Below are 72,089 nucleotides of genomic sequence, written 5' to 3'. Positions count from 1 at the left end.
CGGTCTGCAATCCTTTTGGGGCAGTTGGATGTCTGTCGATTCCGCCCTGCCAATCAACTTATTGGAACTTCAAGCTGTCATGGGCCCTCGCTCTGGCCTATCACATACTTCACGGTTAACCTATAAAGGTTCAGTCTGACAATGTCACAACAGTAGCTTACATATAGGAGACACTCGTAGTTGGGCAGCAATGACAGAAGTGTCACACATTCTGATATAGACCAAGGGTCTCCTCCCGGCCATCTCTGCAGTGTTCCTTCTGGGAGTTCTCCATCGGGAAGCGGACTTCCTCAGCCGTCACGACGTGCATTCTGGGGACTGGTCTCTTCTCCAAGAGAGGTTTCAACTCCTAGTGAGCATAGGGGCCTCCCAGAGGTGGTCCTCATGGCCTCCTGACTCAATCACACACTGCCGGTGTGTGATAGAGGTACTGAAGCAACCTTTGGTGATGCGTTGTCAGACCTTCAAATTTGTGTACCTGTTTCCTCTGGTCTCCCTTCTTCCTCGAGTTCTTCAGCAGTTCAATCGAGACAGAGGTACTGTCCCGGTGGCTCCAGATTGACCCAGACATCACTGGTACTTAGATTTTTGGAGTCTCTCCATTGACACTTCGTTCCTGCTGCCTCAATATCCGGACCTGTTGTCTCAGGGTCCTTGCCTTCACCTGGACCTGGATAGTTTATCTTTGACTGCGTCCCTACTGTGGTCCTAAGGCTTCCCTGGCTCTGTCATCATTGGGATGTTTAGAGCGTGTAGGCCAGCTTTTGCTGGGATCTACCACAGAATGTGGCATACATAATTCTTATGGAATCGTACCTGTAGCTACGATCCTTAGGTGTTTAGGATTTCCAACTCTGGCATTCCTTCCAGCTGGCTTGGGTCTAGCCCTCCTCCTGGCCTCCCTGAAAGTGTGGGTCTTTGCACTGTCAGGATGGTTCAGATGTGGAATTGCTCCACTCTCGGGTATCCAGACCCTCCTTTAGGGTGTTTTCTGGATTCTACCTCCCTTTATCCCCCCTAGGGGCTCCTTGGGTTTTGGCAGTAGTTCTTCATGCCCTCCTGGGGCCTCCATTTGAACCACTAGTTTTGATAGCCCTTACATGGTTTATGGCTTAGACTTTCTTTCTTATGGCGTTTGCATCCGCCAGGAGAGTGTCTGAATTGGGAGCATTCTCATGTGGCTCCCTTTTCTGAATATTTCACCAAGACAGGGTTGTGAGTCGCAACTGTGTTCCTAAAGTGGTTTTTGAGTTCCATATTATTCAGGAACTTATTGTACCAACAATTCAGTCTCTAGTCCTATCGGCTCTCAGGATTTATGTGGTCCGTTCAAGTTCCTTCAGGAAATCAGACTCCTTATTTGTGGTCTATGGGTTTCACAGGAAAGGATGGCCGGCCAATAAACAGACATTGGCTGGATTGCTTTGTATGACTATCTCAGGGGCCTACACATAGGAAGGCCTTTCTGTTGATGCTTATTCCACTCGGGCTGTGGGCCCCACATGGGCGGCTCACTGTGGCGCCTCAGCTGTTCTGCCTTGCAAGGTGGCCACGTGGTTTTCTGTCCAGACCTTTCTAAGGTTCAATGCATTGGATTCCTTTGCCTCTCAGGATGCTTCCTTTGGGCGAAGGATTCTCCTCTCACCACAGGAGCATCCCCATCCTTATAAGGACTGCTTTGCGACATTCCCAAGGTCAACTCTGTGGACCTTCTATTTATCCTGAAGTAGAAAACAAGATAAATGGTAAGAACTTACCTTTGTTATCTCTGTTTCTATGAAGTCCATAGGGTCCACATGGCACCCGCCCTGAAGCACCTGGCTTCATATGGGCTGTGTGGCTGGTCACCGGTTTCCCATCTGGTTCTTGAGTGTTCCAGTCTTCTCTCTTTCTTTCCTCCTCCAGCCTTTGGCTACTTACAAACTGAGGTTCCTCTGGCTTGGGGGTGGGGTTATAGAGAGAGGACAAGTGCATCCTGGGAGCTGAAAGCTTTAACTGTGTGGTGCCTGGATTTGGTTCCCAACCTATATGCCAAGGCAACCTGTGGACCCTATGGACTTTGTAGAAACAGAGATAACAAAGGTAAGTTCTTACAATATCTCTTGTTTTGTCATTCCATGTGTGTGTGATTGCACATCATATACTGAGAGCATGTCCGTAATCACTATATCCATCTAGTGTATTATATAATTACAGTGTGACACATAGACAAAGGTAACTCTCATTTGTCATTCCATGTGTGTGTGATTGCACATCATATACTGAGAGCATGTCCCTAATCACTATATCCCTCTAGTGTATTATATCATTACAGTGTGACACATAGACATAGGTAGCTCTCATTTGTCATTCCATGTGTGTGTGATTGCACATCATATACTGAGAGCATGTCTGTAATCACTATATCCCTCTAGTGTATTATATAATTACAGTGTGACACATAGACATAGGTAACTCTTATTTGTCATTCCATGTGTGTGTGATTGCACATCATATACTGAGAGCATGTCCCTAATCACTATATCCCTCTAGTGTATTATATCATTACAGTGTGACACATAGACACAGATAACTCTCATTTGTCATTCCATGTGTGTGTGATTGCACATCATATACTGAGACCATGTCTGTAATCACTATATCCCTCTAGTGTATTATATCATTACAGTGTGACACATAGACAGAGGTAACTCTCATTTGTCATTCCATGTGTGTGTGATTGCACATCATATACTGAGAGCATGTCTGTAATCACTATGTCCCTTTAGTGTATTATATAATTACAGTGTGACACCTAGACACAGGTAACTCTCATTTGTCATTCCATGTGTGTGTGATTGCACATCATATACTGAGAGCATGTCTGTAATCACTATATCCCTCTAGTGTATTATATAATTACAGTGTGACACATAGACAAAGGTAACTCTTATTAAATAACTCCAAATCAATGGTATGTCTTGTTTTATATTTTATTCTTTATATATCACACCCAGTACCTAGTCGTCATTGATGCTCCAGAAGGATTATGTCCTGCTTTATTACTGAGGTGCTTCTGGAGTAATTGCCTCATACGTGTAAAAGATTAATGTTACAGATACCTTAGACGCTGCATAGACTCTATGGGTTATATAACACTGTCAGTCAGTGATTGCTAAGGACCAAGCAGAGCCCGTGTATTACCAGATTGTTATTGGCTCACACTATTCTCCTCCGCACGTCACATGGTATCAGCATTCAGCTCAGAGATACAAAGTTTGCCTTCACAGTGACTGGTTGAAACATTTGTTTCCAATTCAGCTGGTTATGTCGTATCCCCTATACAGTTATGTGGAGACTAGATTGCTGTGTTATAGTGCAGGAACCTCTCCTCACAATACAGATTGCAGTTCAGACACCGGGAGTTATAAGGTCTCTGTCTATCTGTTATATGGAATGAACCATTTCAAGGCTCTTAAGTACATACGATGGGCTTTAAGTATACTTCAAGGGTTTCCTTATGGATGGAATAGTGAATCAGGTTAGTATGAATTACACTTGGTACACGTGTATCAACATTCCTATTATCACTAGAACCCTTAAGGTATATATATTAGCAATTATATGCCTGTTATAGTAAAGGGAAACCCGTCTGTGTCACTTATAGATCCCCAGAGACACTTTACATTATCAATGACGGAGTGTCCTCACATACTACACAGTATTTACCCCTACAGTGACAGAGTGTCCTTACATACTACACAGTATTTACCCCTACAGTGACAGAGTGTCCTCACATACTACACAGTATTTACCCCTACAGTGACTGAGGGATCTCACACACTACACAGTATTACCCCTACAGTGACAGAGTGTCCTCGCATACTACACAGTATTTACCCCTACAGTGACAGAGTGTCCTCACAAACTACACAGTATTTACCCCTACAGTGACTGAGGGATCTCACACACTACACAGTATTTACCCCTATAATGACAGAGTGTCCTCACATACTACACAGTATTTACCCCTACAGTGACAGTGTCCTCACATACTACACAGTATTTACCCCTACAGTGACTGAGGGATATCACATACCACACAGCATTTACCCCTACAGTGACTGAGGGATCTCACACACTACACAGTATTTACCCCTACAGTGACAGAGTGTCCTCACATACTACACAGTATTTAACCCTACAGTGACAGAGTGTCCTCACATACTACACAGTATTTACCCCTACAGTGACAGAGTGTCCTCACACACTACACAGTATTTACCCCTACAGTGATGGAGCGTCCTCACATACTACACAGTATTTACCCCTACAGTGATGGAGCGTCCTCACATACTACACAGTATTTACCCCTACAGTGACAGAGTGTCCTCACATACCACACAGCATTTACCGCTACAGTGATGGAGCGTCCTCACATACTACACAGCATTTACCCCTACAGTGACAGAGCATCCTTACACACTACACAGTATTTACCCCTACAGTGACTGAGTGTCCTCACATACTACACATTATTTACCCCTACAATGACAGCGTGTCCTCACATACTACACAGTATTTACCCCTACAGTGACTGAGGGATCTCACACACTACACAGTATTTACCCCTACAGTGACTGAGGGATCTCACACACTACACAGTATTTACCCCTACAGTGATGGAGCGTCCTCACACACTACACAGTATTTACCCCTACAGTGATGGAGCGTCCTCACATACTACACAGTATTTACCCCTACAGTGACAGAGTGTCCTCACATACCACACAGCATTTACCCCTACAGTGATGGAGCGTCCTCACATACTACACAGCATTTACCCCTACAGTGACAGAGCATCCTTACACACTACACAGTATTTACCCCTACAGTGACTGAGTGTCCTCACATACTACACAGTATTTACCCCTACAATGACAGCGTGTCCTCACATACTACACAGTATTTACCCCTACAGTGACTGAGGGATCTCACACACTACACAGTATTTATCCCTACAGTGACAGAGTGTCCTCACACACTACACAGTATTTACCCCTACAGTGATGGAGCGTCCTCACATACTACACAGTATTTACCCCTACAGTGACAGAGTGTCCTCACATACTACACAGTATTTACCCCTACAGTGACAGAGTGTCCTCACATACTACACAGTATTTACCCCTACAGTGACTGAGGGATCTCACACACTACACAGTATTTACCCCTATAATGACAGAGTGTCCTCACATACTACACAGTATTTACCCCTACAGTGACAGAGTGTCCTCACATACTACACAGTATTTACCCCTACAGTGATGGAGTGTCCTCACATACTACACAGTATTTACCCCTACAGTGATGGAGCGTCCTCACATACTACACAGTATTTACCCCTACAGTGACAGAGTGTCCTCACATACCACACAGCATTTACCCCTACAGTGATGGAGCGTCCTCACATACTACACAGCATTTACCCCTACAGTGACAGAGCATCCTTACACACTACACAGTATTTACCCCTACAGTGACTGAGTGTCCTCACATACTACACAGTATTTACCCCTACAATGACAGCGTGTCCTCACATACTACACAGTATTTACCCCTACAGTGACTGAGGGATCTCACACACTACACAGTATTTACCCCTACAGTGACTGAGGGATCTCACACACTACACAGTATTTACCCCTACAGTGATGGAGCGTCCTCACACACTACACAGTATTTACCCCTACAGTGATGGAGCGTCCTCACATACTACACAGTATTTACCCCTACAGTGACAGAGTGTCCTCACATACCACACAGCATTTACCCCTACAGTGATGGAGCGTCCTCACATACTACACAGCATTTACCCCTACAGTGACAGAGCATCCTTACACACTACACAGTATTTACCCCTACAGTGACTGAGTGTCCTCACATACTACACAGTATTTACCCCTACAGTGATGGAGCGTCCTCACATACTACACAGTATTTACCCCTACAGTGATGGAGCGTCCTCACATACTACAGAGCATTTACCCCTATAATGACAGTGTCCTCACATACTACACAGTATATACCCCTACAATGACAGAGTGTCCTCACATACTACACAGCATTTACACCTACAGTGACTGAGGGTCCTCACATACTACACAGCATTTACCCCTATAATGACAGTGTCCTCACATACTACACAGTATTTACCCCTCTAATGACAGAGTGTCCTCACATACTACACAGTATTTACCCCTACAATGACAGAGTGTCCTCACATACTACACAGCATTTACACCTACAGTGACTGAGGGTCCTCACATACTACACATCATTTACCCCTACAGTGACTGAGGGTCCTCACATACTACACAGTATTTACCCCTATAATGACAGTGTCCTCACATACTACACAGTATTTACCCCTCTAATGACAGATTGTCCTCACATACTACACAGCATTTACCCCTACAGTGACAGAGTGTCCTCACATACTACACAGTATTTACCCCTACAGTGACAGAGTGTCCTCACATACTACACATTATTTACCCCTACAGTGACAGAGTGTCCTCACATACTACACAGTATTTACCCCTACAGTGACAGAGTGTCATCACATACTACACAGTATTTACCCCTACAGTGACAGAGTGTCCTCACATACTACACAGTATTTACCCCTACAGTGACAGAGTGTCCTCACATACTACACAGCATTTACACCTACAGTGACTGAGGGTCCTCACATACTACACAGCATTTACCCCTATAATGACAGTGTCCTCACATACTACACAGTATTTACCCCTCTAATGACAGAGTGTCCTCACATACTACACAGTATTTACCCCTACAGTGATGGAGTGTCCTCACATACTACACAGTATTTACCCCTACAGTGATGGAGCGTCCTCACATACTACACAGTATTTACCCCTACAGTGACAGAGTGTCCTCACATACCACACAGCATTTACCCCTACAGTGATGGAGCGTCCTCACATACTACACAGCATTTACCCCTACAGTGACAGAGCATCCTTACACACTACACAGTATTTACCCCTACAGTGACTGAGTGTCCTCACATACTACACAGTATTTACCCCTACAATGACAGCGTGTCCTCACATACTACACAGTATTTACCCCTACAGTGACTGAGGGATCTCACACACTACACAGTATTTACCCCTACAGTGACTGAGGGATCTCACACACTACACAGTATTTACCCCTACAGTGATGGAGCGTCCTCACACACTACACAGTATTTACCCCTACAGTGATGGAGCGTCCTCACATACTACACAGTATTTACCCCTACAGTGACAGAGTGTCCTCACATACCACACAGCATTTACCCCTACAGTGATGGAGCGTCCTCACATACTACACAGCATTTACCCCTACAGTGACAGAGCATCCTTACACACTACACAGTATTTACCCCTACAGTGACTGAGTGTCCTCACATACTACACAGTATTTACCCCTACAATGACAGCGTGTCCTCACATACTACACAGTATTTACCCCTACAGTGACTGAGGGATCTCACACACTACACAGTATTTACCCCTACAGTGACTGAGGAATCTCACACACTACACAGTATTTACCCCTACAGTGATGGAGCGTCCTCACACACTACACAGTATTTACCCCTACAGTGATGGAGCGTCCTCACATACTACACAGTATTTACCCCTACAGTGATGGAGCGTCCTCACATACTACAGAGCATTTACCCCTATAATGACAGTGTCCTCACATACTACACAGTATATACCCCTACAATGACAGAGTGTCCTCACATACTACACAGCATTTACACCTACAGTGACTGAGGGTCCTCACATACTACACAGCATTTACCCCTATAATGACAGTGTCCTCACATACTACACAGTATTTACCCCTCTAATGACAGAGTGTCCTCACATACTACACAGTATTTACCCCTACAATGACAGAGTGTCCTCACATACTACACAGCATTTACACCTACAGTGACTGAGGGTCCTCACATACTACACATCATTTACCCCTACAGTGACTGAGGGTCCTCACATACTACACAGTATTTACCCCTATAATGACAGTGTCCTCACATACTACACAGTATTTACCCCTCTAATGACAGATTGTCCTCACATACTACACAGCATTTACCCCTACAGTGACAGAGTGTCCTCACATACTACACAGTATTTACCCCTACAGTGACAGAGTGTCCTCACATACTACACATTATTTACCCCTACAGTGACAGAGTGTCCTCACATACTACACAGTATTTACCCCTACAGTGACAGAGTGTCCTCACATACTACACAGTATTTACCCCTACAGTGACAGAGTGTCCTCACATACTACACAGTATTTACCCCTACAGTGACAGAGTGTCCTCACATACTACACAGCATTTACACCTACAGTGACTGAGGGTCCTCACATACTACACAGCATTTACCCCTATAATGACAGTGTCCTCACATACTACACAGTATTTACCCCTCTAATGACAGAGTGTCCTCACATACTACATAGTATTTACCCCTACAATGACAGAGTGTCCTCACATACTACACAGCATTTACACCTACAGTGACTGAGGGTCCTCACATACTACACAGTATTTACCCCTACAGTGATGGAGCGTCCTCACATACTACACAGTATTTACCCCTACAGTGACGGAGCGTCCTCACATACTACACAGTATTTACCCCTACAGTGACAGAGTGTCCTCACATACCACACAGCATTTACCCCTACAGTGATGGAGCGTCCTCACATACTACACAGCATTTACCCCTACAGTGACAGAGCATCCTTACACACTACACAGTATTTACCCCTACAGTGACAGAGTGTCCTCACATACTACACAGTATTTACCCCTACAGTGACAGAGTGTCCTCACATACTACACAGCATTTACACCTACAGTGATGGAGTGTCCTCACATACTACACAGTATTTACCCCTACAGTGACTGAGGGATCTCACACACTACACAGTATTTACCCCTATAATGACAGAGTGTCCTCACATACTACACAGCATTTACCCCTACAGTGACAGAGTGTCCTCACATACTACACAGTATTTACCCCTACAGTGACAGAGTGTCCTCACATACTACACAGTATTTACCCCTACAGTGACAGAGTGTCCTCACATACTACACAGTATTTACCCCTACAGTGACAGAGTGTCCTCACATACTACACAGTATTTACCCCTACAGTGACAGAGTGTCCTCACACACTACACAGTATTTACCCCTACAGTGATGGAGCGTCCTCACATACTACACAGTATTTACCCCTACAGTGACAGAGTGTCCTCACATACCACACAGCATTTACCCCTACAGTGATGGAGCGTCCTCACGTACTACACAGCATTTACCCCTACAGTGACTGAGGGATCTCACACACTACACAGTATTTACCCCTACAGTGACTGAGGGATCTCACACACTACACAGTATTTACCCCTACAGTGATGGAGCGTCCTCACACACTACACAGTATTTATCCCTACAGTGATGGAGCGTCCTCACATACTACACAGTATTTACCCCTACAGTGACAGAGTGTCCTCACATACCACACAGCATTCACCCCTACAGTGATGGAGCGTCCTCACATACTACACAGTATATACCCCTACAATGAGAGAGTGTCCTCACATACTACACAGCATTTACACCTACAGTGACTGAGGGTCCTCACATACTACACAGCATTTACCCCTATAATGACAGTGTCCTCACATACTACACAGTATTTACCCCTCTAATGACAGAGTGTCCTCACATACTACACAGTATTTACCCCTACAATGACAGAGTGTCCTCACATACTACACAGCATTTACACCTACAGTGACTGAGGGTCCTCACATACTACACAGCATTTACCCCTACAGTGACTGAGGGTCCTCACATACTACACAGTATTTACCCCTATAATGACAGTGTCCTCACATACTACACAGTATTTACCCCTCTAATGACAGATTGTCCTCACATACTACACAGTATTTACCCCTACAGTGACAGAGTGTCCTCACATACTACACAGTATTTACCCCTACAGTGACAGAGTGTCCTCACATACTACACAGTATTTACCCCTACAGTGACTGAGGGATCTCACACACTACACAGTATTTACCCCTACAGTGATGGAGCGTCCTCACACACTACACAGTATTTACCCCTACAGTGATGGAGCGTCCTCACATACTACACAGTATTTACCCCTACAATGACAGAGTGTCCTCACATACTACACAGTATTTACCCCTACAGTGATGGAGCGTCCTCACATACTACACAGTATTTATCCCTACAGTGACGGAGCGTCCTCACACACTACACAGTATTTACCCCTACAGTGACTGAGGGATCTCACACACTACACAGTATTTACCCCTACAGTGACTGAGGGATCTCACACACTACACAGTATTTACCCCTACAGTGATGGAGCGTCCTCACACACTACACAGTATTTACCCCTACAGTGATGGAGCGTCCTCACATACTACACAGTATTTACCCCTACAGTGATGGAGCGTCCTCACATACTACACAGTATTTACCCCTACAGTGACAGAGTGTCCTCACATACCACACAGCATTTACCCCTACAGTGACATACTACACAGTAATGACAGAGTGTCCTCACATACTACACAGTATTTACCCCTACAGTGACAGTGTCCTCACATACTACACAGTATTTACCCCTACAGTGACAGAGTGTCCTCACACACTACACAGTATTTACCCCTACAGTGATGGAGTGTCCTCACATACTACACAGTATTTACCCCTACAGTGACAGAGTGTCCTCACATACTACACAGTATTTACCCCTACAGTGACTGAGGGATCTCACACACTACACAGTATTTACCCCTATAATGACAGAGTGTCCTCACATACTACACAGTATTTACCCCTCTAATGACAGAGTGTCCTCACATACTACACAGCATTTACCCCTACAGTGACAGAGTGTCCTCACATACTACACAGTATTTACCCCTACAGTGACAGAGTGTCCTCACATACTACACAGTATTTACCCCTACAGTGACAGAGTGTCCTCACACACTACACAGTATTTACCCCTACAGTGATGGAGCGTCCTCACATACTACACAGTATTTACCCCTACAGTGACAGAGTGTCCTCACATACCACACAGCATTTACCCCTACAGTGATGGAGCGTCCTCACATACTACACAGCATTTACCCCTACAGTGACAGAGCATCCTTACACACTACACAGTATTTACCCCTACAGTGACTGAGCGTCCTCACATACTACACAGTATTTACCCCTACAATGACAGCGTGTCCTCACATACTACACAGTATTTACCCCTACAGTGATTGAGGGATCTCACACACTACACAGTATTTACCCCTACAGTGACTGAGGGATCTCACACACTACACAGTATTTACCCCTACAGTGATGGAGCGTCCTCACACACTACACAGTATTTACCCCTACAGTGATGGAGCATCCTCACATACTACACAGTATTTACTCCTACAGTGATGGAGCGTCCTCACATACTACACAGCATTTACCCCTATAATGACAGTGTCCTCATATACTACACAGTATATACCCCTACAATGACAGAGTGTCCTCACATACTACACAGCATTTACACCTACAGTGACTGAGGGTCCTCACATACTACACAGCATTTACCCCTATAATGACAGTGTCCTCACATACTACACAGTATTTACCCCTCTAATGACAGAGTGTCCTCACATACTACACAGTATTTACCCCTACAATGACAGAGTGTCCTCACATACTACACAGCATTTACACCTACAGTGACTGAGGGTCCTCACATACTACACAGTATTTACCCCTATAATGACAGTGTCCTCACATACTACACAGTATTTACCCCTCTAATGACAGATTGTCCTCACATACTACACAGTATTTACCCCTACAGTGACAGAGTGTCCTCACATACTACACAGTATTTACCCCTACAGTGACAGAGTGTCCTCACATACTACACAGTATTTACCCCTACAGTGACTGAGGGATCTCACACACTACACAGTATTTACCCCTACAGTGATGGAGCGTCCTCACACACTACACAGTATTTACCCCTACAGTGATGGAGCGTCCTCACATACTACACAGTATTTACCCCTACAATGACAGAGTGTCCTCACATACTACACAGTATTTACCCCTACAGTGATGGAGCGTCCTCACATACTACACAGTATTTATCCCTACAGTGACGGAGCGTCCTCACACACTACACAGTATTTACCCCTACAGTGACTGAGGGATCTCACACACTACACAGTATTTACCCCTACAGTGACTGAGGGATCTCACACACTACACAGTATTTACCCCTACAGTGATGGAGCGTCCTCACACACTACACAGTATTTACCCCTACAGTGATGGAGCGTCCTCACATACTACACAGTATTTACCCCTACAGTGATGGAGCGTCCTCACATACTACACAGTATTTACCCCTACAGTGACAGAGTGTCCTCACATACCACACAGCATTTACCCCTACAGTGACATACTACACAGTAATGACAGAGTGTCCTCACATACTACACAGTATTTACCCCTACAGTGACAGTGTCCTCACATACTACACAGTATTTACCCCTACAGTGACAGAGTGTCCTCACATACTACACAGTATTTACCCCTCTAATGACAGAGTGTCCTCACATACTACACAGCATTTACCCCTACAGTGACAGAGTGTCCTCACATACTACACAGTATTTACCCCTACAGTGACAGAGTGTCCTCACATACTACACAGTATTTACCCCTACAGTGACAGAGTGTCCTCACATACTACACAGTATTTACCCCTACAGTGACAGAGTGTCCTCACATACTACACAGCATTTACACCTACAGTGACTGAGGGTCCTCACATACTACACAGCATATACTGAGACCATGTCTGTAATCACTATATCCCTCTAGTGTATTATATAATTACAGTGTGACACATAGACAAAGGTAACTCTCATTTGTCATTCCATGTGTGTGTGATTGCACATCATATACTGAGACCATGTATGTAATCACTATATCCCTCTAGTGTATTATATAATTACAGTGTGACACATAGACAAAGGTAACTCTTATTAAATAACTCCAAATCAATGGTATGTCTGTTTTATATTTTATTCTTTATATATCACACCCAGTACCTAGTCGTCATTGATGCTCCAGAAGGATTATGTCCTGCTTTATTACTGAGGTGCTTCTGGAGTAATTGCCTCATACTCTGTCACTGTAGGGGTAAATACTGTGTAGTATGTGAGGACACTGTCACTGTAGGGGTAAATACTGTACACGTATGAGGCAATTACTCCAGAAGCACCTCAGTAATAAAGCACTGTACCCCTACAGTGACTGAGGGATCTCACACACTACACAGTATTTACCCCTACAGTGACTGAGGGATCTCACACACTACACAGTATTTACCCCTACAATGACAGTGTCCTCACATACTACACAGTATTTACCCCTACAATGACAGAGTGTCCTCACATACTACAGAGTATTTACCCCTACAGTGATAGAGCGTCCTCACATACTACACAGTATTTACCCCTATAGTGACTGAGGGATCTCACACACTACACAGTATTTACCCCTACAATGACAGAGTGTCCTCACATACCACACAGCATTTACCCCTACAATGACAGAGCATCCTTACACACTACACAGTATTTACCCCTACAGTGACTGAGGGTCCTCACATACTACACAGTATTTACCCCTACAGTGATGGTGTCCTCACATACTACACAGTATTTACCCCTACAATGACAGAGTGTCCTCACATACTACACAGTATTTACCCCTACAGTGATGGTGTCCTCACATACTACACAGTATTTACCCCTACAGTGACTGAGGGTCCTCACATACTACACAGTATTTACCCCTACAGTGATGGTGTCCTCACATACTACACAGTATTTACCCCTACAGTGACTGAGGGTCCTCACATACTACACAGTATTTACCCCTACAGTGACAGAGCATCCTTACACACTACACAGTATTTACCCCTACAGTGACTGAGGGTCCTCACATACTACACAGTATTTATCCCTACAGTGATGGTGTCCTCACATACTACACAGTATTTACCCCTACAGTGACTGAGGGTCCTCACATACTATACAGTATTTACCCCTACAATGACAGAGCATCCTTACACACTACACAGTATTTACCCCTACAGTGACTGAGTGTCCTCACATACTACACAGTATTTACCCCTACAGTGAGAGAGTGTCCTCACATACTACACAGTATTTACCCCTACAGGGACTGAGCGTCCTCACATACTACACAGTATTTATCCCTACAGTGACAGTGTCCTCACATACTACACAGCATTTACCCCTACAATGACAGAGCATCCTTACACACTACACAGTATTTACCCCTACAGTGACTGAGTGTCCTCACATACTACACAGTATTTACCCCTACAATTGAAAAGTCACCATTAGTTGGCGTAATCTGCCAATAGTATTCCGTACATCGGCAGAAATAATTATATAAAAGACTAATAATCATATAAGTCCTTTATAATAAATTAGTACTGATATATAGCACGAGTAGGTCATGTCAGATTGGTATATAAAAGAGAAAATGTATCAAGAATAAATATTCATGTTGAAACCTAGTATATTTAATATCATAGCAAGTTCATACTCATTGCCCATATCAGATATAAAGGAAATTAATTTAAAATTAATTAGGAATAATCATAAATTACATAGCATTGTATTGAAGTGTTAAAACTAAAAAGAAATACCCACCTAATAATCCCTTAAACCCTAATTTAAAATCATAGATGTAAGTGAACAAAAACATGTCCCTGTGACAGTATTATATTATGTTGCATTAGACATAGTATATCAATTAGGTAATAAGTGACCCTAAAAAGTGAGTGAAAAAAAAAAAAATTTAATATGTGATTCAACAAAAATAAATGATAAGTGACACCGCAAACCATGTGAATGTGTACAGTATATATATTACAAGAAAAATAAAATAGATGTATATCCATGTGTGAATAATAGGAGTCATCTGAGGGTTTATACAATAAAATATTCAATTTAGACCCAATAATTGTGAATTTCGTTGAGTATATGAATGGGAACAGTAGTAAATGAACCGGGAATATATAATTCCCTTGTACTTTAGTGCCTGAAATTAATAATGAGGTGATGTGTATAGTGAATTTGTTATTTATAAATGTTAGTGAATGATATATTAATAAGTGTAAAAAATGGTCAGAAAATATACTGTGCTTATATCATATAAAAACAGTCCATTTATGTTGAAATAATAAATAACACTAAATTGCAGATAAAAAACCCTACGCTACAAAACAGCATAACACATAATATAAATATATTTATATATAAATATTACTATATGGGAGGTAATATACAATAATATGATCAAAATGACAGTAAGTAAAATAATGTAGTATTGATACTATATGCTGCATGTAGATAAAAAATAAGAAATAGGTCAAATACCTTCCAAATTAACCAACCCTGAATTACTCAAAATCAATCAATGAATAGATCTGCATAGGTCGGGATATAAACATTATGAATCAATGAGATTAAAGTCAACACCAATCCCAATAAGATCTTAGCCTACTCCACTTAGGGTAACCCTATAGACATGATTTATGATTTATATAAATTAAGACACAAAGTTCTTATTTCACCCAGAACCATCCATTATAAGTATAGTGATTGCTAAAATTATGTTCTGTTATTGCATCTATAATAGTTCATTTTATGTTTTCCATATCATACTCTATCCCTGAGTCATATGAATCACATCAGAATCCTCAAATCTATGAAGTACTATATATTCTCATCATGATCCATCCTATGTGTACTTTTACATTAAAGATTTGCAATATGGACTCGTATTAATATTAATGTGTAATACCCCTCCAACACAGGTAATGTTAGGTGTGGTGTAATAAATCGCTTACCAATACACGGTCTCTGGTTCATTTGGAAGTCCTTCAAATTATTCACGTCACACACAGGCAAATGACTGACCCATAGGATACATTTATTCTACAATTGTTTAGCTAACAAGATAACAATCAGATATAACAATAACAGTATTGTGACACATATAACAACAGTAACTGTAGCTCACACACTAGGTTGGAATTTTATTAATTAGGAACGCTTCTGATCTTGTACTGTGAATAAATGAGTTAGTTTTACACTTATACACTATGAAGCACACACTTAATACAGTAATACCGTTAACTGATTATGCATAACACTATTTGAAACTTAGTGAACGTAGTAGTGCCCAAGGTCTGGCCAAAACTCCTCACGTTGGTGCACTTTTGAATACTCGGTGGCTTTTATATTAAAACTTCCTGAGGACTGGTAATAACTATGACGGCTGCACTGCCACTTTATGTTGTCCCTTATGCTGGTTCTGACACTTACTCTTGGACGTTGCAAGCCCGGGCCTGTGAGTTCCTTTTCTATAAACTGTAGCTGTCCCTGAAGATCAGTTCTGACTAACTTGCGATGTTCCAATGTCGGCACAGAAAAAGACAAATCACAGATGCACAACTCCAAATTACTAATTATATACAAATACATTATAACATAAAATTTTGCAATAAATAAATAGAGGTTTTTAGCATAATGATGGCCAAGGTTATGGGCCTACCCACCATATCCAGGTAACCTCTGTAGGGTAGGTCCCAAACATACTACGGTTCAAATCCAGAGCACAGGACACCCCCCAAACCAGCTCACCCGAGCCACCCCAGGGCATCGCTCTAATGAGAAAGGTGAAGTGTAAAGTAAGATCGGTAAGAGCAGCTACGGCTGCATATATAGGATGGAGAAGTGAAAATACAAATATAAGAAACAAACAGTAAAAGTGTTAAAATGTCCTCACTTAATACTGTGGCTATTAATTCAAAATACAGTTTAATTATCTATTTGGTTCTTGTAACTGCAATTCAAGCCGAGTAATTATAGGGCGGAGAGGAAGAGATTATCCTTCTGCTATAAATGTTGCTGAGGTATTAATTCACTATATCAGGCTTTCTCCACACTGAATGTCTGTGTTACAATTACACTCCTTGTCTTTAGAAGTTACTATGAGCTGACAGGTAATTAGCCCTATGTCTATTTCTGCCTTTACTGTTTGGCTTCCTTAGCTGTGCATCATACTGCATCAACATCATACTGTTGCTAGCAGGTAGAGTCGGATGAGTATGGCCCTTACATGTATATAGCTATATGTGTTATTGCAGCCTGTCATCTGAGTGACAATACATAATGAACAATGCTGGTGCTTGTGGTTTGTTACAGACCTCTCCTCATTGTCTCCGCTCCGTCATCAGTGTCTATTCCTCTCCTGTCCTGCCCCCGGCTGTCAGTCACTCAGAAGGGGAAGGCTTGGAGGCCGCCCCTGCTGACACTGCTTCCTATATCTGTCTCCTGCAGCTTCCTGTATGGTCCGTCCCCAGCAGTCTCCTCACAGCAGCCGTGGCTGGAGTCCAACTCTCTTCCCCGCAGGCAGCTAACTCTTACTGCATCTCTGCCGCTTCCCTGAGGTAAGGGTCACTGACATGGGAGGCCCTTACCGCTCAGCCGCCTCAGGCACACTTCTCCCAGCGGCACCTGCCAGTTTATACTAGCGGTCAGGTGCGGGTCCACTTCCTGCCGATCACACGCACTGCTCTGCCCCTGTGTACTGTTGGTCACTATGGGGACAGTTCCCCCTATGCTGCAGTTCCAATGTCCTAGCCGTGTGCCCCCCTCAGTTCCTACCGTCCTGTGAGGCAGGATGTTCCAAGTTCCTCACAGTGGGGGAGGGGGTTAACACATGAATAAATGAACTGACATTATATATATATAATTATGGTGTACATACATATGTGGTACAAAATAAACAATATACACTATAGGGGTATCACAAATATGTGCAGATCATTTAGTACCTGGAACTCAGCAAATGAATGTTCCTACATGTTGATATCAATTTAATTTCAGTAATAGCCATATGCTGATTTAGAGAAGGATTTGTAGAAAAGAAAGGGGATTTATGTCTTGTAAAGCTCTATGGGTTCACAGGTATAGGTCCTTATATAACATTCTACATGGTCTCACATCCTTAAGAATAATATTCCAATCCCCGAAAAAAAATCCTTATAGAAAGTAATTCATACCGCAGTTGATTCCATATAAATATCTAATTCAAAAAAAAAAAAGAGAAGGAAACTATCACACTCTTTAATATGACCACTCACAGCTTGTCTCATAGGAACAACACATAGACATGAGTGAGTGGAACCACCTATATTCATGAGGGAACGTATTATGTATACAGTCAGGTCCATAAATATTGGGACATTGACAGAATTTTCATATTTTGGCCTCTATTCACCACCACAATGGCTTTGAAATGAAACAAACAAGATGTGCTTTAACTGCAGACTTTCAGATTTAATTTGAGGGTAATTACATCCAAATCAGGTGAACGGTGTAGGAATTACAACGGTTTCTATACGTGCCTCCCACTTTTTAAGGGGCCAAAAGTAATGGGACAAACTAAATAATCCTAAATCTAACTTGCAAATCCTTTGCAGGCAATTACAGCCTGAAGTCTGGAACGCATAAACATCACCAGATGCTGGGTTTCATCCCTGGTGATGCTCTGCCAGGCCTCTACTGCAAATGTCTTCAGTTCCTGCTTGTTCTTCGGGCATTTTCCCTTCACTTTTGTCTTCATCAAGTGAAATGCATGCTCAATCGGATTCAGGTCAGGGGATTGACTTGGCCATTGCATAACATTCCACATTTTAGCCTTAAAAAACTCTTTGGTTGCTCTTGCAGTATGCTTCGGGTCATTGTCCATCTGCACTGTGAAGCGCCATCCAATGAGTTCTGAAGCATTTGACTGAATATGAGCATATAATATTGCCCGAAATACTTCAGAATTCATTCTGCTGCTTTTGTCAGCAGTCACATCATCAATAAATACAAGGGAACCAGTTCCATTGGCAGCCATACATGCCCACGCCATGACACTACCACCACCATGCTTCACTGATGAGGTGGTATGTTTTGGATCATGAGCAGTTCCTTTCCTTCTCTTCTCTTCGCATCACTTTGGTACAAGTTGATCTTTGTCTCATCTGTCAATAGAATGTTGTTCTAGAACTGTAATGGCTTTTTTAGATGTTGTTTGGCAAACTCTAATCTGGTCTTCCTGTTTTTGTGGCTCACCAATGGTTTGCATCTTGTGGTGAACCCTCTATATTCACTCTTGTGAAGTCTTCTCTTATTTGTTGACTTTAACACATATACATCTACCTCCTGGAGAGTGTTCTTGATTTGGCCAACTGTTGTGAAGGGGTTTTTCTTCACCAGGGAAATAATTATTTTGTCATCCACCACAGTTGTTTTCCGTGGTCTTCCGGGCCTTTTGGTGTTGCTGAGCTCTCCGGTGCGTTCTTTCTTTTTAAGAATGTTCCAAACAGTTGATTTGGCCACACCTAATGTTTTTGCAATCTCTCTGATGGGTTTGTTTTCATTTTTCAGCCTAATGATGGCTTGCTTCACTGATAGTGACAGCTCTTTGGATCTCATATTGAGAGTTGACAGCAACTGATTCCAAATGCAAATGTCACACCTAGAATCAACCCCAGACCGTTTACCTGCTTAATTGATAATGAAATAACGAGGGAATAGCCCACACCTGTCCATGAAATAGCTTTTGAGTTGATAGTCCCATTACTTTTGGCCCCTTAAAAAGTGGGAGGCACATATTGAAACTGTTGTAATTCCTACACCGTTCACCCGATTTGGATGTAATTACCCTCAAATTAAATCTGAAAGTCTGCAGTTAAAGCACATCTTGTTTGTTTCATTTCAAAGCCATTGTGGTGGTAAATAGAGGCCAAAATCTGAAAATTCTGTCAATGTCCCAATATTTATGGACCTGACTGTATATATATATATATATATATATATATATATATGTATATGTGTATATATATATATATATATATATATATATATATACACATATTTATAATGTTCAAAATACTGGGGTGTTTTTAGGGAAATTCATATAGAGGTTCCCATAGATAATAGTCTAGCTTCTTCAAGAAAGAAGAAAAACACTCCAGATTTTCAGTAAGATTATTCAGTATTTAATGATTAAACCAACATAATTTGCCAACGTTTCGGTCCAATATGGCACAATAGCTTCTAAACATCAATGGTTCACTAAAAGGGAGTACATATAAACAACGTAAGCATTCATAGTCTGACAGGTCCTTTAAAACACATAAGTTCAAAAATGTTTTAATCCATGATCAATATGTATGTGATATAGGGAGGGGTGTGCCTCATATAACAGTAACATGATATCCAATAGAAGCCCACACTGCAAGAGACTATTCACAGCGGTAGAAAAAAACTAAATCTTTATGCAGCAACTAGTATTGAGAATACAAGGGTCGAATGTACGCCCCAATGTAGATTATAATAATAGCAACCAGGTGGAGGGACAATTTCAGAAAAGTGGTCATGTATCACACAGCATATACATAAAGGCCAAGTACATGGGGGTATGCGTAGTACAATCCCCAGGTGTATATATTACACCAGTATGCATAAGGAGGCTGTGGGAGCCTGGAGGATGAAAAAAAGATGTCTTACCTCAGCGTTGGTCTGTCAGAGAATGTCCTGGTGCTGGAGCATAGTCTGAGCTCAGGGTTTAAAAACCCAGTGACCGGAAGTGCATCACCTCCGCTGAAAAAAACAGAAGTGCGCGATCGTGATGTAGTATGTTCTATTGAATACCATTAAAGCTAAAAAGACTGAGAATGCACATCCATAAGCATGTAGCCTATTGAATAGTGCTTAGGGGAAAGTCTCAGAGTCCTGATTGCCACAGGTGAGTCATGTTATAAGCAGGAAGTGGGGCAGTATGACAGTAGCTGGTGGCCATCTTGTGTGTGGCTCAAGATATATATAATAATAGCTGTCAGTGAGCCTTGGCAGGACTTGAAGTGATGGGCAATTATTGGTGCTACTGAAACTCATAAAAAATACTAAGCTGGTGTTATTAGGGATATATTGCCATAAATGCATATTATACATATCCAACCATTAAACTGTGATACGGGCATACCCACATGTACATATATAAACGCATATGTACACACACATACCCACGCATACATGTGCATGCATATACAATTCTCAAACAACTTATGGATATGAAAACATAATAAAATCTACCATAACCCCACGTATGAAATAAAAAATAAAATAGATGCCAGATTACAAGAAGCCATGCAGACACGCCTAATCGACGAGGATACTTTGGCATATTTGACGGTGCAACATCCCATATGCCCTATAATATACACTTTACCGAAAATACATAAATCTCTGAACAAACACCCAGGTAGGCCGATTATTTCAGCCAGAGGATCACTGCTCCAACCACTCGCTATATATGTTGACTATCATCTACAACCTCTAGTCACCAAAACACCAAGTTACATCAAGGACACTGGAGATTTAATTAATAGATTGGAAGCAATCACCATTGAAGGAGACAACTATGGATGTCTGCTCTTTATATACCATCATTCCGCATGAAGATGGATTACTAGCGATGGAGGATGCCCTTACGATAGCAGAAACAGAACCACAACAAACGAGATTCCTCATGGATCTAGCCGGATTGGTCCTACGCAACAATTACTTTAAATACAAAGAAACATATTACATACAATGCTCAGGAACTGCCATGGGGTCGAATCTGGCGCCAGCCTACACCAATCTCTATATGGCTAAATATGAGGAAACTTACATAATACCACAGTATGGCACCCAGGTAGTCCTCTTTCTCAGATTTATTGACGATATCTTCTTACTATGGAGAGGTACCGACAGCTCATTTAACCTAATGGCGGAACAACTAAATACATTAAAGCATGCAGTAAGGTTTACCCACCATATTGATAAGGAGTCTATTAACTTCCTTGATATCACCGTATACAGGGATGGGAACAAGTTGGGTACAACCCTCTATAGGAAGGATACTGTCCGGAATATGTTTGTAGAGGCCACAAGCCATCATCCTCCTGCACTGAAAAATAGTCTCCCGATTTCACAATACCTCAGGGTCCTACGCAATAAATCAGATACAATACGGCAGGACACCCAACTCCTAGAAATGAGAACTCGACTGAAAGAAAGAGGATACTCACATCCTCTACTTAAGAGCTGTTTAAATAAGGCCAGAAATAAATATGCAAACCCTCGACCTAAATCTACTGAAGTTGACCGTGTCATTTATGTCAGCCAATACAGCAACAGATCCAGACTAACAGAGAGATCAATCCGACAACATTGGCCGATCATCCAATCTGACCCCATTCTACTATTTACCAACATCAAAGCACCTATGATGGCATAAAAAAGGGGACCTAACCTGAAACAACTGTTACTTAGGCCATCAATGAACCCGGAAATGACTAACTCTATCATCAAAGTCATGCAGAACCGACCCGGTAGCTATCGATGTGGAGGCTGCGTGACCTGCAGTTCTATGGTTCCAGGCAACACTCTTGCTCACCCCCACATGGGTGTACCCATAAAGATTAGATGGAAGCTCCATTATAAAATGGACCATATCATTTACATACTCATATGCCCTTGCGGTCTTTACTACGTCGGGCTCACCTCCAGGATCTTCAGGGAACGTATGGCTAACCATAGGGCGTCCATCAGAGCAGCCTACAATAGTGGTCAGTCAGATAAACCTGTTGCCCGACTTTTTACAGATGGGACATCAGGTAGCAACCCTCAAATGCAAACTTATCGACTGGATACCACCTCCAGAACGGGAGGTGATAGACTGGCTTTACTTAAAAAATGTGAAAGTCGGTGGATCTACAGACTTGATACTGTGGCACCACGGGGACTTAACGAGAATTGCCCATTGGGTATCTTTCTTTGAAAAATGACTATCTATATAACACGGTATCAAATATTATATTTAACATTGCATTTGTCTGTACTGTTCACCTAATGCTAATTGTTTTTTGTGATGTTGATACTTGCATTGTACTCCCAGGTCCTCTAGTCCCAGGTCCTACTACACACTAAATAACCCTTTACTCTAATGTTTGTAAATTGACCTTGTATATGCATGCACATGTATGCGTGGGTATGTGTGTGTACATATGCGTTTATATATGTACATGTGGGTATGCCTGTATCACAGTTTAATGGTTGGATATGTATAATATGCATTTATGGCAATATATCCCTAATAACACCAGCTTAGTATTTTTTATGAGTTTCAGTAGAACCAATAATTGCCCATCACTTCAAGTCCTGCCAAGGCTCACTGACAGCTATTATTATATATATCTTGAGCCACACACAAGATGGCCGCCAGCTACTGTCATACTGCCCCACTTCCTGCTTATAACATGACTCACCTGTGGCTGTGGCAATCAGGACTCTGAGACTTTCCCCTAAGCACTATTCAATAGGCTACATGCTTATGGATGTGCATTCTCAGTCTTTTTAGCTTTAATGGTATTCAATAGAACATACTACATCGCGATCGCGCACTTCCGTTTTTTTCAGCGGAGGTGACGCACTTCCGGTCACGGGGTTTTTAAACCCTGAGCTCAGACTATGCTCCAGCACCAGGACATTCTCTGACAGACCAACGCTGAGGTAAGACATCTTTTTTTCATCCTCCAGGCTCCCACAGCCTCCTTATGCATACTGGTGTAATATATACACCTGGGGATTGTACTGCACATACCCCCATGTACTTGGCTTTTATGTATATGCTGTGTGATACATGACTACTTTTCTGAAATTGTCCCTCCACCTGGTTGCTATTATTATAATCTACATTGGGGCGTACATTCGACCCTTGTATTCTCAATACTAGTTGCTGCATAAAGATTTAGTTTTTTTCTACCGCTGTGAATAGTCTCTTGCAGTGTGGGCTTCTATTGGATATCATGTTACTGTTATATGAGGCACACCCCTCCCTATATCACATACATATTGATCATGGATTAAAACATTTTTGAACTTATGTGTTTTAAAGGACCTGTCAGACTATGAATGCTTACGTTGTTTATATGTACTCCCTTTTAGTGAACCATTGATGTTTAGAAGCTATTGTGCCTTGATAAAGGTCCATATTGGACCGAAACGTTGGCAAATTATGTTGGTTTAATCATTAAATACTGAATAATCTTGCTGAAAATCTGGAGTGTTTTTCTTCTTTCTTGAAGAAGCTAGACTATTATCTATGGGAACCTCTATATGAATTTCCCTAAAAACACCCCAGTATTTTGAACATTATAAATATGTGTATATATATATATATATATATATATATATATATACACATATACATATATATATATATATATATATATACAGTCAGGTGCATAAATATTGGGACATTGACAGAATTTTCATATTTTGGCCTCTATTTACCACCACAATGGCTTTGAAATGAAACAAACAAGATGTGCTTTAACTGCAGACTTTCAGATTTAATTTGAGGGTAATTACATCCAAATCGGGTGAACGGTGTAGGAATTACAACAGTTTCAATATGTGCCTCCCACTTTTTAAGGGGCCAAAAGTAATGGGACTATCAACTCAAAAGCTATTTCATGGACAGGTGTGGGCTATTCCCTCGTTATTTCATTATCAATTAAGCAGGTAAACGGTCTGGAGTTTATCCTAGGTGTGACATTTGCATTTGGAATCATTTGCTGTCAACTCTCAATATGAGATCCAAAGAGCTGTCACTATCAGTGAAGCAAGCCATCATTAGGCTGAAAAATGAAAACAAACCCATCAGAGAGATTGCAAAAACATTAGGTGTGGCCAAATCAACTGTTTGGAACATTCTTAAAAAGAAAGAACGCACCGGAGAGCTCAACAACACCAAAAGACCCGGAAGACCACGGAAAACAACTGTGGTGGATGACAAAATAATTATTTCCCTGGTGAAGAAAAACCCCTTCACAACAGTTGGCCAAATCAAGAACACTCTCCAGGAGGTAGATGTATATGTGTCAAAGTCAACAAATAAGAGAAGACTTCACAAGAGTGAATATAGAGGGTTCACCACAAGATGCAAACCATTGGTGAGCCACAAAAACAGGAAGACCAGATTAGAGTTTGCCAAACAACATCTAAAAAAGCCATTACAGTTCTGGAACAACATCCTATTGACAGATGAGACAAAGATCAACTTGTACCAGAGTGATGAGAAGAGAAGGAAAGGAACTGCTCATGATCCAAAACATACCACCTCATCAGTGAAGCATGGTGGTGGTAGTGTCATGGCGTGGGCATGTATGGCTGCCAATGGAACTGGTTCCCTTGTATTTATTGATGATGTGACTGCCGACAAAAGCAGCAGAATGAATTCTGAAGTGTTTAGGGCAATACTATATGCTCATATTCAGTCAAATGAATCAGAACTCATTGGACGGCGGTTCACAGTGCAGATGGACAATGACCCGAAGCATACTGCAAAAACAACCAAAGAGTTTTTTAAGGCTAAAAAGTGGAATGTTATGCAATGGCCAAGTCAATCCCCAGACCTGAATCCGATTGAGCATGCATTTCACTTGATGAAGACAAAACTGAAGGGAAAATGCCCCAAGAACAAGCAGGAACTGAAGACATTTGCAGTAGAGGCCTGGAAGAGCATCACCAGGGATGAAACCCAGCGTCTGGTGATGTCTATGCGTTCCAGACTTCAGGCTGTAATTGCCTGCAAAGGATTTGCAACAAAGTATTAAAAAGTGAAAGTTAGATTTAGGATTGTTTAGTTTGTCCCATTACTTTTGGCCCCTTAAAAAGTGGGAGGCACATATAGAAACCGTTGTAATTATTACACCGTTCACCTGATTTGGATGTAATTACCCGCAAATTAAATCTGAAAGTCTGCAGTCAAAGCACATCTTGTTTGTTTCATTTCAAAGCCATTGTGGTTGTGAATAGAGGCCAAAATATGAAAATTCTGTCGATGTCCCAATATTTATGTACCTGACTGTACATCATTCCTCTGCAGAGTTAGGAAAGAACTCCTGAATAATCACTTCAAGAGCTTCACAGGCATAAGTTTCAGCAATATCTGTAAGTGAAGTTACCCATAATATTCCGCAAGAATCAGGACATAGGGACCTTAACATTTACATAAAGGAGACTATTAACAGTTTGCATATGACTAAGGCCCTCATTCAGAGCCGTATGCTCTGAGCAGAGTGCACGCTCTGAATGAGGGCCGCCCTCCATAATTATGGAGCGTCCTCCTTGACGCTCGTATAGCTGTGGGTCACCACCCACAGCCTATACGAGCGTGCAGTTTGATGGCCGCGATGGTCGTGACCATCACCAATGCGAGCCGGAGCCTGCGGTTGAGGTTTTCAACCGCAAGGCCCGGAGTGATTTTGGCTCTATCAGAGCCAAAATCACTCCCACTGACATCACTAGTGATGTCAGTGGGCCGGCTTCTGACGGTAGGCATTCCCTTGGGAACGCCCCCGTCAGGGAGGCACGCCCACCAAAGGGGACGTGTTGCCAATCAACATCCACAGCACGCCCCCCTTGATCAGACACAACGAGCGAAGGAAAGTCCTTCGCTCGTCGCGTCTGGCGCATGCGCACGACGGAGCTCCCTCCATCGTGCGCATGCTCAGTGCAGACCATCGACCCACTTGCGAGCGGACATCTGCTCGCGAGTGGGTCTGAATCAGGCCTTAAGTTCAAACTTTAGTAACTACAATTAAAACCCGGGCACCTTTTACCATACTGCACAATCCAAAAATAACTACATGCATGCAGTAGTCTAGAATAATTGACTGTGCACAACTAGGGGCATCGGGCTCAGGTGTTAAGGTGCATACACACTACACGATATGCTCCCTGAGCGATATCGTGTAGTGTTGTCCCCGGCAGGCTGTGCTCAATGTCGTTCATGACATTGAGCACAGCCGCTGAATGATATCATTAACGATATCGTTCAGCGCCGGGCTCTCTCCCCCATTCCCTGACATGCAGCAACCTGACGAGATCGTCAGGTTGGCCTGCATGTCAGCCCGATGAACGATGATGACGAACGACCCGCGGGAACGCGCGTCGTCGTCATCGTTCATCTTTTTGGGCTTAAAAATGGCCGATAAAGTGGACGACTGAACGATTACGATATCGTTATCGTTCAGTCGTCCACTTTATCGCCCAGTGTGTACGCACCTTTACTTTTGTAGCTAATGTGTTGTAGGAAAAGTTGTGATGTGAAGATGTACTAACAATTTCCTCCACAGTCCGAGGCAAGTGCAAAGGTGATCTATTGTTCCAGATTAATAACATTACCCGGGACCTGCGTGTACTTTTACTGTGTGAACCTTTATTGTAATGCTTTTACATATATGTATTGTACTGTTTTTAATAGCTGTACTGCTATTACATGGTAGTAATTGACTCCTTAGGGAGATTGTACTGAATAAAATCACTTTTGGTTGTTCAAATACAAGACAGTATATCTGTTTGCCTGCATCTTACTAAAACCAAGCCGAAATTCTGGTGGCTGTTGACTACGGTAAGAACACTCTGCACCACACCACAGGTTGGGTAAAGGGTGTTAAATTATCAGCTGCAGCACATTATCCCCTTCGGCACTGTGGAGGATCATCTTTACATCCTGAGTGTCAAGGACCTCAGGGTGCTGCTCTCACCTCCCATCCTCTAGGAGCCAGCTGCCGGGCTGCCAGTCTATGACCTCTGCTGTCATACAGGTGCAGATGACCATCCCCAGCTCTCACCTCCCGTCCTCTAGGAGCCAGCTGCTGGGCTGCCAGTCTATGACCTCTTCTGTGATCCAGGTGCAGATGACCATCCCCAGCTCTCACCTCCCGTCCTCTAGGAGCCAGCTACCGGGCTGCCAGTCTATGATCTCTGCTGTGATACAGGTGCAGATGACCATTCCCAGCTCTCCTCCCCTGCTCTCACCTCCCATCCTCTAGGAGCCAGCTACCGGGCTGCCAGTCTATGATCTCTGCTGTGATACAGGTGCAGATGACCATTCCCAGCTCTCCTCCCCTGCTCTCACCTCCCGTCCTCTAGGAGCCAGCTGCTGGGCTGCCAGTCTATGACCTCCGCTGTGATACAGGTGCAGATGACCATTCCCAGCTCTCCTCCACTGCTCTCACCTCCCATCCTCTAGGAGCCAGCTGCTGGGCTGCCAGTCTATGACCTCCGCTGTGATACAAGTGCAGACGACCATCCCCAGCTCTTACCTTCCATCCTCTAGGAGCCAGCTGCTGGGCTGCCAGTCTATGACCTCCACTGTGATACAAGTGCAGATGACCATTCCCAGCTCTCCTCCCCTGCTCTCACCTCCCATCCTCTAGGAGCCACCTGCTGGGCTGCCAGTCTGTGACCTCTGCTGTGATACAAGTGCAGAAGACCATTCCCAGCTCTCCTCCCCTGCTCTCACCTCCCGTCCTCTAGGAGCCAGCTGCTGGTCTATGACCTCTGCTGTGATACAAGTGCAGATGACCATTCCCAGCTCTCCTCCCCTGCTCTAACCTCCTGTCCTCTAGGAGCCAGCTGCCGGGCTGCCGGTCTATGACCTCTGCTGCGATACAAGTGCAGATGACCATCCCCAGCTCTCCTCCCCTACTCTCACCTCCCGTCCTCTAGGAGCCAGCTGCCGGGCTGCCAGTCTATGACCTCTGCTGTGATACAAGTGCAGATGACCATCCCCAGCTCTCCTCCCCTACTCTCACCTCCCGTCCTCTAGGAGCCAGCTGCTGGGCTGCCAGTCTATGACCTCTGCTGTGATACAAGTGCAGACGACCATCCCCAGCTCTCACCTTCCATCCTCTAGGAGCCAGCTGCTGGGCTGCCAGTCTATGACCTCCGCTGTGATACAAGTGCAGATGACCATTCCCAGCTCTCCTCCCCTGCTCTCACCTCTCATCCTCTAGGAGCCAGCTGCTGGGCTGCCAGTCTATGACCTCCGCTGTGATATAGGTGCAGATGACCATCGCCAGCTCTCCTCTCCTGCTCTCACCTCCCGTCCTCTAGGAGCCAGCTGTGGAGCTGCCAGTCTATGACCTCTGCTGTGATACAGGTGCAGATGACCATCCCCAGCTCTCCTCCCCTGCTCTCACCTCCTGTCCTCTAGGAGCCAGCTGCTGGGCTGCCGGTCTATGACCTCTGCTGCGATACAAGTGCAGATGACCAACCCCAGCTCTCCTCCCCTGCTCTCACCTCCCGTCCTCTGGGAGCCAGCTGCCGGGCTGCCAGTCTATGACCTCTGCTGTGATACAGGTGCAGATGACCATTCCCAGCTCTCCTCCCCTGCTCTCACCTCCTGTCCTCTGGGAGCCAGCTGCTGGGCATTCTGAGTCTGTGGTTTTTTTATGCAATTGTGTTACTGTATATGAATATATGTATACCTATTGACATGTGTGTATACGAGTCTCTGTATGTACCAACAATATGTATGTGTATCTTGTTTTTGTTTCTAGACATTTGTGTACTAGTGTGATGAATTGGGGATGTTCCGCATGTAAACGCTCCTTCCCCGATCGGTTGCAGGGGGGGGGCACAGCTAGGAACTTTTGCCCTGGGCTTCACAATGTCTACAACCCACATCTTTGATTGCTACATCTCTCTGTACAAGCACCAATATTCTGTGTACCGCTGCTGTCTACTGTGACCAGTAAACTATTATCATGCAACATTTTGGGTCCATTCTTCTTTTACACATCACCCAATCATTTATAACAATACCACTTAGTAATAGGTCTGAGCGCTACACAAACCAGTTCTCTAAGAAATAGATCAGAAAAGTTTCTTCTGACTACAGGTCCTCGTACCCGTTACACCACATTACACGCGGGTCCTCGTACCCGTTACACCACATTACACGCGGGTCCTCGTACCCGTTACACCACATTACACGCGGGTCCTCGTACCCGTTACACCACATTACACGCGGGTCCTCGTACCCGTTACACCACATTACACGCGGGTCCTCGTACCCGTTACACCACATTACACGCGGGTCCTCGTACCCGTTACACCACATTACACGCGGGTCCTCGTACCCGTTACACCACAATACACACGGGTCCTCGTACCCATTACACCACATTATACACAGGTCCTTGTACCCATTACACCACATTATACACAGGTCCTCGTACCCATTACCCCAAATTAGGGGCTTTACTTACAATTGTAGTTTATTTTTCCATGGATTATATTTTATTACTGAACATTACTATTAAAATATACAAAATATAGTATCATTATATATCACCCTCTCCCTCATTCCCCCCACACCCCGCCTTTTCCTTTATACACAAGTTATAACTAAACAGCAGTGAGGCAGAATTTTCTACATCAGTCATTTTATTGCAAGATTACAAGAATACAGTTTCCTTCTGTAGTAACACTTGGAATGTTATTTATTGAATATATAATACTACAGATTACTATAATATTGTGTGAATGCGGCAAGAAAAGCAGATTATAAAATGAGCATCTGCTGTATCCTGCAAACCTGGGGGCAGACACACAAGCAGCAGATAAGGTGGGTGTTGCTGGAAATCTGTAACTAAAGAAAACTGTAACTACAGCACAGAGTATTTCAGCTCATACCACTATGATCAGACATGGATACAGCTAGGTAACAGAACAGAGTAATGATGTGAGGCTCCCGGCACACTGGTGCAGTGACGCTGTGCACCTGTATATAGATAACAGATCATACATCCAACGCTCAGAGATGTGCAGCATCCTGGCATTTTCCATCAGGTGGGGTCTGTACGTATTAGGAGCCATCCATGAGGAATAGCTGTCCTGGCTTTCTCTCTTTGGTATAATATGGTCCTTACATTAATGATGAGAGTAACATCCTGCACATAATAGTCCTGTAACGTCCAGTTATTCATACAGAGCAATTCCTGTTATTATTAATGGCTTGTGTACAATGTGTCATTTCTGTATTACTCATGTATTATAAGCTGCAGGATATGATACTCGCACAGCGCTGTCATTCCCTCCATGGCACACATACAATAGAGATGACATATTATCTAATACATATGTACCAACAACATGCTGATATATACCATGATAGGCGGTAATAACAGGACAGGCCAGTGTATCCATGCAGGTGCCCATCAGAGAGCAAATCCCCAACACCAGAGCGGTGTCACAGTGACAGGAGACAGGAAAGAGGGGCACACGTGTAAGACAAAACCTTTCTTGTTTGGGTATGAGAAATGGATACTAAGACAGTCACAGTATAAAGATACTAAAAGCAAAGTTAGGATAAATCTAAAAAACAAACAATAAAAAACTGCATAACAAGAACCTGGGAATACAAAGAGCTGGTACAGCCCCAATATATACCTATAATCACCCCAATATATACCTATAATCACCCCAATATATACCTATAGTCACCCCAATATATACCTATAATCACCCCAATATATACCTATAGTCACCCCAATATATACCTATAGTCACCCCAATATATACCTATAATCACCGGTACCTAAAGTGACAGAGTAATACAGCTTTATGTCAGTTTATATCCAGTTCTGAATGACTCATAGTAATTGTCTGACTGACCAATAGTGACCCGGCTTATGTCTGACTGACCAATAGTGACCCGGCTTATGTCTGGTTTGTTCTTCTGTGGCCCTGACCTCGGCTTGTACTAGTCACTCACTTATCCTGTAATTATATACGTGATGGGGATAATCACCGTTATATTGTATTGTATTGCTTGGTACCTATTATTCCTTCACATGGATCCTGGTGTCATACAGGAGGGCCACTAATGCCCCTTTATTTATTTACTGCAAAGAAAAAGAGGTTTTCTACTTTAGTGCACTTACCCCCTAGTTATATACATATACTGTATTATCTGTCCAATGTATTCATGTGTTAAACTAAAACATAACTTTTATTTATATTATCACTTAAAATAAGTTTCCAAATAGCAGCGAAATATTAAAATGATAGTTGTGTATATAGATAGAAATAGTGTATAAAATCTTCCACTTGGGAGGAGAGCCCTCACGTTCCTTGTTATTAGTACTTCCTATAAGAGATTTACTGACAATCAACTGATTTCTTATGAGGTGTTATTTATTCTCTTAATCTAGTTGATAAGGGCTATGTATTACTCCCTATATAATTATTTCATATCCGTGCTTAATATTTTATTTACTTATAATATACCCTCAATAAAGAGCATAAGTCTCTAAATTGATTATTCTACCCTTTAAAGAGACCTAAAATAATATATCTTTATCAGTGACTTTCAGTGTTATACATTTGCATGGAGATATATCTGGCTCTCTGTATTGGGCTCAGTGTTATACATTTGCATGGAGATATCTCTGGCTCTCTGTATTGGGCTCAGTGTTATACATTTGCATGGAGATATCGCTGGCTCTCTGTATTGGGCTCAGTGTTATACATTTGCATGGAGATATCTCTGGCTCTCTGTATTGGGCTCAGTGTTATACATTTGCATGGAGATATCTCTGGCTCTCTGTATTGGGCTCAGTGTTATACATCTGCATGGAGATATCTCTGGCTCTCTGTATTGGGCTCAGTGTTATTCATTTGCATGGAAATATATCTGGCTCTCTGTATTGGGCTCAGTGTTATACATCTGCATGGAGATATATCTGGCTCTCTGTAGTGGGCTCAGTGTGTATAGTTGTTACTAGGTATCTTATTTACTCGACAGACTGTGTCTATTTGTTTTGATACAATGTATCTAGTTTCTCCCTGATGCGGTAGAGAATCGCTTCTCTGAGCTGCTACTGAAATTCCACTTATCTCAGTGATATTGCATCTCATTTATACGTGATGCATTTTATTAAACATCTTATGTGTTGTTATATTTCCCATGTATATATAGTTGCTGCAAAGTATAGCTGTCCCCATGTCTATATTACATTCTCCTGCCAGCAGTGGCCTAGTGTGACAAGCCCGTGAGACACAGCTCACCCTCCATGCAGAAACCTCTATACTTCCTTGGGACATCTCTGGTAATATCAGTGTTTCCACTAAATCCTGTCTTACAGCAAATCACTAGGTCTTACACCTAGGCCATCACAAAACATGTGCACCACCGAGAGGACAACTGGTCACTATTCCAGCTTTACTCACAATGTACAAAAACACTCAAGTCAAACAATGTGGTAAACACTAACAAACAAGCGCCACACGCAGCTGTGTTACCCCACATGGACGTCAGACAGGTTCGTGCGGCGTTTGGTTTTCTTACTTGTTACCAAACTCTTTATCTCATATATTTGTAGGTGTGTAACAAAGCTTGTATTGTCCTTTCTGTGATTTCCTCACTACCAAATAATCTTCATCTCCTGACCCTGCACATTACTGGTGGTGTCACCACTGTGGGAGGTGACGGTGCAGGACATACTAAGGACAATCTGTAAATGGTAATGATGACAGATTAGTTATGTCCCTATATTACATCATGTGGTCTTGTTATTACACAAATAGGCTAATAGCACAAAAATAATCTAATCCAGAGCTTCCAAACTACGCCATACAGTCAAGGGTGTAAGGATATCCATGCTTGAGTCCAAATGGTTAATTCAAACTGACTGAGGCACTAAATAAGCCAACTGCTCAAGCATGGATATCCTTAATACCCGTCCTATAATAAGAGAAGTTTGGGAACCTCTGATCTGATAGAATAAGGAAACTGAAAGCCATTACATGAGGAACCTGTTGGAGCTCTATGTTGGTAACATCCGTGTGGATATATAATAAAGTGTAATATATTACTATATAGGAGCTGAGTCACCCATGGACACATGATGACGATAGTTACACAGATAGAGCGAATATTTGCCATCACGCCTACATATAAGTCACACTGCACACACACAGCGATCACATTGCAAATACGGACGCACAGAGGGAACAGGGGGGTGGACAGAAAACTGCAGGCGTGTCTGTCCATGTGATCGCCATGTCATGGGCATAAATTAGCCATAACGATGGCAGCTGTAGCATCAGACCTCTCTGCGTGTCAGGATAGCTGCAGTATTTGCGGCTGGTCAGACCTGATGTAAATGCTGCGTGACTACTTGATATGCGCCGATGGTACTGATGATTACACGGGAGTGCGACATTGAACAATGAGAAGGCAGCAGTGGGCGTGGTTATGGCGGCTGTGCCTCGGCATTAGCATATATTAGCACCTGCGATCTGTAAGAGACTGCAGCTACATTTGCTTCTGCTGCTGAATCAGGCCCATAGTGTGATAATGTAAATGTCATTTATCCTTCATCAAGCAGGGACAACAATCTAGGCTAACATTGTATTTATGCTTGTTCTGATAATTCCCAATGATATTACAGTACTGCAAATATCGCTGCAATTTCTATTTCATTGTAAAACATTTCCCACACTCAGAACATGGAAATGGTTTCTCACTTGTGTGACTTCTCTGATATGTAACAAAATGTGATTTCTCTATAAAACATTTCCCACACTCAGGACATGCATATGGTCTCTCACCTGTGTGACTCTTTGTTTGTCTAGTAAGAGCACCTCTGATTATAAAACATTTCCATCACTCACAACACGGAAAAGGCCTTCCAGCTGCGTGAACTCTCTTCTGATGCATAGAAAGACTCTTCTGCTTAGTAAAACCTTTCCCACGCTGAGAACATGAAAATGGCTGATCACCTGTGTGTCTTCTCTTATGTGTAACAAGATCTGATTTCTGTGTAAAACTTTTCCCACAGTCAGGACATGGAAATGGTTTCTCACCTGTGTGATATCTCTGATGTATAACAAGATCTGATTTCTGTGTAAAACATTTCCCACACTCAGGACATGGAAATGGCTTCTCACCTGTGTGACTTCTCAGATGTCTAACAAGAACTGATTTGTGTGTAAAACATTTCCCACACTCAGAGCATGAAAACGGTTTCTCACCTGTGTGACTTCTCTGATGTGTAACAAGATGTGATTTCTGTTTAAAACATTTCCCACACTCAGAACATGAATATGCTCTCTCACTTTTCTGAATCTTTGTATGTCTAGTAAGATCTCCTCTCATTATAAAACATTTCCCGCACTCAGAACACTGAAAAGGCCTTTCAGTTGCGTGTACTCTCTTCTGATGTTTAGAAAGACTGATCTGCTTTGTAAAACCTTTCCCACATTCAGAACATGAAAATTGTTTAACACTTGTGTGATCTGAACTATTTGTAACGCAACCAGGATAATCTTCATGGTTAGAAGGATAAGATGATATATCTGCACTATGAGATGTTGAATGTATACTAGGAGTAAAGGGGTTTTCTCCTGGAGAGTCCTGTGAGAAGCTATTATTGTCTAGGTCACAATCTGGAGATAATATGAGTCGTCTCCCCGAGTTAGTCCTGCGGCTGTGTCCATCTGCTGGGAACAGAATAATTATATGGGAATTAGCACCCCTGCAGAACTATACTATACTGTGTAACTTTAATAAGAAGTGCCCAGCTGTACCCCAACATCTCCATACATTCAGTGACTTCATCAAGTATTTGCTGATGATTGTCAAGAGGCGGTTTAGGTGTAGGAGTAACACTGGCCGGGGAATAGTCCGTAAAAAAGACAAATCTCCATCTCGGCATATGTAACAGAGTGCAGGCATGGTCTATACATTATATCACACACAGGTCATACTAGCTGCATCCTGCTGTGTTCTCCCACTCTCCATATCTCCATCTCACTATGTGTAACAGAGTGCAGGCATGGTCTATACATTATATCACACACAGGACATACTAGCTGCACCCTGCTGTGTCCTCACACTCTCCGCATCTCCATCTCAGTATGTGTAACAGAGCGCAGGCATGGTCTATACATTACATCACACACAGGTCATACTATTCTGTTGTGTCCTTACACTCTCCGTATCTCCATCTAAGTATGTGTAACAGAGTGCAGGCATGGACTATACATTATATCACACACAGGTCATACTAGCTGCATCCTGCTGTGTCCTCACACTCTCTGGATCACCATCTCAGTATGTGTAACAGAGCGCAGGCATGATCTATACATTATATATCACACACAGGTCATAATAGCTGCATTCTACTGTGATCTCCATCTTAGTATGTGCGATACACCAGATAGTGTGGGGAGGAGACTGGTCAGATCTCTGGGCTGGTAACACACAGTGACATGATGTAAGGGGGAGAGCAGTAGTATCATAGGGGCTGATGGCTCCCAACTCTCCCCACTGGGCAGATACATTTACTTCATTAGTTTGTACAGACAGAGGAGGGTGAAAGATAAGAAACTGAACAAGGAGAATGTGACTATTCTGTAATAAGTGTTTATTACGCACCTGTGCTGATATCTTTAGGGATTTCCTCTGCTTAAACTGCTGATTGCCCCACGCAAACGTCTCTGCTTCTCCCTCTATATCTTCTGCTTTATTATCAGTCACATACGTCTCTTTTTCTCCCTCTGTATCTTCTGCCTTCATATCAGTCACAAATGTCTCTTCTTCTCCCTCTATATATTCTGCCTTTGTATTAGTCACATACATCTCTTCTTCTCCCTCTATATCTTCTGCCTTCATATCAGTCACATATGTCTCTTCTTCTCCCTCTATATCTTCTGCCTTCAGATCACTCACATACGTCTTTTCTTCTTCCTCTGTATCTTCTGCCTTATTATCAGTCACATCCGTCTTTTCTTCTCCCTCTATATCTTCTGCCTTCATATCAGTCACATATGTCTTTTCTTCTCCCACTATATCTTCTGCCTTCATATTAGTCACATACGTTTTTTCTTCTCCCTCTATGTCTTCTGCCTTATTATCAGTCACATATCTCTTCTTCTCTCTCTATATCTTCTACCTTATTAGCCTGAGCTGCACCCTAAACAAAAATTGATTTGTTTTTTTAATGTTTGATTTCATTAGTTGAGATTAGACTGTATAATATCCGTGCATAAAACACACACAGCTTCTCTACAGATCATATAGTGACAGTCACTGTGGTATATTGTTGAGACCCTAAATCCCATCTACCTGATGATCCTGTGGGGTCCTGTGATTCTCCTCTGTACAATCCTGTGAATAAAGAGGACGGAGACATCTCTCTGGGGTCTTTCTGTTACTGGGTCCATCTGTAGGAGACACACCGTGATTGATTACATTGTATATATGTGAATATCAGGTGATGTGTGTATATAGGGGCCCCTATACCTGCTCTCCCCTGTACAATAAATGACAGTCTCCTCTTACCCAGTGATGTGAGGGGCCGGTGATTCTCCATCATCACGTCCTTGTACAGACCATTGTGTTCCTCTATATACTCCCCCTCCTGCATGGAGACATAGACAGTGACATCCTGAAACCTTATAGGAACCTGACACACACAATGATACAGTCATCGCCCAGACACATCCCCTGGTGTTACTGTATAATGTCCCATTCCCAGCAGTCATCTCTCCAGTCATCACCCAGACACATCCCCTGGTGTTACTGTATAATTTCCCATTCCCAGCAGTCATCTCTCCAGTCATCACCCAGACACGTCCCCCGGTGTTACTGTATAATGTCCCATTCCCAGCAGTCATCTCTCCAGTCATCACCCAGACACATCCCCTGGCGTTACTGTATAATGTCCTATTCCCAGCAGTCACCTCTCCAGTCATCACCCAGACACATCCCCTGGTGTTACTGTATAATGTCCCATTCCCAGCAGTCACCTCTCTAGTCAGCAGCTGAATGATGTTGTTGGTGAGTTCCAGGATCTTCTGGTCATTGTGTCTCTCATGTATCAGTGAGTGAAGTGGAGGCACCGTGATGGGACTCTGGGTCCTGCTCAGTCCTCCTGACACATGGGGTTGGCTGCTGGGTGTCTCATGCTCATTGGATGTCTTCTTTAGTACTGTATAACCCTTTGTATTGGGGGAAACATGGAAAGGTCACTTAAACTCTATTTAAATGAGCCTGTTTATTCAGGTGTTCATTTTACATAATATACAAAAAACTCTATTTTACAAATACTTGTCCTGTAACAATCTCCTAAATACAGGAAAATGAAGAGTATATAGTATATCCTGCAGCTCCGACATCTTTGGGTCAGTGACAACAACATACTGTGAACAATGTACTAAGTCCAAACTCTAGTGAGGACTGTGGGACTAATACTATATCTGAGACCGGCTCCCTGCTGCTCAGTTATTACTATAGGTATAAGTGATGTCACTGTGACACTCCCAGATCCCCTCACCTCCCCAGTCATGTCCCTAAATTAGTATTATTATTACCATTATTATTACCAGTTATTTATATAGCGCACACATATTCCGCAGCGCTTTACAGAGAATATCTTACCATGCACATCTGTCCCTGTCCCAGTGGAGCTCACAATCTATATTCTACCACATGCTCGCACACATACACACCATGGTCAATTGTGTGGGGAGCCAATTAACCTACCAGTATATTTCTGGAGTGTGGGAGGAAACCGGAGTACCCGGAGGAAACCCACGCAAGCACAAGGAGAATATACAAACTTCACACAGTTAGGGCCATAGTGGGAACTATAGATATAGGTGGTCACTGTCACACTCCCAGATCCTCTCACCTTCCCAGTCATGTCCCTGTATTATTACTATAGATATAAGTGATGTCACTGTGACACTCCCAGATCCTCTCACCTCCCCAGTCATGTCCCTGTATTATTACTATAGATATAAGTGATGTCACTGTGACACTCCCAGATCTCCTCACCTCCCCAGTCATGTCCCTGTATTATTACTATAGATATAAGTGATAACACAGTGACACTCCCAGATCCCCTCACCTCCCCAGTCATGTCCCTGTATTATTACTATAGATATAAGTGATGTCACTGTGACACTCCCAGTTCCCCTCACCTCCCCAGTCATGTCCCTGTATTATTACTATAGATATAAGTGATGTCACTGTGACACTCCCAGATCCTCTCACCTCCCCAGTCATGTCCCTGTATTATTACTATAGATATAAGTGATGTCACTGTGACACTCCCAGATCCCCTCACCTTCCCCAGTCATGTCCCTGTATTATTACTATAGATATAGGTGATGTCACTGTGACACTCCCAGATCCCCTCACCTCCCCAGTCATGTTCTTGTATTATTACTATAGATATAAGTGATGTCACTGTGACACTCCCAGAACCCTTCACCTCCCCAGACAGCATGTATATGATCTCCAGCGTGAGATTTAGTATCCTCTCAGTAATGTGACTTTTGTCCACGTCCATCCTCAGTGATCAGTTATTTATAGAGGACAGGTCTCACCCTTACGTGACTTCTAGTAAAGATTCTAGTGTTCCTCACGTGTCTAAAAGTAAATATAATAAATATCAGAGTACATGTAACATATTAATTCAGGAAACACTGATTAACTAATAAGCCCTCCTCTATCCAGAGCCATATCACACACTGGCCCTGATTCAGAGCCGGACGCTCTGAAAGAGCGCTCGCTCTGAATCATGGAGTTGTTTTTTTTGTGCGGCCTCCTGGCCGCTCGCATAGCTGTGGGTGACCACCCACAGATATAGCGAGTGGCAGGTTGATGGTCGCGATGGTCAAGACTATCGCGACCATCGGGCTTGCGATGAGACCCTTGTGGTAGGGTCTCGTGGCCGCAAGCCACAGAGAGATTTCGGCTCTAACAGAGCCGGAATCTCTCCACTGACATCACTCGTGATGTCAGTGGGGCCGCCCACAAACGACAGGCGTTCTCATGGGAACGCCTCCGTTTGGATAGCCACCCCCCTGGCCCGCCCACCAAAGGGGGCGAGCTGTCACTCAACATCGACAGCTTGCCCCCTTTGTTGCAAGACCCGGAGCGACGGAGTGCCCGGGTCTCGCGCATTCGCACGACAGAGTCGGCTCCGTCATGCGCATGCGCTCGACAGAGCCAGCTCCGTCGTGCGCATGTGCTCTGGGCCACCATCGACCCGGTTGCAAGTGCTCAGCGCTTGCGACCGGGTCCGAATCAGGCCCTCTGATCACTATACACAGGTCAAACTGATATCACACACCTGATATACACAGGTCACACTGATATTACACATCTGATACACACTGATCACTATACACAGGTCACACTGATATCACACACCTGATACACACTGATCACTATACACAGGTCACACACCTGATACACACTGATCACTATACACAGGTCACACACCTGATACACACTGATCACCACACACAGGTCACACACCTGATAACCAGTGATTACTACACAGAGTATAAAATACACAAGTACACAACACCATATGACAAGATATTTCCCCAGGTCAGATCCCTCACAGCCCACCCACCTTTTCCCCCTCATTCCACCCTCATGTCATTCTCCCCAGTAACCTAGGATAAAGTCTCTGCCCCCATCATCTTACCCTACTTCTCTGCCCCCCCTCCCCCATTATAAACCCTCCGATAGCGCACCACATCTCCCAGCCCAGCCTCTCTCCCCCACTACTGCCTATTCCTCTGTCTCCTAATATCTGGGCGACTTGTGTACAATCACCCATCTTATTTTCTCTGCTCCCCCATTATACACCCTGCGATAGTGCACCACATAGCCCAGTCTCTCTCCCCCACTACTCCCCTATTCCTCTGTCTCCTAATATCTGGGCGTGTTGTGTACAAACACCCATCTTATTTTCTCTGCTCCCCCTCCCCCATTATACGCTCTCCGACCATTATACGCTCTCCGATAGTGCACCACATCTCCCAGCCAGCCTCTCTTCCCCACTACTGCCCTATTCCTCTGTCTCCTAATATCTGGGCGACTTGTGTACAATCACCCATCTTATTTTCTCTGCTCCCACATCTGTAATAATTACTGAGTGTCAGCAGTCTGTGACTGTGCAGCCGCCCTGTCCTGCTGGATTACACAGTTAGCCTACCAGGATGTATGTTACATGTGTGACAATCCTGCCAGCCATGTGTATGTAGCATAGGGAAGAGGCTGAAGCATTTATTGGAGGATAATCCCTTTCGCACTGAAGATCTACAACAGTGTTTCTCATCTCCAGTCACCAGGGATTCCTAACAGGGCATGTTTTCTATATCTCCTTACTAGTGCCTTCATTACTGACTGACACAATCTAAATGATCCAGAGGTGGTGATAATTATCTCACTGGTGATTTTGTGAGGAGACCTGGAAAACATGTACTGTCATGGCTCCCTGAGGACTGGAGCTGGGAAACGCTGGTCCCCTACACACAGGGTAGTAAGAGAGAAAGTACAGGGAGCAGAGGGGGCTGCAAACAGGTTGGTGATAATTAGAGGAATGAAAAGAAAGCTAAGAAGGCCTCAGACAGGTGAGGACTCAGCAGGGCCTATTACAGAGGACGTCTGTGCATCTTATACAGCACCCGGTGTACACTATGGTGTCTCTCTGTGTATTCTGTCACTTCCACACTAATAACCACCTACTGAGGGTACTGACCGCCAGCTACAGCTGCTACGTTCTGTATGGGGGGTCTGAGTGCTCCGGACACCTCCCTTTCTCTATAGTCTGTTACCCACCGAGCAGTGACTGCTCCACCTGTATTATAGTAACACCAGGGTCTGCTCCACCTGTATTATATGTAACACTAGGGTCTGCTCCACCTGTACTATATGTAACACTAATAACCACCTACTGAGGGTACTGACCGCCAGCTACAGCTGATACTTTCTGTATGGGGGGGGTCTGAGTGCACCGGACACCTCCCTTTCTCTATAGTCTATTACCCACCGAGCAGTGACTGCTCCATCTGTATTATATGTAACACCAGGGTCTGCTCCACCTGTATTATATGTAACTAATAACCACCTACTGAGGGTACTGACCGCCAGCTACAGCTGATATGTTCTGTATGGGGGGTCTGAGTGCTCCGGACACCTCCCTTTCTCTATAGTCTGTTACCTACCGAGCAGTGACTGCTCCAGCTGTATTATATGTAACACCAGGGTCTGCTCCATCTGTATTATATGTGACACCAGGGTCTGCTCCACCTGTATTATATGTAACACCAGGGTCTGCTCCACCTGTATTATATGTAACACCAGGGTCTGCTCCAGCTGTATTATATATAACACTGGTGTTTGATCTACCCGCTTGATGGTAAGGCAGCACCAGAGACTGCTACAGCTATATTATACCTGAGACTGGAATCTGAGTCACCTGTATTATAATAACAGACCACTAAAGCCTGCTCCACAAGTATTATATATTACACCATACCCTGCTCTACCTGTATGATGATAATGCAGCACCATAGTCGCAGTTACCGTATAAAAATAGCAAACACCATTACCTACTGCCAGACACAGCAATGGCCGCTCTCTGAAGAAACGCCCCTCAAGTTAATCACGCCCCTTCCATCTAATCTCCCTGTAGCTATGGGTACTGTCTGTCCCGCCCATCTTTAATAGTGACCGCAATCCTCTCATTCGCCTCATTCGCCTCAGTGCGGTGATTGGCAGCAGCGAGTAGCCAATCAGGTGGTGCAAAGTAGAAAGGACGTCCTGTAACTAAGCAGCCACCTCCACCTGCTGCTCCCAACTTCATCACTAGAATAAAAATATTATAGTATAATGGTGTCCTCATGTACAGTGATCGGCGGCCATATTCTTATAGTCTTCTAGTAACAGAGCAGAGGGGGCGAGGGCACAGCTGCCATTTTGTCTTAGACATTCCTGATTCAGGCGGAGCCGGTGGAGTCAAGTGCTCGGCAGCAGCAGGTAATGGTGTCCTACTATACAAGGGGAGGAGCCTGTGGTGTCCTACTATACAGTGGGAGTGTCCTGTGGTGTCCTTGACAGCTTGTTGTTTCCTACTTTACAGCGGGAGCGGCCTGTGATGCAATACTGTACACTGGGAGCAGCCTGTGGTGTCCTGTTATTATTATTATACAGGGGGAGCAGCCTGTGGTGTCCTGTTATTACTATTATTATACAGGAGGAGCAGCCTGTGGTGTCCTCTAACTATTATTATACAGGGGGGGCAGCCTGTGGTGTCCTGTTATTATAATTATTATTATTATTATTGTTATTATTATTATTATTATTATTATTGTTATACAGGGGGAGCAGCCTGTGGTGTCCTGTTAGTACTATTATTATTATACAGGGGGAGCAGCCTGTGGTGTCCTGTTATTACTATTATTATACAGGGGGAGCAGCCTGTTGTGTCCTGTTATTACTATTATTATACAGGGGGAGCAGTCTGTGGTGTCCTGTTATTACAATTATTATACAGGGGGAGCAGCCTGTGGTGTCCTGTTATTACTATTATTTTATACAGGGGGAGCAGCCTGTGGTGTCCTGTTATTACTATTATTTTATACAGGGGGAGCAGCCTGTGATGTCCTGTTATTATTTTTATAATACAGGAGGAGTAGCCTGTTGTGCCCTGTTATTATTAAACAGGGAAAGAAGCCTCTGGTGCCCTTTTGTTATTTTTATTATTATTATACAGGGGGAGCAGCCTGTGGTGTCATATTATTATTATTGTTATTATTATTATACATGGGGAGTAGCATGTGGTGTCCTATTACTATTCAGGAGGAGCAGCATGTGCTGTCCTGTTACTATTATACAGGAACAGCAGCCTGTGGTGTCCTATTATTATTATTATACAGGAGGAGCAGTCTGTGGTGTCCGGATATTATTATTATACAGGGGGAGAAGCATGTGGTGCCCTGTTATTATTATTCAGAGGGAGCAGTCTGTAGTGTCCTTCTGTTGTTGTTATACAGTGGGAGCAGCCTGTAGTGTCCTGTCTCTACTATTATTATAAAAGGGGAGCAGCCTGTGGTGTCCTGTTATTACTATTATTATACAGGGGGAGCAGCCTGTGGTGTCCTGTTATTACTATTATTATACAGGGGGAGCAGCCTGTGGTGTCCTGTTATTACGATTATTATACAGGGGGAGCATCCTGTGGTGTCCTGTTATTATTATATAGGGGGAGCAGCCTGTGGTGTCCTGTTACTATTATTATACAGGAGGAGCAGCCTGTGGTGTCCTGTTACTATTATTATACAGGGGAGCAGCCTGTGGTGTCTTGTTATTACTATTATTATACAGCGGGAGCAACCTGTGGTATCCTGTTGTTATGATTATTATACAGAGGGAGCAGCCTGTGGTGTCCTTTATTATTATTATTCAGAGGGAGCAGTCTGTAGACTTCTTTTGTTGTTTTTATACAGGAGGAGCAGCCTGTGGTGTCCTGTTATTACTATTATTTTATACAGGGGGAGCAGCCTGTGGTGTCCTGTTATTACTATTATTTTATACAGGGGGAGCAGCCTGTGATGTCCTGTTATTATTATTATTATTTTTATAATACAGGAGGAGTAGCCTGTTGTGCCCTGTTATTATTAAACAGGGAAAGAAGCCTCTGGTGCCCTTTTGTTATTTTTATTATTATACAGGGGGAGCAGCCTGTGGTGTCATATTATTATTATTATTATTATACAGGAACAGCAGCCTGTGGTGTCCTATTATTATTATTATACAGGAGGAGCAGTCTGTGGTGTCCGGATATTATTATTATACAGGGGGAGAAGCATGTGGTGCCCTGTTATTATTATTCAGAGGGAGCAGTCTGTAGTGTCCTTCTGTTGTTGTTATACAGTGGGAGCAGCCTGTAGTGTCCTGTCTCTACTATTATTATAAAAGGGGAGCAGCCTGTGGTGTCCTGTTATTACTATTATTATACAAGGGGAGCAGCCTGTGGTGTCCTGTTATTACTATTATTATACAGGGGGAGCAGCCTGTGGTGTCCTGTTATTACGATTATTATACAGGGGGAGCAGCCTGTGGTGTCCTGTTATTACGATTATTATACAGGGGGAGCATCCTGTGGTGTCCTGTTATTATTATATAGGGGGAGCAGCCTGTGGTGTCCTGTTACTATTATTATACAGGAGGAGCAGCCTGTGGTGTCCTGTTACTATTATTATACAGGGGAGCAGCCTGTGGTGTCCTGTTATTACTATTATTATACAGGGGGAGCAGCCTGTGGTGTCCTGTTATTACTATTATTATACAAGGGGAGCAGCCTGTGGTGTCCTGTTATTACGATTATTATACAGGGGGAGCATCCTGTGGTGTCCTGTTATTATTATATAGGGGGAGCAACCTGTGGTGTCCTGTTACTATTATTATACAGGAGGAGCAGCCTGTGGTGTCCTGTTACTATTATTATACAGGGGAGCAGCCTGTGGTGTCTTGTTATTACTATTATTATACAGCGGGAGCAACCTGTGGTATCCTGTTGTTATGATTATTATACAGAGGGAGCAGCCTGTGGTGTCCTGTTATTACGATTATTATACAGGGGGAGCATCCTGTGGTGTCCTGTTATTATTATATAGGGGGAGCAGCCTGTGGTGTCCTGTTACTATTATTATACAGGAGGAGCAGCCTGTGGTGTCCTGTTACTATTATTATACAGGGGAGCAGCCTGTGGTGTCTTGTTATTACTATTATTATACAGCGGGAGCAACCTGTGGTATCCTGTTGTTATGATTATTATACAGAGGGAGCAGCCTGTGGTGTCCTTTATTATTATTATTCAGAGGGAGCAGTCTGTAGACTTCTTTTGTTGTTTTTATACAGGAGGAGCAGCCTGTGGTGTCCTGTTATTACTATTATTTTATACAGGGGGAGCAGCCTGTGGTGTCCTCTTATTACTATTATTTTATACAGGGGGAGCAGCCTGTGATGTCCTGTTATTATTATTATTATTTTTATAATACAGGAGGAGTAGCCTGTTGTGCCCTGTTATTATTAAACAGGGAAAGAAGCCTCTGGTGCCCTTTTGTTATTTTTATTATTATACAGGGGGAGCAGCCTGTGGTGTCATATTATTATTATTATTATTATACAGGAACAGCAGCCTGTGGTGTCCTATTATTATTATTATACAGGAGGAGCAGTCTGTGGTGTCCGGATATTATTATTATACAGGGGGAGAAGCATGTGGTGCCCTGTTATTATTATTCAGAGGGAGCAGTCTGTAGTGTCCTTCTGTTGTTGTTATACAGTGGGAGCAGCCTGTAGTGTCCTGTCTCTACTATTATTATAAAAGGGGAGCAGCCTGTGGTGTCCTGTTATTACTATTATTATACAAGGGGAGCAGCCTGTGGTGTCCTGTTATTACTATTATTATACAGGGGGAGCAGCCTGTGGTGTCCTGTTATTACGATTATTATACAGGGGGAGCAGCCTGTGGTGTCCTGTTATTACGATTATTATACAGGGGGAGCATCCTGTGGTGTCCTGTTATTATTATATAGGGGGAGCAGCCTGTGGTGTCCTGTTACTATTATTATACAGGAGGAGCAGCCTGTGGTGTCCTGTTACTATTATTATACAGGGGAGCAGCCTGTGGTGTCCTGTTATTACTATTATTATACAGGGGGAGCAGCCTGTGGTGTCCTGTTATTACTATTATTATACAAGGGGAGCAGCCTGTGGTGTCCTGTTATTACGATTATTATACAGGGGGAGCATCCTGTGGTGTCCTGTTATTATTATATAGGGGGAGCAACCTGTGGTGTCCTGTTACTATTATTATACAGGAGGAGCAGCCTGTGGTGTCCTGTTACTATTATTATACAGGGGAGCAGCCTGTGGTGTCTTGTTATTACTATTATTATACAGCGGGAGCAACCTGTGGTATCCTGTTGTTATGATTATTATACAGAGGGAGCAGCCTGTGGTGTCCTGTTATTACGATTATTATACAGGGGGAGCATCCTGTGGTGTCCTGTTATTATTATATAGGGGGAGCAGCCTGTGGTGTCCTGTTACTATTATTATACAGGAGGAGCAGCCTGTGGTGTCCTGTTACTATTATTATACAGGGGAGCAGCCTGTGGTGTCTTGTTATTACTATTATTATACAGCGGGAGCAACCTGTGGTATCCTGTTGTTATGATTATTATACAGAGGGAGCAGCCTGTGGTGTCCTTTATTATTATTATTCAGAGGGAGCAGTCTGTAGACTTCTTTTGTTGTTTTTATACAGGAGGAGCAGCCTGTGGTGTCCTGTTATTACTATTATTTTATACAGGGGGAGCAGCCTGTGGTGTCCTGTTATTACTATTATTTTATACAGGGGGAGCAGCCTGTGATGTCCTGTTATTATTATTATTATTATTTTTATAATACAGGAGGAGTAGCCTGTTGTGCCCTGTTATTATTAAACAGGGAAAGAAGCCTCTGGTGCCCTTTTGTTATTTTTATTATTATACAGGGGGAGCAGCCTGTGGTGTCATATTATTATTATTATTATTATTATTATACAGGAACAGCAGCCTGTGGTGTCCTATTATTATTATTATACAGGAGGAGCAGTCTGTGGTGTCCGGATATTATTATTATACAGGGGGAGAAGCATGTGGTGCCCTGTTATTATTATTCAGAGGGAGCAGTCTGTAGTGTCCTTCTGTTGTTGTTATACAGTGGGAGCAGCCTGTAGTGTCCTGTCTCTACTATTATTATAAAAGGGGAGCAGCCTGTGGTGTCCTGTTATTACTATTATTATACAAGGGGAGCAGCCTGTGGTGTCCTGTTATTACTATTATTATACAGGGGGAGCAGCCTGTGGTGTCCTGTTATTACTATTATTATACAGGGGGAGCAGCCTGTGGTGTCCTGTTATTACGATTATTATACAGGGGGAGCATCCTGTGGTGTCCTGTTATTATTATATAGGGGGAGCAGCCTGTGGTGTCCTGTTACTATTATTATACAGGAGGAGCAGCCTGTGGTGTCCTGTTACTATTATTATACAGGGGAGCAGCCTGTGGTGTCCTGTTATTACTATTATTATACAGGGGGAGCAGCCTGTGGTGTCCTGTTATTACTATTATTATACAGGGGGAGCAGCCTGTGGTGTCCTGTTATTACGATTATTATACAGGGGGAGCATCCTGTGGTGTCCTGTTATTATTATATAGGGGGAGCAGCCTGTGGTGTCCTGTTACTATTATTATACAGGAGGAGCAGCCTGTGGTGTCCTGTTACTATTATTATACAGGGGAGCAGCCTGTGGTGTCTTGTTATTACTATTATTATACAGCGGGAGCAACCTGTGGTATCCTGTTGTTATGATTATTATACAGAGGGAGCAGCCTGTGGTGTCCTTTATTATTATTCAGAGGGAGCAGTCTGTAGACTTCTTTTGTTGTTTTTATACAGGGGGAGCAGCCTGTGGTGTCCTGTTATTACTATTATTTTATAGAGGGGGAGCAGCCTGTGGTGTCCTGTTATTACTATTATTTTATACAGGGGGAGCAGCCTGTGGTGTCCTGTTGTTACTATTATTTTATACAGGGGGAGCAGCCTGTGATGTCCTGTTATTATTATTATTATTTTTATAATACAGGAGGAGTAGCCTGTTGTGCCCTGTTATTATTAAACAGGGAAAGAAGCCTCTGGTGCCCTTTTGTTATTTTTATTATTATACAGGGGGAGCAGCCTGTGGTGTCATGTTATTATTATTATTATTATTATTATACAGGAACAGCAGCCTGTGGTGTCCTATTATTATTATTATACAGGAGGAGCAGTCTGTGGTGTCCGGATATTATTATTATACAGGGGGAGAAGCATGTGGTGCCCTGTTATTATTATTATTATTATTATTATACAGGGGGAGCTGCCTGTGGTGTCCTGTTACTATTATTATCTCTGAATGCTGTATGTAACTATACAGGGATTGATTTAAACGGATCAGTAATATCAGTGATTGTGCGGTTTATGTTCCTACGTATCCTAGCAACCCTAGGTGGCTTGATCACGTGCCTAGGTAATGTGGAATACCATTGGATAAACATTTGGAGACAGCTGGAGGTGATTCTATTTATGCATGTAACTTTTGGATTGGTGGGTGGGGGTATTTAAGGACCATTAGTTCACAAGAAGAGTAACTTGCCTATTCAGCCTTGAAAAAGACCCAAGCACGGGTAGAAACATGTTGGCGTGGCAAAGTGACTGTTTAGTATGGAGACGGTACCTGGCAGAGATTGCGAATCGAGAGGGAGCCCCGGGACTTCAATCTTTCGGATTTATCTGCATTCATGAGAGAAAAATGATCTTCACTGAAGAAGAAGGTGTACTATGTGACTAAATCCATTTGGATGAAAGGACTCATATGACTTTATAAAGTAACGTAATATACTCACTTTATATATAGCTCTGACGGTTTTCTTTCAGAAGAAGCTCGGAGCGACAGCTTTTCCCTCATGGTGTGATTCGGTTTCATCCACCCTTTGTTCCTCCTATGGCTCCATGGGATTTCCATCTCGTACTTTTCCTCTTACAGTCTCCTCTGGTTGAACCTCTGGAGTCGGTGGAGTTAATAATATACCTCTCCTGGTAGGAATCAGAAAAGAAAGTACCTGTAGTGTGAGATATTGACTCCTAGATAATATTAAAATATAACTTTTATTAACCTATTTATTAAGCTCACGGACAAAAATTAAAACCGCAAATAGTAAAGAAAGTGCTATAAGAGTCGAAATTATGTACTAATAATATGCTTCATAAACCATTTTGCTGAATCACTCTTTTGTTATCAATTGCTCTGTATTAATTAAGGTCCTTATATAACATATAATGATGGTATGATCCACCTATGTGGTTTAGGCTGTACTGTCTCTTCCAAAGACAGAACAAATGTAACTTTGTAAACTGATGTTGTTTCAATGTTACTGGGCTCCAGATATAATGTTAGTGTAACTGTATCCTATTTCTAAGGCAGTTTATAGGAAGATATAAAACATGATGGGGGGAGATGATAAACAAATTAATGATTTCTTTAATATGTCATTCAGGGATTGCGGACATTATACCCCGCTTGTGTATTGATCCCCCTTCCTATTACTAACATAAAAAGTGTGGGAATGCGGCCGTGGGTCTGACATTTCCCACCGCTAATAATTCCCCTACCCTATCTGCGGCTATTCTTGCCGTGTGTGAGAGCAGCCTCGTGGATCTGACACTGCCCGCCGCCGCTTCTCATTAAGTCCCGCGTGCTCTGGACTTATGCGCTGTTATTGCGCGGTCATACAGATAGGTTCACTATACATGTGCACCATCTATTGGTGATTCAGCAGTATGCCGATACGTATTTCGCCGGATGTCCGGCTTCCTCAGGGCAAGCCGAGTTGCCATCTTAGCTGGGTTTAACTACCTCAAGGACATAGTAACTGTTGCTAGGGGGTGTGTCGAAGGGTTTCCTCCTTTGGTTTTCATGGAAATCCGGTTCCATTATTGAATATAAAAATTCTATAAAGGTTTATGAGTTAGTTATGATAGTTACGTTTTTTAGTTATACAGTTGCTTATTGTTACTAATATTGCTAATATTAAATAAAATAATGTAGGAAACTGGTATGATATAATGGATATTACAATCAAATCATATTTACAGTGAGTGTCTATTAGGAAAAAACTGCTGGTATAATGCAATAAATATTGAAATAAAATCATATGTAAACTGAGTGTTCATTACAAGAAATCCACTATATATAAATATACTAAAAATAATATTGATTTATTGTGATTAATATGTGCAATAATATAGTTTATACTTTTTAAAAAAAAATATTGGTTCAGTGAAAAGAAGTGAAAAAACTCATAAAAAATATAATAAAATAATTCTAGTGCAAAAATTAAATTATCATTTGAACATATTCGTATTTAGTGTTAATTATCCGAAACTGTCTATAAGTGCTGAGTAACATGAACATATTGAATAGTAATGGTGGTGTATTATAAAAGCATAGAGTTATTAGACCTATGTAAGTGCTTGGTGTGAGAATAGAATTGGAAAACTACAATAGTGTGAAGGTATATACTCCTATATCTATATGGGTATAATGATCTATTATAAAATAGTGGACCTCATAAAGAGTCTGTCGTTGCGGCCGCACAATCGTAAGGGAAAAGGGGCCGGATATGCAAATGATGCACTCGCAAGTTGCGTCGTTAAGATGGGATCGTTAGCTGGACGACCAAGGGGAGGATGCGGCCGTAAGACAAGAAATACGCCCCCCTTCTTGTTCGCATTACACGTCATCTCCGGGCATATAAGGATTAATCGAGACCATCGGGAACCATCGGAACTGGTCGTAGAGCTTAAGGTTGACCATACCCTCTCAAGCTCTACGATCAAATCAGTGTAAAAACCTCCCATGTCACGTGTGCTATGACACTACTTTGTTAATTATGCACTCCCATAAAACGCCATTTGCAAAGTCAGGTACGCTTGCGTTCGGATCTCCACTCCCCCGTTCACAAGCACCTTCCCCTGTTACCACCCACAAACGCCTCATCCTGTCACTCAAACTAACGACCTGGCCAAGTTCAAGGAGAGAGATATTTTCGTTTGTAACAGCTAGTTTGCGCACGCGCATTGAGAATTTTATGCATGCGCAGTTTAGCGAACATCGGTGGCGTACGACCGTGCGGCCGCAACGACCAACTCTGAATGAGGTACAGTGTCCCTTAGGTAAAGTGTTGCTAGTGAGAATATGGTGTGAAAGTGTCAAATAAATAATTCTACCATGTGTTCTAATACTCTGAGTTATATCAAAATATTGCAGATCTTTTATTGAGTACACATGGGTAATGGATTCCCACATATATGTAAAGAATAGGAATAATACTCTAATCCCCATTTCATAGGGGGGGATACATGTTTCATTATTAATCCAAAAAGACTGTATTGTTATTATTTTCGTTCAGTCCATTAGGGATGATTGTATTCATCATATAGATCATCTTTGTTTCTCTTTGTGCTGTTTTCTTCAAATCTCCTCCTCTATTCCCCAATAGTACCTTTTCCATACCAAAAGCCTTCAGGCCTTCTGGATTGTCTCCATGTTCCATCAGAAAATGACGAGCCACGCTGGTGAACTGTTTCATTTTGGTTTTGTCTTTCTCAGCGTTCCTGATATTTCTCACATGTTCTAATATCCTTTGCTTCAATTTCCTACTGGTCATCCCTATATATCTTTAATTGCATTCACATTCCAAACAATATATCACACCTAGGGTATTACAGTTGATATATCCCTTTATCGTGTTGATATGTCCATACCTGTCCATGTCATTTTTGGTCTTTTTCATGTAGTTACAAGCTTTACAATGTCCACATAGGTAATTTCTTTCAAGTTTCACTTCTTCTCGCTCCGGCCTTAGCAGGGAGGGTGCTGGAATACTTGGAGTTCTATCCTGTCGTCCTCCAGACTTGGTTTTTCATGAGGATAGAGTGGAACTCCGTACAACATTGGACTTTGTTCCAAGGGTGATTTCGGCTTTCCAGACTCCAACCATTTGTGGTACTGGTTCTTCCACAAGATTCACCTTTGCTCTAGACCCTTAACTGTTAGGGTGTTCATATTTCTGTGGACAGGACTGCAGCTATACGTAAAACAGACACTCTAATTGTTTTGTATGATGCTGTTCGTCCTGGCTAACCATCCTCAAAACTGTCGCTGGCCTGCTGGAATTGTCTGACCTTCAGACAGGCGGTTATGGCATCATCTAGGGAGCCTCCGCCTTTTTTTTCCATTACCGAGCAATCCTCTCGCTCAGTCGGTTCCACGTGGGTGGCTGCTCGCGGGGTTTATCCATGGAGTTTCTTTGTAAAGAGGCTACTTGGTCTGGCCGGCATACCTTTATTATTTTTTAGAGATTTTAAATGTTTGTGGCCTCTGCAGCGCAGTATGGCCGGTCTGTTTTGCAGGGTTCTCAGCGCTTTCCTGCCCGTAATGGAAGCTCTGGGATGTCCCCACTGTCTTTAGCCTCCAATGTCCCCTAGTGGATGAAGGATAAAACAGGGTTTTGGTGCTCAATGATAAATCCCTTTCTCCGATTCCATAGAGGACACTGGACACCCACCCTGCGCTGTTTGTTCATATCAGGGTTGGGATCTTTTTATGTTATGACTATTAGTGAACAGTTTTATGTCTCTGGTTGTGTTACTGTTATTTCAACCTTATCTTATGTTCTGTTCTTATCTTATGTTCTGCTTCGCCTCCTCTTCCATTTGCTTTTTCTCCGCTCCCCACCGGCACAGTTTTCTTAGACTGGGGCTTGGAGGGGGGTATAGGGGGGGAGGGGCTAGTGACACTTCTTGAAATTTAAAGTGCCAGCTCCACTTAGCACCGCCTATACACACTGTCTTCAGTCGCCAGTGTCCCCTATGGAATCGGAGAAAGGGATTTATCGGTAAGTATTATTATTTATTTATTAACAGTTTCTTATATAGCACAGCAAATTCCGTTGCGCTTTACAATTTTAATCAACATTAACATTATACTGGGTTGTAAAATACATACATACATGACATACATAAGGGTAAGAGGGCCCTGCTCACAAGCTTACAATCTATAGGGAAATAGGTGTTGATACACAAGGATAGGTGCTATATATTGCAAATTGGTCCAGCCCAATTGCAGATTTTCTTGGGGGGCTGTATAATCCAGTCACACTGGAAAGTTGGCCTAGGGTTAGGAGGATGTTAAATTGATGAAAGAGAAGATGTGATAGGTGTTTACTATAAGAGAGTTAGATAGGGAGCTATAAAAGGTTAGGTGGGCGGTCCTGGAATCTGATAAGCTTGTCTGAAGAGGTGAGTTTTCAGAGAACGCTTGAATGTTTGGAAACTAGTGGAAAGTCTTATTGTGCGTGGGAGGGCATTCCACAGGGTGGGTGCAGCCCGAAAAGAGTCCTGTAACCATGCATGGGAACAAGTAATGCACGGGGATGAGAGACGCAGATCTTGTGCTGAGCGGAGATGTCGGGTTGGAAGATATTTTGAGATAAGTGAAGAGATGTATGTTGGTGTGGTTTGGTTAATAGCTTTATGAGTGAGTGTAAGTATTTTAAATTGAATACGGTAGAAGACCGGCAGCCAATGGAGGGACTGACAGAGTGGATCAGCAGACACTGAACGTTTGGTGAGAAAGATCAACCTCGCAGCTGCATTCAAAATGGATTGTAGTGGGGAGAGCCTGTTTTTGGGAAGACCATTAAGGAGACTATTGCAATAGTCAATGCGGGAAATAATGAGTGCGTGTATTAGAGTTTTTGCAGTGTCTTGCGTAAAATATGGTCGAATTTTGGCTAGGTTTTTTAGATGTATGTAACAGGATTTAGAGACAGATTGAGTACCAAAATCCTATTACTGCAGATGCGGGAGCAGAGAAAATAAGATGGGTGATTGTACACAAGTCGCCCAGATATTAGGAGACAGAGGAATAGGGCAGTAGTGGGGGAGAGAGGCTGGGCTGGGAGATGTGGTGCGCTATCGGAGGGTGTATAATGGGGGAGGGGGAGCAGAGAAGTAGGGTGAGATGATGGGGGCAGAGACTTTATCCTAGGTTACTGGGGAGAATGACCTGAGGGTGGAATGAGGAGGAAAAGGTGGGTGGGCTGTGAGGGGTCTGGCCTGGGGAAATATCTTATCATATGGTGTTGTGTACTTGTGTATATTATACTATGTGTAGTAATCACTGGTTATCAGGTGTGTGACCTATGTATGGTGATCAGTGTGTATCAGGTGTGTGATATCAGTGTGACCTGTGTATAGTGATCAGTGTGTATCAGGTGTGTGACCTGTGTATAGTGATCAGTGTGTATCAGGTGTGTGACCTGTGTATAGTGATCAGTGTGTATCAGGTGTGTGACCTGTGTATAGTGATCAGTGTGTATCAGGTGTGAGTTATCAGTGTGTATCAGGTGTGTGATATTAGTGTGACCTGTGTGTATCAGGTGTGTGATATGGATCAGGGAAGAGGAGAGCTAAATGTTTACTCAGTGTTTCCTGTTTGAATATGTTACACGTACTCTGATATTTATTATACTATATTTACTCCTAGACAATTGGACAGTGAAGAACCAGAGAAGAGTCTTTACTAGAAATAACGTGAGGGTTAGAAGTGTCATGTATAAATCACTGATTACTAAGGATGGATATGGACAGGAGTCACAGGACCAACAAAATACTAGGGGCCTGATTCAGACTCGCTCATGAGTGCATAGGGCTTGCAAGCGGGTCAATGGTGGCCCAGTGCGCATGCACGGCGTGCGAGCCCCGGAGCGACTGCAAACTTCACTCGCTCTGGAGCTCGCAAAAAAAAGTGGCTGCTTTCGATGTTGATCGACAGCTTGCCCTGTTTTGTAGGCGGGTAGGGGGGGTGGCTGCACAAACGGAGGTGTTCCTGAAGGAACGCCTGCCGTTTGTGGGCGGCCCTACTGACATCATTCATAACAGAGCATAATAGAGTAGGAAGTTCACTTGGCATTGCGAGTGCTGAGACCCTATGTGGCCGGAGGCCGGCCACACGTGGTTAATGGCTGCTGCGGCACTGAAGGGGTTAACCCCCTGTGCTGCTGCGCCATTTCTTTTTAATGAACTATCGGCGCTAAGCGCCCTCTTTTAAATGTTACCGGGGGTAGGCGCCGAGTGTTTTACGTTGCCGTGGCAACGTATTAACCCCCCGGCATACTGCACCGGGGGTGGGGGCTATATGTTGGCGCCGCAGCACCGGATCATCTCCGGCGGCTGCGGCAGAGCGACAGGACGGCCTAACGCTGGGGACCGGGAGCCTGGCTCCCGGCACCCCAGCTTCACAGAATAAAGAGCAGGGAGCTGCTCTGCGCTCCACGCTGGGACCCGGGAGTGTGACTCCCGGCGTCCCAGCTCCACAGGGACGCCGCTGGTCCCTCCGTGCCGGCTGCTTACTGCGGCCAGGCAGTGGAGGGCAGGGCTGGGTGCCGACTGCTGGGGACTGGGAGCGCAGCTCCCGCCACCCCAGCTACCCAGCAAGGTGGTAGGCGCCGGAGGGCTGTGTGTTCTGCTACAGCCCACGGGCCACCTCCGGAGTCGGCAGGGCTGTGTGCTGGGGACTGGGAGCAGCACTCCCGGCGCCCCAGCGCTCCAGGAAGCCGCTGCAGCCGGGACAAATGCACGCTGGGGGACAGGGACATCGAGCTCCCTGGACCCCCAGCGCTGTGAGCAGACCACAGAGAGAGCCCCAGCAGTCCGGGACTGCAGGGCTAGGGGAACCCAGTGCTGAGCGCTGGGCAGTGTAAAAAGTAATAAAGAAATATAAATATATTCAAAATGATTTGTGCAGCACTGAGCCCGGACTGCAGGTCCTGGGCTACAGTGCTGCAGTGTGTAAAGTCTGATGCAGGGCATAGGCTTGGTGTATATGTAAAAGCATAAAACGTATATGTGTAATGTATAATTTTAAATGTATAATTTAAGAAAATGCCCTTACCTGTGGTCTGTGAAGGTCCAGGGGGATCCGGAGCTCTCTGTGGGCTGCTGAGTTCCCCAGCCTCTACCCTAGGGAAATAAAATGTTCCCCTATGCAGCCTCATGCCTGGAAGTGGTATGAGGGGTGCATAGGGAGCTGGCTAAGGCAGCCAGCTAAGTGGGTTTAGGGAGCTTCAAATCGCTTCCCTTCCATGGCCAGGAAACCCTGCCTGGGAACCCAGCTTACCGACCTCTGGAGCTCAGATTCAGGCAAAGGTAGTTGGCATGGTCCCTTAGCAGATTCCTGGAAGTAGGATTTTGGAGGGAAACCTCCCCCCGGCTCTAGACGAGCTGACTCCTGGGCGGTGACCAAAACACCAGGTAGTCTCAGGCTCAGGGGAGTGACCGCTCCCCCCTGTCCATAAGGGACAATGTTAAACATGCATGTGGCTAGCACATGCACAGGTCATGCACTTATGATGATTGGTTGGAAACCACAGGGCAGGCTTACCCCCATGTGGAAATGTGTATTAGAGTGACATAAAAAGAGGGTCTGTGAGACCTGTAGTTGTACATCTTTGACAATCCTGTGTGGAGAAGACCTGCTGTTTGATTCCTGTAAGATCTTGTATTGTATGCTGATATTCCCCTTCAATCCGAAGGGAGGGTCTTTTTTAAGACATTGAGCAATAAAACACTGTTTGCCTTTGCTTCAGTTGCCTCAATCCTGCGACCAGTAGAATTGCACCAAACGCTATTCCGTGCTCCAGCTGTTCTGGGTAAGAGCTCAGCGTCTCCAAGTTCAAACCCTCTGCCAAGCTACCGTGCAGACCTGGTCCATTGCGAGGGCTCAGGTGGGAACAGCCGACACCAAAGAGGAGGTGTGTTCGCAGCTAATCAAACGCAGCAGAAGCGGTTCCAAACGCCGATGGTAGAGTTTGGTGGTGGCAGCATCGTTAAACGCCCACGGTGCAGTGGGCGGAGTCAGTGACAGGCAGTCACTGACGGTGAGTGGGAGTCCAAGAGCGCTGACCCGTGACCAGGGCCGGCCCAGGCGTAAGGCGTCCGGTCACACCCACAGCTTAGCGAGCAGGCTGGTTCAAAAAAAACCCCTCTGCTCTGATTCAGAGCGAGCACTCGCAAACAGCGAGCACCTCTGAATCAGATCCTAAATCTCACCCTGGAGATCATCTACCTGCTGACTGGAGAGGTGAGGGTGTCTGGGAGTGTCACAGTGACATCACTTATATCTATAGTAATTATACAGGGACATGACTGGGGAGGTGAGAGGATCTTGGAGTGTCACAGGGACATCACTTATATCTATAGTAATAATACAGGGACATGACTGGGGAGGTGAGATGGTCTGGGAGTATCACAGTGCCATCACTTATATCTATAGTACTACAGGGACATGACTGGGGAGGTGAGGGGATCTGGGGGTCTCACAGTGACATCACTTATATTTATAGTAATAATACCGGGTCATGACTGGGGAGGTGAGGGAATATGGGAGTGTCATAGTGCCATCACTTGTATCTATAGTAATAGATGGACATGACTGGGGGGAGTGATGGGATCTGGGAGTGTCACAGTGACATCACTTATATCTATAGTAATAATACAGGGCCATGACTGGGGAGGTGAGATGGTCTGGGAGTATCACAGTGCCATCACTTATATCTATAGTACTACAGGGACCTGACTGGGGAGGTGAGGGGATCTGGGAGTGTCACAATGACATCACTTATATCTATAGTAATACTACCAGGTCAAGGCTGGGGAGGTGAGGGGATCTGGGGGTGTCACAGTGACGTCACTTATATCTATAGTAGTAATACTGGGACATGAATGGGGTGGTGAGATGGTCTGGGAGTGTCACAGTGATAACACATATCTATAGTAATATTACAGGAACATGACTGGGGAGGTGAGGGCATCTGGGAGTGTCACAGTGACATCACTTATATCTATAGTAATAATACAGGGACATGACTGGGGAGGTGAGGGAATCTGGGAGTATCACAGTGCCATCACTTATATCTATAATACTACAGGGACATGACTGGGGAGGTGATCGGATCTGGGAGTGTCACATTGACATCACTTATATCTATAGTAATAATACAGGGACATGAATGGGGAGGTGAGGGGATCTGGGAGTGTCACAGTGACATCAATTATATCTATAGTAATAATACCAGGTCATGACTGGGGAGGTGAGGGGATCTGGGAGTGTCACAGTGAAATCACTTATATCTATAGTAATTATACAGGGACATGACTGGGGAGGTGAGAGGATCTGGGCGTATCACAGGGACATCACTTATATCTATAGTAATAATACAGGGACATGACTGGGGAGGTGAGAGGATCTGGGAGTGTCACAGGGACATCACTTATATCTATAGTAATAATACCAGGTCATGACTGGGGAGGTGAGGGGATCTGGGAGTGTCACAGTGACATCACTTATATCTATAGTAATAATACAGGGACATGACTGGGGAGGTGAGGGGATCTGGGGGTCTCACAGTGACATCACTTATATCTATAGTAATAATACCGGGTCATGATTGGGGAGGTGAGAGGGATCTGGGAGTGTCACAGTGACATCACATATCTATGTAATAATACAGGGACATGACTGGGGAGGTGAGGGAATATGGGAGTGTCATAGTGCCATTGCTTATATCTATAGTAATACATGGACATGACTGGGGAGATTGATGGGATCTGGGAGTGTCACAGTGACATCACTTATATCTATAGTAATAATACAATGACATGACTGGGGAGGTGAGGGGATCTGGGAGTGTCACAGTGACATCACTTATATCTATAGTAATAATACAGTGACATGACTGGGGGAGGTGAGGGGATCTTGGGGTGTCACAGTGACATCACTTATATCTATAGTAATAATACAATGACATGACTGGGGAGGTGAGGGGATCTGGGAGTGTCACAGTGACATCACTTATATCTATAGTAATAATACAGTGACATGACTGGGGAGGTGAGGGGATCTGGGAGTGTCACAGTGACATCACTTATATCTATAGTAATAATACAGGGACATGACTGGGGAGTTGAGGGGATCTGGGAGTGTCACAGTGACATCACTTATATCTATAGTATTTCATGGACATGACTTGGGGGGGTGATGGGATCTGGGAGTGTCACAGTGCCATCACTTATACCTATAGTAATGCATGGACATGACTGGGGAGGGTGAGGGGATCTGGGAGTGTCACAGTGACATCACTTATATCTATAGTAATACATGGACATGTCTGGGGAGGGTGAGGGGATCTGGGAGTGTCACAGTGACATCACTTATATCTATAGTAATACATGGACATGTCTGGGGAGGTGAGTGTGTCTGGGAGTATCACAGTGACATCACATATCTATAGTAGTAATACAGGGACCTGACTGGGGAGGTGAGATGGTCTGGGAGTGTCACAGTGATAACACATATCTATAGTAATATTACAGGAACATGACTGGGGAGGTGAGGGGATCTGGGGGTGTCACAGTGACATCACTTATATCTATAGTAATAATACAATGCCATGACTGGGGAGGTGAGGGGATCTGGGGGTGTCACAGTGACATCACTTATATCTATAGTAATAATACAATGACATGACTGGGGAGGTGAGGGGATCTGGGAGTGTCACAGTGACATCACTTATATCTGTAGTAATAATACAGAGACATGACTGGGGAGTTGAGGAGATCTGGGAGTGTCACAGTGACATCACTTATATCTATAGTAATTCATGGACATGACTCGGGGGGGTGAGGCGATCTGGGAGTGTCACAGTGCCATCACTTATACCTATAGTAATACATGGACATGACTGGGGAGGGTGAGGGGATCTGGGAGTGTCATAGTGACATCACTTATATCGATAGTAATAATACAGGGACATGACTGGGGAGGTGATCGGATCTGGGAGTGTCACAGTGACATCACTTATATCTATAGTAATACATGGACATGTCTGGGGAGGTGAGTGTGTCTGGGAGTGTCACAGTGACATCACTTATATACATTACTTAAATCTATATTAATATAACTGGCACATGACTGGGGAGGTGAGGGGATCTGGTAGTGTATGCAGTGATATTTGGTGTATCCCCCATTACACAGGATTACACAGTAGTGAAGAAGACATCCGTGAGTGTGAGACACCCAGCAGCCATCCTCGTGTGTCAGGAAGACTGAGCAGGACCCAGAGCCCCATCACGGTGCCTCCACCTCACTCACTGATACATGAGAGACACAATTACCAGAAGATTCTGGAACTCACCAACAAGATCATTCAGCTGCTGACTACAGAGGTGATTGCTGGGAATGGAACATTATACAGTAACACCAGGAGATGTGTCTGGGTGATGACCGGAGAGGTGACTGCTGGGAATGGGATATTATACAGTAACACCAGGGGATGTGTCTGGGTGATGACTGGAGAGGTGACTGCTGGGAAAGGGATATTATACAGTAACACCAGGGGATGTGTGTGGGTGATGACTGGAGAGGTGACTGCTGGTAATGGGACATTATACAGTAACACCAGGGAATGTGTCTGCGTGATGAATGGAGAGGTGACTGCTGGGAATGGGACATTATACAGTAACACCACGGTATGTGTCTGGGTGATGACTGGAGAGGTGACTGCTGGGAATGGGACATTATACAGTAAAACCAGGGGATGTGTCTGGGTGATGACTGGAGAGGTGACTGCTGGGAATGGGACATTATACAGTAACACCAGGGGATGTGTCTGGGTGATGACTGCAGAGGTGACTGCTGGGAATGGGATATTATACAGTAACACCAGGGGATGTGTCTGGGTGATGACTGGAGAGGTGACTGCTGGGAATGGGACATTATACAGTAACACCAGGGGATGTGTCTGGGTGATGACTGTATCATTGTGTGTGTCAGGTTCCTATAAGGTGTCAGGATGTCACTGTCTATGTCTCCATGCAGGAGGAGTATATAGAGGAACACAGGGGTCTGTACAAGGATGTGATGATGGAGAATCACCGGCCCCTCACATCACTGGGTAAGAGGAGACTGTCATTCTTTATACAGGGGAGAATAGCTATGGGGGCCCCCTATTATTATCATTATTACCCTTTATTTATATGGCGCCACATAGGTTCCGCAGCGCCTTACACAGTACATAAGTGACGACACAAGAAAAACAGTTAATAGTAATACAAAGCAATGCAGGACAAGGACATGGTAATACACATAGCTTAGCTGCATAACACAAGCAGCTGGGCCTCAGCCACCAAATGTTGGGTGCCGACTGGGGAGTTAGGAGTAAATGATACTATAAGTTATGGGCGGAGAAGCATGTGAGGGGCGAAGGCCCTGCTCGTGAGAGCTTACATTCTAAAGGGGAGGGGTTTACAGACAGGGGCGACACAGAGGGGTAGATAGTGAGGAAGGAGCATGGAGCAGTGGGTTAGGATATGTGCTGCGGAATGCGTGTGTTTAAGATAACCTGATGTTATGTCAAAATTAAGTCCTTCATCTATTTCTATGACAGAAAATAGATTTAGTTTATGTGTTATTTACATGAGAGATGTACAAAATAAAGTTATAGCACTGTAATTTTTTTGTGTTGCATTTTAGCATCTAAATACATCTTTCTAAAAATGCAGCTCCTGCCATCCTAATACAATAGTGAATACTTTAGTCCCAGCTGCTGGGTGCTATGCCATGCTCCTGTGACTGGGTGCATCTCACATACTAGACCCACCCACAAATGGGTGCAGCCATGCCCAACATGCTGTGGTCCCACAGGATGTTGCTGTATCCAGGCCCAGAATTTCTCTTGGCAGTCCTGGAGGTGTCAGGCAGAACCAGGATGGAATGGGTCTTAGTGGTGGGGTAGCAAGGCCATGGAGGGAAGGAGGTTGTTGAGAGTGGAGGAACAGGAAAGGTGGGGGAAAGAAGCAGAGGATTGGAAAGCAGACTGATGAGAGAAAATAGGGGCAACAGCAAGTGGAGGAGACAAGAAGGGGAGGATAGGGATGGATAAAGTAGAGGATTATGTGGACACTGAATAAGGGGGGTGTTTGAAAAAAGGTGTTCATGCTGTGGATGAGGTAATAAGTGAGATGAAAACTGGAGTGGAGACTGTGAGATAGACAGTGTGGATAAAAGTTGTTAAATGTTCAAAAATACAGATAAAAGAACAGTGCTGCTAATGTATGAGTGCAGCACCAAAAGTGATATATAAAGAGAGGTTTGTGAGTAGAGGGTGCTGGAATTAGTTGTTAAAAGAATGGTTAAAGTGGATTGATGTGATGCAATGGAAAAAGACAATACATACAAGATTTTCTGTAGTATGAAGGCAAAATATACACATCATCTGATAATCACATATATACAATGTACTCAGTCACTGTGTGTCTCCTACAGATGGATCCAGTAACAGAAAGACCCCAGAGATATGTCCCCCTCCTCTTTATTCCCAGGATTGTACAGCGGAGAATCACAGGATCCCACAGGAGCATCAGGTAGGTGGGATTTATGGTCTCACCAATATACCACAGTGACTCACTATATGATGTGTAGAGAAGCTGTATCTTATTAACCACAAATCTACTTATTGTGATTTAATGAAATCTGACATTTTTATTCTGTTTTATTATGTTTTGTTAGGGAGAAGAGGAGACGTATGTGACTGATATCAAGGCAGAAGATACAGAGGAAGAAGAGACGTATGTGACTGATATGAAGGCAGAAGATACAGAGGAAGAAGAGACGTATGTGACTGATATAAAGGTAGAAGATATAGAGGGAGAAGAGGAGACATATGTGACTGATATAAAGGTAGAAGATACAGAGGGAGAAGAAGAGATGTATGTGACTGATATGAAGGAAGAAGATACAGAGGAAGAAGGAGATACGTATGTGACTGATATGAAGGCAGAAGATATAGAGGGAGAAGAGGAGACATATGTGACTGATATGAAGGAAGAAGATACAGAGACGTATGTGACTGTTATGAAGGCAGAAGATATAGAGGGAGAAGAGACGTATGTGACTGATATAAAGGTAGAAGATATAGAGGGAGAAGAGGAGACATATGTGACTGATATAAAGGTAGAAGATACAGAGGGAGAAGAAGAGACATATGTGACTGATATGAAGGAAGAAGATACAGAGGAAGAAGAAGAAACGTATGTGACTGGTATGAAGGCAGAAGATATAGAGGGAGAAGAGACGTATGTGACTGATATAAAGGTAGAAGATATAGAGGGAGAAGAGGAGACATATGTAGAAGATATAGAGGGAGAAAGATATAGAGGTATAAAGGTAGAAGATATAGAGGGAGAAGAGGAGACTTATGTGACTGATATGAAGGCAGAAGATACAGAGGAAGAAGAGACGTATGTGACTGATATGAACACAGAAGATATTGAGGGAGAAGAGATGTATGTGATGGGTGAGCAGCAGTGTAGGGAAGAGGAAATCTCTACAGATATCAACAGAGGTGAGTAATAAACACTTATTACAGAAAAGAGTCACATATTCTTGAGGGAAATGTATCTGCCCAGTGGTGGAGCCAGGAGCCATCAGCCCCTATTATACTCCTGCTCTCCCCCTCACATCATGTCACTGTGTGTTACAAGCCCAGAGATCTGACCAGTCTCCTCCCCACACTCTCTGGTGTATTTCATACATCAGGAGCCATCAACCCCTATTATACTCCTGCTCTCCTCTTCACATCATGTCACTGTATGTTACCAGCCCAGATATCTGACCAGTCTCCTCCCCACACTCTCTGGTGTATCTCATACATCAGGAGCCATCAGCCCCTATTATATTCCTGCTCCCCCCCTCACATCATGTCACTGTGTGTTACCAACCCAGAGATCTGACCAGTCTCCTCCCCACACTCTCTGGTGTATCTCATACATCAGGAGCCATCAGCCCCTATTATACTCCTGCTCTCCCCCTCACATCATGTCACTGTTTGTTACCAGCCCAGAGATCTGACCAGTTTCCTCCCCACACTCACTATGTAATGTGCTGGTGTGAGGTACCTGGGTATGGAGACTTAGCTTATTACGTCGCCCAGCATATTTTTATTACGGTTCATTGATTACACAGGTAGGTTACATCTGTATCTTTATTGTGTGTTATGGTAGCAATACAATACAGTACATCACACTAAGTGGTACCTAAAGCAGTCGCCATGTTAATCGCCAGTCCCCTAGATCAGATGTTACCCACACAGTGTACCTGGGAGGAGGCAGCAGCCCACACTCCAAGTACTGCCGGATGTCAGTCACTGCAAGCACCTCCTGTATGCCCATCCAGTAACACAACTCTCAGGTGCAATGTTCTGCAGAAGTGTGACTGGATACCTAATCAAGCAGCCTAACACCACCAAGGCCGGGACATCTTCCCACTGTACCATTCTGTAATACTGTCCTTCTGGTAGGAGACAAAGCTCCGTTCTCCAGTATCTCCTTGTAGGAGCCTAAACTCCAAACCCCAGAGGACGTTACACAGTACTGAGCCCCAACCCCCTCCTGTCCTGTCCTTGTAATACAGCTCAGTGCCCACAATGTAGGTGTACACCCCTGTGCAGGTAACTCATTAGTGTGTCCTCTGCAGTGTTCTTCCCAGAAATTTTTTCCAGCCGGGTGGGGACCTGCGCAATAATAAAAAATTTTAAATCCTGACCTTATAATGATTTAAACTTGAAATAACAATTTATATTTAATTATCTTCTTAGAGGCCCAGATACTGTCCCCACTTGCAGGCTACACAGAATGTATATTTTATACAGCTCTACAGATACTGGCCCCACTTGCAGGCTACACAGAATGTATTTTTTATACAGCTCTACAAATCCTGGCCACACTTGCAGGCTCTTTAATCAGTTTAGGTGACTGTTCCCGTCTGAACTTTTATACAGGAGGAGGGATCTTTACCCTCCAGCCTGACACCGCCCCTGCACTGTGATGGACAACTACCCCCCACCCCAATGCCACATCCCCTGCTCGGCACTCTCCCTGGCCTAATGATGTGTCCCCTGCCCCAATGCCGCGTCCCCTGCCCAGCACCTCCCCCTGCCCCAATGCCGCGTCCCCTGCCCGGCACCTCCCACCGCCCCAATGCACCGTGTCTCGTCACCTGGAACCTTCACTAACATGTCCTTATTGCCGGCGGACACGGAGCCTCCAATGTGAAGAATGTGACATTGGCGGCAACAAGGACATATTGAGGGTGACCGGGAATGCGGTGCATTGGGGCGGGGGGGAAGTACCGGGCGGTAGTCTATTTCTGCCGGGTGATGAGCCCACAGAAAACAGCCTGGGGAGAATACTGCCCCTGGTATTGGGTATTCCTGCAGGGGGGCTGGGTGTGATGTACACTCCCCCTGACTACTAGTTACCCTCTGTGGTGTGAGTGCCTTAGTGTCTGAGAGTTACCGGGATAGAACAATGGTACTCAGAGGATTGGTAATGAGGAGGGGGATCTATGATAATGAGGGGTCCCTCCTCTAGTTATCTCCTCGTAGTCATGTGTGACATCCCGCACCCTCCAGCTGTTCTGTGCTTCCTGCCTCAGAGACAGACAGAGGACATGGACACAGAAAGACTTCCTCTAATACCTTTCATACAAGGGTTGTTCAAAAAGTAATGCCTAAATGCTCACAACTCAAATTTTATTATAAATACAGATTTGAAAATTTGCAGTAAAGTACTTTGAAGTCTTAGTAACAGAATGACTCTACTCAAAAAAATCACCATCTGTCCTTAAATATTTTCTCCACCTCTTAACCCAAGATGTGAATCTACTTTGGAAAAATTCCAGTGGTTGGTGTTTGACCCAGGAACGTATGGCGTTTTTAACAAGCTCTATGTCTTCAAAATGTTGACCCCGGAGACAGTATTTGAGAAGGCCAAACAGATGAAAGTCAGAAGCGGCCAAATCAGGACTGTATGATGGATGTGGCATTATTGCCCACCCCATTTTGGCAATGGCCGCAGATGTTGACATGAAAGAGTGAGGCCTGGCATTGTCGTGGTGTAAGATGACATTTGACAGTCGAATTGTTTACCTTTTTTTGTGGATGGCTTCTTTCAGCTTCTTAAGTGTAATAATGTATCGGTCACTGTTGATTGATTGGTTTGGTTCCAAGTAATATGAGAATAACACCTCGGCAATCCCAGAAGAATGTGGCCATGACTTTGTTTACGGATCGCTGTGATTTAAACTTTTTTGGCCTAGGTGAATTTGGGTGTTTCCATTGCTTTGATAGGGCCTTTGTTTCTGGGTCATAAAGGAATACCCAGGTCTCTTCTCCTGTAATGACATTTTCCAAAAACGTCTCAGGGTTGGCTTCAAAGATGGTCAAAAGATCATTGCACACTTCCACCTTTTGGGCCTTATGATCCCTGGTTAATTGCTTTGGAACCCATTTAGCACACACTTTACTATATCCCAAATCATTGATTAGTGTTTCTACAGTTGATGGTCTGCCACCACGAGGTTTGTCGCACACGGACTATTCTCCCAAATGAAAACGCTTCTTCCACCTTCTGACATTGCTATAGTCACTTGTACGCTCACCATCCACCTTCTGACATTGCTATAGTCACTTGTACGCTCACCATCCACCTTCTGACATTGCTATAGTCACTTGTACGCTCACCATACACCTTCTGACATTGCTATAGTCACTTGTACGCTCACCATCCACCTTCTGACATTGCTATAGTCACTTGTACGCTCACCATACACCTTCTGACATTGCTATAGTCACTTGTACGCTCACCATACACCTTCTGACATTGCTATAGTCACTTGTACGCTCACCATCCACCTTCTGACATTGCTGTAGTCAATTGTACGCTCACCATCCACCTTCTGACATTTCTATAGTCACTTGTACGCTCACCATCCACCTTCTGACATTGCTATAGTCACTGGTACGCTCACCATACACTTTTTTCAGTCTTCTGTGGATTTCTGTAGCACTGCAGCCTTCTTTTTCCAGAAATTCAATGACAGCTCTTTGTTTCATCTTGGATCCCATGGTATTTCTTGGACTACCTAAACAAAACTACATATATAGTTAGCAGACATATTACACTACAAACTGACAAAGTTTCAAATAAATGTTGCGTATTATTTTATAGTTATGAGCATTTAGGCATTACTTTTAGGACAACCCTCGTATGTTACCTGGCAATGTTACTTATACACAACATGTCAGCTTCACTGTACACATTACTACTATACACCCCCTTATGTGCTGTCTATACCCCTCACCTACAGTGTATGCTGCACAGTACTACTATACACCCCTTATGTGCTGTCTGTACCCCTCACCTACAGTATATGCTGCACATTACTACTATACACCCCCTTATGTGCTGTCTATACCCCTCACCCACAGCATATGCTGCACATTACTACTATACACCTCCTTATGTGCTGTCTATACCCCTCACCTACAGTATATGCTGCACATTACTACTATACACCCCCTTATGTGCTGTCTATAACCCTCACACACAGTATATGCTGCACAGTACTACTATACACCCCTTTATGTGCTGTCTATACCCCTCACCTACAGTATATGCTGCACATTACTACTATACACCCCCTTATGTGCTGTCTATACCCCTCACCCACAGTATATGCTGCACATTACTACTATACACCCCCTTATGTGCTATCTATACCCCTCACCTACCGTATATGCTGCACATTACTACTATACACTCCCTTATGTGCTGTCTATACCACTCACCCACAGTATATGCTGCACATTACTACTATACACTCCTTATGTGCTGTCTATACCCCTCACACACAGTATATGCTGCACAGTACTACTATACACCCCTTTATGTGCTGTCTATACCCCTCACCTACAGTATATGCTGCACATTACTACTATACACCCCCTTATGTGCTGTCTATACCCCTCACACACAGTATATGCTGCACAGTACTACTATACACCCCTTTATGTGCTGGCTATAGCCCTCACCTACAGTATATGCTGCACAGTACTACTATACACCCCTTTATGTGCTGTCTATACCCCTCACCTACAGTATATGCTGCACATTACTACTATACACCCCCTTATGTGCTGCCTATACCCCTCACCCACAGTGAATGCTGCTCATTACTACTATACACCCCTTATGTGCTGCCTATACCCCTCACCCACAATATGTGCTGCACATTACTACTATACACCACTTATGTGCTGTCTATACCCCTGACCCGCAGTATATGCTGCAAATTACTACTGTACACCCCCTTATGTGCTGTCTATACCCCTCACCCACCGTTTATCCTGCACATTACTACTATACACCCCCTTATGTGCTGTCTATACCCCTCACCCACCGTATATGCTGCACATTACTGTACACCCCCTTATGTGCTGTCTATACCCCTCACCCGCCGTATATGCTGCACATTACTACTATACACCCCTTATGTGCTGTCTATACCATTCACCTACAGTATATGCTGCACAGTACTATTATACACCCCCTTATGTGCTGTCTATACCCCTCACCCACAGTATATGCTGCACATTTCTACTATACACCCCCCTATGTGCTGTCTATACCCCTCACCCACAGTATATGCTGCACATTACTACTATACACCCCCTTATGTGCTGTCTATACACCTCACCCACAGTATATGCTGCACATTACTACTATACACCCCCTTATGTGCTGTCTATACCCCTCACCCACAGTATATTCTGCACATTACTACTATACACCCCTTATGTGCTGTCTGTACCCTCACCCACAATGTATGCTGCACATTACTACTATACACCCCCTTATGTGCTGCCAATACCCCTCACCTACAGTATATGCTGCACATTACTACTATACACCCCCTTATGTGCTATCTATACCCCTCACCTACAGTATATGCTGCACATTACTACTATACACCCCCTTATGTGCTGTCTATACCCCTCACCCACAGTATATGCTGCACATTACTACTATACACCCCTTTATGTGCTGTCTATACCCCTCACCCACAGTATATGCTGCACAGTACTACTATACACCCCTTACGTGCTGTCTATACCCCTCACCCACAGTATATGCTGCACAGTACTACTATACACCCCCTTATCTGCTGTCTATACCCCTCACCCACAGTATATGCTGCACATTACTACTATACACCCCTTATGTGCTGTCTATACCCCTCACCCACAGTATATGCTGCACATTACTACTATACTCCCCTTATGTGCTGTCTATACCCCTCACCCACAGTATATGCTGCACATTACTACTATACACCCCCTTATGTGCTGTCTATACCCCTCACCCACAGTATATGCTGCACATTACTACTATACACTCCCTTATGTGCTGTCTATACCCCTCACCCACAGTATATGCTGCACATTACTACTATACACTCCCTTATGTGCTGTCTATACCCCTCACCCACAGTATATGCTGCACATTACTACTATACACTCCCTTATGTGCTGTCTATACCCCTCACCCACCGTATATGCTGCACATTACTACTATACACTCCCTTATGTGCTGTCTATACCCCTCACCCACAGTATATGCTGCACATTACTACTATACACCCCCTTATGTGCTGTCTATACCCCTCACACACAGTATATGCTGCACATTACTACTATACACCCCCTTATGTGCTGTCTATACCCCTAACCCACAGTATATGCTGCACATTACTACTATACACCCCCTTATGTGCTGTCTATACCCCTCACACACAGTATATGCTGCACATTACTACTATACACCCCTTTATATGCTGTCTATACCCCTCACCTACAGTATATGCTGCACAGTACTACTATACACCCCCTTATGTGCTGCATATACCCCTCACCCACAGTATATGCTGCACATTACTACTATACACCCCTTATGTGCTGCCAATACCCCTCACCTACAGTATATGCTGCACATTACTACTATACACCCCCTTATGTGCTATCTATACCCCTCACCTACAGTATATGCTGCACATTACTACTATACACCCCCTTATGTGCTGTCTATACCCCTCACCCACAGTATATGCTGCACATTACTACTATACACCCCTTTATGTGCTGTCTATACCCCTCACCCACAGTATATGCTGCACATTACTACTATACACCCCCTTATGTGCTGTCTATACCCCTCACCCACAGTATATGCTGCACATTACTACTATACACTCCCTTATGTGCTGTCTATACCCCTCACCCACAGTATATGCTGCACATTACTACTATACACCCCCTTATGTGCTGTCTATACCCCTCACACACAGTATATGCTGCACATTACTACTATACACCCCCTTATGTGCTGTCTATACCCCTAACCTACAGTATATGCTGCACATTACTACTATACACCCCCTTATGTGCTGTCTATACCCCTCACACACAGTATATGCTGCACATTACTGCTATACACCCCCTTATGTGCTGTCTATACACCTCACCCACAGTGTATGCTGCACATTATTACTATACACCCCCTTATGTCCTGTCTATACCTCTCACCCACAGTGTATGCTGCACATTATTACTATACACCCCCTTATGTGCTGTCTATACCCCTCACCCACAGTGTATGCTGCTCATTACTACTATACACCCCTTATGTGCTGTCTATACCCCTCACCCACAGTATATGCTGCACATTACTACTATACACCTCCTTATGTGCTGTGTATACCCCTCACCTACAGTATGTGCTGCACGTTACTACTATACACCCCCTTATGTGCTGTCTATACCCCTCACCCACAGTATATGCTGCACATTACTACTATACACCCCCTTATGTGCTGTCTATACCCCTCACCCACAGTATATGCTGCACATTACTACTATACACTCCCTTATGTGCTGTCTATACCCCTCACCCACAGTATATGCTGCACATTACTACTATACACCCCCTTATGTGCTGTCTATACCCCTCACACACAGTATATGCTGCACATTACTACTATACACCCCCTTATGTGCTGTCTATACCCCTAACCTACAGTATATGCTGCACATTACTACTATACACCCCCTTATGTGCTGTCTATACCCCTCACACACAGTATATGCTGCACATTACTGCTATACACCCCCTTATGTGCTGTCTATACACCTCACCCACAGTGTATGCTGCACATTATTACTATACACCCCCTTATGTCCTGTCTATACCTCTCACCCACAGTGTATGCTGCACATTATTACTATACACCCCCTTATGTGCTGTCTATACCCCTCACCCACAGTGTATGCTGCTCATTACTACTATACACCCCTTATGTGCTGTCTATACCCCTCACCCACAGTATATGCTGCACATTACTACTATACACCTCCTTATGTGCTGTGTATACCCCTCACCTACAGTATGTGCTGCACGTTACTACTATACACCCCCTTATGTGCTGTCTATACCCCTCACCCACAGTATATGC

At 43.8% G+C, this 72,089-nt stretch overlaps 2 protein-coding genes across 5 annotated transcripts; one reads left to right on the top strand and one right to left on the bottom strand.

Moving 5' to 3' along the window:
- Nucleotides 1-32,760: 32,760 nt before the first annotated feature.
- Nucleotides 32,761-52,290, bottom strand: LOC148500905 (uncharacterized). Its single transcript, XM_088451196.1, has 2 exons — nucleotides 52,137-52,290; nucleotides 32,761-35,661 (listed from the first exon to the last, which is right to left on the bottom strand). The coding sequence occupies exons 1-2, from the start codon at nucleotides 52,288-52,290 to the stop codon at nucleotides 34,829-34,831; spliced, it is 987 nt and encodes a 328-aa protein (XP_088307322.1). The 3' UTR covers nucleotides 32,761-34,828.
- On the top strand, nucleotides 42,974-64,094 carry LOC148500904 (uncharacterized). 4 transcript variants are annotated; one of them, XM_088451189.1, is made up of 5 exons: nucleotides 42,974-43,009; nucleotides 60,720-60,910; nucleotides 61,563-61,638; nucleotides 63,009-63,106; nucleotides 63,252-64,094. In XM_088451189.1, exons 3-5 carry the CDS (start codon nucleotides 61,605-61,607, stop codon nucleotides 64,092-64,094), a joined length of 975 nt encoding a protein of 324 aa, XP_088307315.1. In that variant the 5' UTR covers nucleotides 42,974-43,009; nucleotides 60,720-60,910; nucleotides 61,563-61,604. The 4 variants fall into 4 exon arrangements, with proteins under 4 accessions (XP_088307315.1, XP_088307316.1, XP_088307313.1 ...); XM_088451187.1 differs by lacking the exon at nucleotides 42,974-43,009 and adding an exon at nucleotides 60,475-60,578; XM_088451188.1 differs by lacking the exons at nucleotides 42,974-43,009; nucleotides 60,720-60,910 and adding an exon at nucleotides 60,949-60,976.
- The last annotated feature ends 7,995 nt before the right edge of the window (nucleotides 64,095-72,089 follow it).

Source organism: Taudactylus pleione, unplaced genomic scaffold (assembly GCF_031769625.1).
Source record: "Taudactylus pleione unplaced genomic scaffold, aTauple2 ptg000540l, whole genome shotgun sequence".
NCBI classification, from domain to species: Eukaryota; Metazoa; Chordata; class Amphibia; order Anura; family Myobatrachidae; genus Taudactylus; species Taudactylus pleione.
The sequence above is the reverse complement of the archived record's forward strand: the minus strand, read 5'-3'. Positions and strand labels throughout refer to the sequence as shown.

Bases quoted from the DNA above. Each gene is read 5' to 3' on its own strand.
- LOC148500904 (XM_088451187.1), top strand. From the start codon at position 60,497: ATGACTGGGGAGGTGATCGGATCTGGGAGTGTCACAGTGACATCACTT. The intron at 60,911-61,562 runs GTGATTGCTGGG...GTCTCCATGCAG, and splicing joins TTCAGCTGCTGACTACAGAG to GAGGAGTATATAGAGGAACA. The intron at 61,639-63,008 runs GTAAGAGGAGAC...TGTCTCCTACAG, and splicing joins CCGGCCCCTCACATCACTGG to ATGGATCCAGTAACAGAAAG.
- LOC148500905 (XM_088451196.1), bottom strand. From the start codon at position 52,290: ATGACCAGTAGGAAATTGAAGCAAAGGATATTAGAACATGTGAGAAAT. The intron at 35,662-52,136 runs GTATGGAAAAGG...TGTTCCCAGCAG, and splicing joins AGAAGGCCTGAAGGCTTTTG to ATGGACACAGCCGCAGGACT.